Source organism: Rosa rugosa, chromosome 1 (assembly GCF_958449725.1).
Source record: "Rosa rugosa chromosome 1, drRosRugo1.1, whole genome shotgun sequence".
In the NCBI taxonomy this organism is placed as follows: Eukaryota; Viridiplantae; Streptophyta; class Magnoliopsida; order Rosales; family Rosaceae; genus Rosa; species Rosa rugosa.
Window position 1 is genome coordinate 21,092,960 of NC_084820.1, and position 71,527 is coordinate 21,164,486.

General features: G+C 47.0%; 1 protein-coding gene, 2 long non-coding RNA genes and 1 pseudogene across 4 annotated transcripts; 2 read left to right on the forward strand and 2 right to left on the reverse strand.

Moving 5' to 3' along the window:
* Nucleotides 1-12,805: 12,805 nt before the first annotated feature.
* LOC133727560 (protein DELETION OF SUV3 SUPPRESSOR 1(I)-like) lies at nt 12,806-13,285 on the forward strand (annotated as a pseudogene).
* Nucleotides 13,286-31,563: 18,278 nt separating this feature from the next.
* On the reverse strand, nt 31,564-32,214 carry LOC133744146 (uncharacterized). The gene is made up of 2 exons (XR_009863390.1): nt 31,974-32,214; nt 31,564-31,850 (listed from the first exon to the last, which is right to left on the reverse strand). It is a non-coding gene; the product is annotated as an uncharacterized LOC133744146 (long non-coding RNA).
* Nucleotides 32,215-37,397: 5,183 nt separating this feature from the next.
* Nucleotides 37,398-39,279, reverse strand: LOC133736098 (uncharacterized). Of its 2 annotated transcripts, XR_009859418.1 has the most exons (3): nt 39,039-39,279; nt 38,738-38,915; nt 37,398-37,996 (listed from the first exon to the last, which is right to left on the reverse strand). It is a non-coding gene; the product is annotated as an uncharacterized LOC133736098 (long non-coding RNA). The 2 variants fall into 2 exon arrangements; XR_009859417.1 differs by lacking the exon at nt 37,398-37,996 and having other exon boundaries at nt 38,629-38,915.
* A 4,926-nt stretch (nt 39,280-44,205) lies between these two features.
* LOC133711296 (uncharacterized) lies at nt 44,206-45,878 on the forward strand. Its single transcript, XM_062137443.1, has 2 exons — nt 44,206-44,757; nt 45,631-45,878. The coding sequence occupies exons 1-2, from the start codon at nt 44,382-44,384 to the stop codon at nt 45,669-45,671; spliced, it is 417 nt and encodes a 138-aa protein (XP_061993427.1). The 5' UTR covers nt 44,206-44,381; the 3' UTR covers nt 45,672-45,878.
* The last annotated feature ends 25,649 nt before the right edge of the window (nt 45,879-71,527 follow it).

The following is a 71,527-nucleotide window of genomic DNA, read 5'->3' on the forward strand; positions in this document are numbered from 1 at the left end:
GAATGAGGTGTGGCCTCGGGATCCGCCGCTGGCGTGAGTCCCCCCGCTGGTTCACAGCAGTAAACAGCGTCCAGTGGACGTGCTTAGCGTTAATTTATTGAGCGGTACCGCGCTGAACAAAGTACGCGACTTGCCAGATAAAAGAGGTTTCCGCTAGAGGTGTGTAGCGGAAGGTGCCCCGTTTGTATGATGACAAGGGAGAAGTTCCGCGGTTGGGAGACTTCGTGAATAACAGCTAGTGAAAAAGTTCCGCTGGCGGGGTTCCGCCCAGCGGAGATGGTCACTTGGAGAGAAGTTCCGCTGGCGGGGTTTCGCTCAGCGGAGAATCACTAGGAGAGGACAAGTGAGAAGTTCCGCTCGCGGGGTTTCGCTCAGCGGAGAATCACTAGGAGAGGACAAGTGAGAAGTTCCGCTGGCGGGGTTTCGCTCAGCGGAGACTCACTTGGGGAAGACGAGAAGTTCCGCTGGCGGGGTTTCGCTCAGCGGAGACTCACGTGGAGAAGACAAGCGAGAAGTTCCGCTGGCGGAGTTTCGCTCAGCGGAGACTCACTTGGACAAGACAAGTGAGAAGTTCCGCTGGCGGGGTTTCGCTCAGCGGAGACTCACTTGGAGAAGACAAGCGAGAAGTTCCGCTGGCGGAGTTTCGCTCAGCGGAGACTCACTTGGAGAAGGGCGTACCCTGGATTGCTTTCGTGATACGCCTTGACACGTGGCAAATAACTAGAGGGTTAACGTGTGGAGACGCGTCTCCTCAGTCCGGCCGTCTTCTCGTCATTAATGCGAGTAATGATGGATTTCGTAACCGAGGCGACGCCTCGGTTAACCCGGAGGGTTAGTGCGGACAGGGGACACGTGTACGGCTGGGGTGTGATGTCGTTTTCTAGCGGACGGCCCAAAAGCCTCTGACGTTGACATAAAAGGGGGGGAACGTATTGAGAAGGGGGATCAGAAAATCCATTCGAACTGTTTGTCGTCTTCAAGCTCTGCCCAGCCGAGATTTGCGGAGAGTGCCGTGCGTTGGTGGAGTTCTTGTGGTCGGAGAGACGAAAATTCCCGTCGTCGGGGCACAGCGAGTACCAGCACGCCAGAGAGTTCACGACTGAGGTGAGTGTTCTGGTTATCCTTCTCTTTGGTTTCGTGTTTTTGTCGATTTATGGGATTGGTGTTCGTGTCAGGTATTGGTGTTTGAACTGGGATTCTTGATGTTCGTCAGGGGTGTAAGATGAAATTTGAGGGTAGGGAACGGTGTTTAACAGAGAGTTGTCAGTTAGGGTTTTGCTAGATGGTTGAATCTGGGTTGAGGGGGGTTTGTTCATATTTTGGTATTTTCTGGGTAGCTGTTCGTGGTGTTTCTGTGCTATACCTGATATAGGGATAGGTTAGATCCTTCTGTGGGCTAACTGATTTGGGTTTTAGGGTTTTGGGATGGCCAACGTCGTAGAGATCTCGAGCAGTGAGGACTCCGGGTCTGACGTGTCAATCAGTGCGGCGGATAGGGTTTTTATTGACTCGTTGCGTCCGTCTGCCCGTGCAGGAACCTCACTGCCAGAGCCGTTAGACATCGAGCCGCTGCAAACCATACCCTGGGAAGTTGTCATGGGCCGTACGTCGTGTCCGGAGAGTTCTAGGGCGGGTGAGGAAGCTGCTGCGCGGGAGAGTGAGGAGCGGCGAGCAAGTAATAGTGCCGCCAGTGGCTCCGCTGGCGGGGGAAACGTGACGGGGGAGGAAACAGAGTCGGCGTGGGTTTTCCAGGATGGGACCCCCGTCGACGAGGCGGGAGGGCGGATGACTGCCGCCGCGGTCAACCGACTGAAGCGGACATACCGGTTGCCGGGAGTGGTGAAACTTCGTCAACCGACGGCGGAAGAGAAGGCCTCAATCCTTCCAGCGGGGTTCGCCGCCGTTCACGAGGCAATATTCCGCCAGGGGGTGACGTTGCCGCTAGTGCCCAACCTTCAGATCCTGGTGTGCGAGTTCGGCATCGCGTTTGGGCAGATCTGTCCCAACATGTGGCGGTTGATGCTGGCGATGAACTCCTTGTGGCGGCTATCCGGGTGCGAGGGGCCGACGGTGGCGGAGGTTTTGCATTTCTACGAACTGGTGTACGTTAAACGCCAAGGTTGTAGGGGGCAAGTAAATTTGAGCCGCCGGCAGGGAGCGCCCAAGCTGATAGAAAATTTGAGGGACTCGATGTCCTACTGGCGGGGGACGTTTTGCGTGGCGACGACGGGGTGGGAGTATCAAGCGGAGTCCAACCAGGGGGAGCCGACGTTTAGGATTAAGTCGGAGTTTCAGCCAATCCGAGGTTGTCCGTCGATCTCCGCTGAACATAGTTGGCGGTTTAATGTATATATGTTGCAATCGTTTGACTGACACCTTCTGTTGTTTTACAGCGGGACTGCGCTACAATCTGACGCGAGAGGAAGAGTGCCGGGTTGCGCGCATCAAAGGTTGTTGGAAGAACCGCAATTTGTTGGACTTCCGTCTCCTCACCGGCTGGGAGCTGTTGGTCGATCAGCAGCTGACGCGCGCTATTGGTAAGAGATTTCCGCCACCTTGTATCTCTTGATAACTTGGTTAAAGCTAACGGGCGTTTGCATGTTCTCAGAGACTCCGCCAGGCAACAAAGCGAGCCGTGACGCCTTTGACAAAGCCATGGACCGTGCGGAGATAGAAAACTTCCTGGAGACAATGTATGCTTCAGGCGAGGCGGCCCAGATGACAGTTGTGAACCCCGAGACGCTGGAGGTGAGCGCATCCGAGGTTCCGGTGACGCTGCCCATGCCGCACCACTCGCACCTAGGGGCCGACGGTCTGCCCAGCGTGCAGGTGGATGGACAAGCGGGCGGGGGGAAAAAGGGATCCTCTGCCGGGCCGCAGAAGGAAAGAGTGGTTGCCACTCGACGCGGGCCACAGAAAGAAAAGGTCGTGGCTCCAGTGGGGGCTGCCGCCGCTGCGGTGGGGAGACAACCGCCGAAGGGGACCAGGGCTGCGCCCACTGGAGATACCCGGTCGATCCTGCGGAGGCGGCGCCAGTGTGATTCGGACGGGGAGGAGGATGATGACGAGACCCTCGAGGTCCACAGGCAGAAGAGGAGCCGACAAGACCCGTCGAAGGCTCCTGTGACGGCCGAGAGAGAGATGCCCGTGAGCGATCTGGACTCGTTCGCTGCCTTCACCGAGTTCATGACCGACAGCGAGCGGGAGTTTCTCTACCACTTGTGCGAGCGATTGTCGTTCGGCGGTCTGGCAGGGATGACGCGGCCAACGGCGATCGAGCAGTCGCCCTTCAGCTCAGCCTTCGGGCATCTGGCGGTTGGGCTGAACGAAATGTTCTTGGCGGCCTCCAAGCAACCTCGAATTGAGGGACAGCTCCGGGAGGAGGTGAAGAGGCTGGAGAGGGAGCTGGCGGAGGCCAAGGACAGGCTGGTGGATGTGGAGCGACGCCTGATGAAGGCAGACTGTGACGCGGCGGACGCTCGAGGCAAGCTAGACGTCGCCATCCAGCGGGACATAGAACGAAATGATCAAGTCTCCCAGCTGGAGCAAGACAAGGCCTTGCTGCAAGAGCGTGTGACCGCCAAGGAGAAGAAAATTGACATCCTGCAGCGGGAGTCTGCCGCCAGGCAAGGGGAAGTGAAGAGATTGGAGGGAGAGTTGACCCGGCTGAGGGATGACGGAAGCCGAGCCGCCGCTGTGGAGAATTTCAAGCAGTCGGCGGAATATAAAAACGCGCTGAACGAAGCGGCGAAGGCCGGCGCCCTGGCGAATGTCGAGCTGTTGCGAGCGAAGGGTGCAATTGATTGGGCCGAGGCGTCCCTGCCCAAGGCGCCGCAGGCAAAAAATGCAGCTCCGACGAAGAGACCCCCGCCAATACCCAGTCCCCCCGCAGGAGGTGGCAGCTCAGGCAGTGGGTATCAGACTCCGGCGGATGGGACCATTGAGACGCCAAGTCCCACCGCTCGAGGGACCGACCAAGCAAGCCGTGAACAGCCGTCGCAGGCCGAAGTAGGCGACGCCGAGGCCAACCCCTGACATGCCGGTCGTGCCCTGTTTTGACTGTGTAGCCGCTAAGGCTGAAAATATATGTACTTGTGTTTTTTTTTTTTTTTTTTTTTTTGAATGTAAGGAACAATTTTTGGGTGGGGAGTCCCAGCCCTGAATATATGAAATATGGAATTTTTGACGTTGTGTGATGATGTCTATACCGCTAGAGTTTGACTTAGGATTTTCTTTTGCAATCAATGAAAAATTAAAGGAATTAAGATTGGTCCAAGTGCACAACGTAGCGGACGAGGTCCGCTGACGATTGCTGGCGTTGCCAGCTGCCCTCAGTGCTAGACTTGGTAACAATGGTTTGAATAATTCCTCGTTTCATTGATAACTGACTGGTCAGTGTTAACAAAAGTGGGGATGTACCCGTTGGGTAGCTTCCCTTAGCTAAATATTGAACAAAAATTTAGCTAAGTCAAGATGCTCCTGGGTAGTGACACGACTATTTGTAGTAATACCGAAGGTGTTCGGTATTCCAAGGGTGGGTCGTAGTGACGCCATCCTTGTCCATTAAGTAGAAGGTGCCTGGGCTAACGACTTCTACTATTTTATACGGACCTTCCCAAGTTGGGCGGAGTTTTGTTGGTGCTGGAATGACTTCCTTCATTACCCAGTCCCCCAGTTGGAGGTTCCGGGCCTTGACTCTGGCGTTGTAGAAACGCGAAACTCGTTGTTTGTTTTGCAGGTTTTGCAAATGGGCCTTGTGTCGTTTTTCCTCTAGGAGGTCCAAGTCCAGGTTGATGCCATCGCCGTTGGTCTCTAGGTGGTAGCATTCGACCCGGGCGGTGGGTTGAGCTACCTCGACGGGCAGAACGGCCTCAGTTCCGAACGTCATACAAAAGGGGGTTTCACCAGTGGCGGAGGATGGAGTCGTCCTGATGGCCCAGAGTACTTCTGGAAGCTTTTCCGCCCACAAGCCCTTGGCAGTGTCGAGCTTCTTTTTTAGCAGCTTCTTGATTATCTTATTTGCCGCCTCGACCTGGCCGTTGGTTTGGGGGTGGGCGACAGAGGCAAAGCTCATCTTGGTGCCCAGATTGGCGGTGAATGAAATGAGCTCCTCATTGTTGAACTGTGTGTCGTTGTCTGTAATGATTGTGTGTGGGACACCATAGCGGCAGTAAATGTTTTTCCAGAGGAAGTGAATGACTTTGGCGGTAGTGATGGCCGTCAGTGGCTCGGCCTCTATCCACTTGCTGTTGTAGTCGATAGCGACAATGATGTACCTGAACTGTCCCTTGGCGGTTGGGAATTTTCCCATTAAGTCGAGGCCCCATGTAGAGTGGACCCATGGACCGATGATGACTGAAAGTGGTTCAGCCGGCGCATGTGGGAGATCGGCGAACTGCTGGCATTTGTGGCAAGATCTTGACACCTGCCGGGCGTCCTCACCAAGCGTAGGCCAAAAGTAGCCCTGTCGCATTGTACGATTGGCCAGGGATCTGGCGCCCGAGTGGTTTCCGCACTCCCCGCCGTGGATTCCTGCCAGCACGAGCTTTCCTTCCTCCGGGGTTAAACAGCGGAGGTTGGGGTGAGTGAACCCCTGCCGGTAAAGCTTGCCATTCTGGATATTGTAGCGGGTTGCTCTCCGCTGAATTTGGCGTGCCCTGACCTTATCCTCTGGTAGTGTGCCGTTGCGCTTGTATGCAGTGATTTCGTCCATCCAGCTGGGGTTGGTTTCAATGTTGAAGATCTCCGCTAGGGTTTTCGTGATGCTTGGCTTGTCCAGGCATTCCCTTGTGTCCGCTGGACTTTGATGTGGTTGGGCGGTTGCCAGTCTTGCCAGGGAATCAGCCTTGGCATTCTTTTCCCTGGGGATTTGTGTGATGGTGTGAAAGTTGAACTTTTTGAGCAACGTTTTGACATATCCCAAGTATGCCGCCAGCTGCTGGTCCTTTGCCTGGAAGCTGTCGTTGACCTGGTTAACGACTAATTGAGAGTCGCTGAATATGTTGACGCTGTCAGCCCCCGAGTCAATGGCGAGAAGTAGACCGGCGATCAGTGCCTCGTACTCCGCCACATTGTTTGAAGCTTTGAAGTTGAATTTCAACGCGTACTCCGCGTTCAGTCCCCCGGGTCCTGTTAGGATGACTCCGGCGCCGTTGGCCTTGGTGCTAGCGGATCCGTCCACATGTAGGTTCCAATCTGACTGGAGGGGACTCGCCTCCCCGACGGTTACCACTTCCGCTCCAGGTACCATCTCTACACCGGGTTCAGGCTGACGTTCGGTGAGTTCAGCGATGAAGTCCGCCACTGCCTGGCCCTTTATGGCGGTTCTTGGTTTGTATTCTATGTCGAACTCGCTGAGCTCGATGGCCCACTTGCTGAGGCGCCCCGAGTGTTCAGGGTTCTGCATTACTTGTCTCAGCGGTTGATTTGTTAACACATGGATTGTGTGGGCCTGGAAGTACTGGCGGAGGCGCCTGGCGGCAACGATAAGTGCAAGGGCCAGTTGCTCCAAGGGGGGATACCTTGTTTCTGCTCCGTTCATGCCTCTGCCGGCGTAGAACACCGGGAGCTCATCCTGGCCTTCCCTTCTAACAATTGCGCAACTTACCGCTGATGCAGATACCGCTAGATATATGAATAGGGTTTCTCCTTGGACAGGGACGGAGAGGAGAGGGACTGCCGCCAGGTATTCCTTCAGGCCCTGGAACGCCGCCTGACATTCCGGATTCCGGTCGATGACCTTCTTGTGCGTTGTTTTGAGGAGTTTGAAAAATGGGGCACACTTGTCAGTGAGTCGAGAGATGAATCGAGAAAGGGCGGTTAACTTGCCCTGGAGGCACTGGACGTGCTTCTTGTACTCTGGGTCCGCCAGGTCAAGGATGGCCTGGACCTTGTCTGGGTTAGCCTCGATGCCCCGCTCGCTGACAATGTATCCCAGGAATTTGCTAGCGGTGACTGCAAAGAAACATTTTTCCGGGTTGAGGCGCATGCCGTAGGCCAGGAGAATGGTTACTATGATCCTGAGGTTTGCCACATGTCCGCCGGCCTTTATGCTCTTAACTAGCATGTCGTCCACGTAGACCTCGATGATTTTTCCCAGATGCTCCGCGAACATGGCGTTCATCAACCGCTGGTAAGTGGCACCGGCGTTCTTCAGACCGAAAGGCATGACATTGTAGCAGTAGAGGCCTTTGTCGGTGGTGAAGGTTGTGCATTCCTGGTCGCTGGGGTGCATTTTGATCTGATTGTATCCGGAGAAAGCGTCCATCATGCTGAGGAGCTCATGTCCGGCGGTGGAATCGACCAGCTGATCGATACGGGGTAGCGGGAAACTATCCTTTGGGCACGCCTTGTTGAGGTTTTTGAAGTCAACACACATCCGCCACTTGCCGCTGGGCTTTTTGACCATCACCAAATTTGAGATCCACTGGGGATAGACGACTTGGCGGATGAATCCAATGTCCTGGAGTTTTGCGACCTCTTCTCCGATTGCCCGGTATTTTTCTTCATCGAAGGCCCTCCGCTTCTGCTTGATGGGATAAAAAGAGGGTTTGATGGTCAGTTTATGAGTGATAATCTCAGGGGAGATACCCGGCATGTCCGCGTAGGACCATGCAAAGACGGAGGCGTTATGACGTAGGAATTGAATGAGTTCTGCCTCTACTTCTGGATCTAGTTGGGCGCCTATGCGGACTGTCCGCTCAGGGTGCTCGTCCGAGATGCATACAACTTTCAAGGATGTGTCTGGGTTGACCGGCTCCTTCCTCACATACTTCTCCTCCTCATCCCTAGGGTCCTCGAAGATATTTGGTGGCGGTGCCTGGTTTCCCACCGTTAGGACATCATGGCGGTGTGTTGACCGTGCCATAGTCGTTGAATAACACTCGCGTGCCAACTGCTGGCTTCCCCTCACACTGCCTGTGCCGTTAGGCGTGGGGAACTTCAGGAGAAGCATGTACCCGGCGATAATGCACTTAAGCTTGTTGAGCGCCGGTCGTCCGAGGATGGCATTATATGAGCTGAGACAATCAACGATTATAAATTCTGTATGTACCTCCGCCATACACGGACTAGTGCTCATAGTCAACCGCATGTAGTCAGAACCGAGCGGCTGTGTGACGTCACCAGAGAAGCTGAGCAGTGGCTCATGATCCTGGAGCAACTTGTTATTCCGCTTGAGATGGCTGTAGCAACCGCTGAAGATGACGTTGACAGCGGACCCGCTATCTACCAATATTCTCCCCACTGAGAACCTACCAAGAATGGCGTCGACCAGGAAGGGGTCATCATGGGGTAGATGCACCCCGCGCTCTTCCTCCTCAGAGAATGTGATAGGTTCCCAACCAACCTTTGGGACCTTGGCGGATCTCTCGTAACGGATATTGCAGACTTCCTTTGGGTGATTAACGCGTGCGTAACGCTTTCTGGCTCTGTGAGACAAGCCCGTGATTGGAGCACCGCCGTCGATTGTGTTAATGCGGCCCAACGTCTCTACGTTGGCGATCACTGGTGGCGGTTGGCGCACCTTGAACTGTTCCATCTTGCCTTCACGGTACAAGGTCTCAATTGCCGTCTTGAGTGCGTTGCAGCTGTTGGTATTGTGGCCGCTGTCCTCGTGGTATTTGCACCATCTGCCGGTGTTTTTGGGTTTGCCCGTCTTTGGGTATTTTGCTGGAGGAGGTGGCGGGATTTGATCCTTGCACTGATTGTATATTTCCTCGTACGAGGTTGTGAGGACCGTGAACACTGCATACCGCTGAGAAGACTCCGTTTGCTTGTTGCGGTTATCCTCCTGGGTTGGGCGGTTGCCCTTGTGGTATTGATCCTTCTGCCGCTTGTTCTGGTAGTGGCCCTGTGGCCATTCCCTCTTCTTGTCAGTTGGTGATGCGGCGGGTGCTTTGTTAACGGTCTCATGCTGACTGGAGGTGGGCTGTGTTGCCTTTGCTGGCGTTGCCGGTGGCGGTGGGACTTCTCCATATGTAATGAATTCCGCCTGGGCGTGAATGACCGCCTCACTCATGATATGGTCATATGCCGCATTTGGATGATTGTAGTTGAGGTGATAGAGGAATGGTCCCTTGAGGAGTCCTTGCTTGAAGGCCGCCGATGCCATCGATTTGTCCAGATCGCGGCACTGAGATGCCGCCGCTCGCCACCTTGTGACGAATGCCTTGAGTGACTCATTCTCTCCCTGTTTGACGCTGAACAGCTGACTCGTGTTATGATGTCCGGCGGACAGTAAGATGAACCGGGAGAGGAAGGTATGTGACAGTGCGTTGAATGAGTCGATGGATCCTGGCGGACATTCGAAGAACCAATTCATTGCCTCTCCGTCCAATGTTTCGCTGAACAAGTGGCACAGAGTGGGGTCGTCAAATCCCTTATTGTTGGTGACCTTCTTGAAGGTGTCCATGTGGACGAAGGGGTCGGTTGCACCGCTGTAGTGCGACATCTTTGGAGTTTTTGCGTACGCAGGCCTGATAGCTTGTAGGATTTCAGCGGTGAAGGGTCCCGGTCTGGACGTGAAAAGTGGACTTTGAGTTGACGGCGCGGCGCCCGACTCCGCCCGGACCAGCCTTTGTTCCAACTGCTGCATCCTCTCCAGAATTTGGGCTGTTGCGTCGCCAGCGGGTCCGGCATATGTACTCCGCTGGGTCTGCCTATGCCTTGGCGCAGGCGGACCACCCTCAGTTCTTGCCCTAATTTCCGAGCGGTTGGTGCGTGGTACCGACTCTGCTTCTTGCTCCAACATGAGTTGGGGAATGGGCGGTGGTCCCATCCCTAGTAGTTCAGGGGGGTCCAGCGGGACCTGCATCTGTACAACCGGTTCCGGTCCCAATGTACCAGCGTTGGGATGACTACGCCTTGTACTATGCGAATGCTCGCTCTGTACCGGGTTGGCGGTTCTTTCTAACGTCCTTTTCAGGTCATCAAAACGTGATATTAGCGCAGCCACCTGCTTTTGGGCCTCGGTCTTCTCTCTGCGCTCCTCTTCACGTTCTCTGTTTGCCTTGTGAAGGTCTGCCAGTGCCAACTCGTACATGGCGGCGAGGTCCTGGCCTGGTGGGCGGCTGCTGCCTGGATCCGTCTCACCGCCGGGGTTGGTTGGGGTGTTGAATAGTGCGCGGTTAACACCTACCGCTGGATTGGATGGTTGGGGGATGGCGGATTGGTCTGCCTGCTCATCAGCGTTTCCCCCGCTACCGCTAGTCATGGTAGTTGTGATGGGATGACCTCTTGTTCAAGGGTTCCCACAGACGGCGCCAATGTTAATGCTCAAAGTCTGGCGGTAGCCAAACCTCCGTTTAACGCGGGTCCGGCGGGCGGACCGCTACTCTGTATACCTGGTAATTCCTGCTAGCTGCCAAGTGAAAGACAGGGCGTCAGAGGGAGACCGCGTTGGGCGGTCTTCACTTCTCCGATGCCTAAGTCAGTTGATATATAGGCAGCACAGTAATAAATGAGAGTTAATGCGTAATTTAATGAAGGGAGAAGAGAGGACCTTTTATAGGTGAGGAGAGGTCTGATCTTCTCCTTGTTTTCGATGTGGGACTGAAGTGCTTCAGTTCCCAGTTTCAGTAGCTTCTGATGCCGTCTTGGCAGAGTGCGTGGCGGCGCGTCAGCGGTGATCCTGGGGAACGCTTGTGCTCAGGCCGTGGCCCGCCTGGCTGCCTATCTGTGGGTTACTCCTTTGACGATAGTTGGTACCTCTGGCGGTACGATGAGTGTGTCTGATTATAGCTAATTATGTTTTGCAACGTACATGTAGGTACATTAGTCATGATTTTTTGTTATCTTTTTTTTTTTTTTTGCTAGGCTTCCCACTCCATCTGCAAAAAAAAAATGGAGCTTCTATTCATACATCCAAAATTGACATTTAGACCTCTCTCATTTTTCAAGTGATAGTTGACTTTGTCAACTAATGTTAAATTAGTCAACTAATGTTAATTACCAATAGACCTCTCCACTTAATAGACCTCTATGTAGACTCCAACCTGGAGAAAACCTTTTTCTTCAACATAAACCCTAAAATATACCTCAAAATAGATATCACTCAAACCATTTTCATATATAATTTTCTTTCAATTCCAATGCACAGTTAACTGTGATATTTGATTATACAGGTAATGTTCTGTGGCAAACTTTTGATAATCCAACTGATACCTATCTTCTTGCGATGAAGCTTGGTTGGTCTTTACTAAACACTAACCAACCAAACTTTCACGTTTATGTTTCTTGGGTAAGCCAACAACGCCTTATTCGTGGCCTTTACACCTTAACCATGGATAAGAATTATGACCTCATGTGGTGTGTGAAGGCTTCAACGGGAAAGCTAGATAAAATACTTATGGTGGATAGGAAGATTTCTTCTGTGAGTGATGCCTATTAAATTTGATTCCTTACATTCAACAAACAATTCCTTTATATCTTCTGAATCTGAGCAATTGCAATGGATACGTATCCATGTTTTAGTGATCATGTCAGTGTCCATGAGCTTAATTCAATAAAGAGAAAAATTCAGCTACCCTCCCCACACTATGCTGCCAAGGCCAATTTGATACCCGAACTCTCAAAAGTATCAATGTGATACCCAAACACATATTTTGACACCAACGTGATACTTCCGTCCAAAATTTCTGACGGCGCCGTTTCTTTGCTGACGTGGCAAGCACGTGAAGACCAAAAATAAAGAAAAAGACCAATTTGCCCTTTTCTTTTGTTAATTGTTTTTTTTTCCTTCTTCTTTTTCTTTTTCCTTCTTCTTCATCTTCTTATTCCTTCTTCTCAGATGATCTGGGGACTTTCCCAGAAAACTTGGAATCATCATCATCAGGAGAGTCTATGATGCTTAAGCCTACTTTACTACTACCCCAGCTCCTCATTCGCAGATCGAGAAGGCGAACGAGACAGGTCTGACGACGGGTGTGGGCAAGGACCTGGTCGGCGACCGGCCGGCGAAGCAACTGGGGAGTCGAATGAACTGTTGGTCCCAATGGGCTCGGGTTTTGTGGTGGTTCGGAGTCTGAGTTGGGGTGGGGGTGGTTGTTGTCGGAGTCGGCGTCAGAGAGGCCGATGAATTCCCAGAGAGACTTGATCAGAGTCTTCGAATTGCAAGAATTGGAGGACGACCCTCGCAACTGGGCCCTCCTCCGTCATCTCCGATCTTGTCTCCGCAGCCTCCTCCGAGCCTCCTGGCAGCTGGTCCTCCCTCCACAAGCTCGCCGTCTTCTGCCCCAGCCTCCACCAATCCGGCGTCCTCTTCGAGATAATGATTTCAGCATCGAACACGAGCTCAGCCTGATGACACTTACCGCCCCTAATCCCAATCGGAGCCCTCCTCCAGCCAAATTTACTAACCACCCCCCCCCCCCCCCCCCAATCCCAATCGGCACACGTACAGTTTTAACCAACCCATAATTTCCAATTCACTGGATTCATCAATCCCTCTTCTTCTATTTTTTTTTTTTTTTGCTCTGCATATTTTGTGTCCGTGTTGCCTTTCTGTTCTGCCTTTTTTAGGTTTCTGAGGATTTTTGGTGATTCTGGAATAGGCCCCCAAAGTTTGATTCTTTTGCTTGAATAGTTTTTATTATCAAAGAACGAGACTTTGACATGTTTGATGATCGTTTTTTTGTTTCTGTGTAATGCAAAAGCTTTGTTTTTTTTGGTTTGTAGTTTATTGTGTGGTGATTTTGATTCTGGGTTTTAAGAAGTAGAGTTTAGGCTGATAATTGGGAGAGAGAGCTCTTCTTCAGTTGGGAGAGAGAGCTCTGTTCATGGGCATAAGAGGAGCTGGGGTAGTTTGAACTCGTGGAGCGTCTTTCCGTCTGAACCACAAGGCTAGAGGATCACCATCGCCCCCTGAAATCCGTTTGAGATGGCGGCGACGGAGCCCAAGGCAGTGACTGAGGTCGCCAAGATGGACCTGTTCGAAGACGATGACGAGTTCGAAGAGTTTGAAATCAATGAAGAATGGGAGGACAAAGAGGAAGGCAAGGAAGTGACACAACAGTGGGAGGATGACTGAGATGATGATGACGTTAATGATCACTTCTCTCTGCAGCTGAGGAGGGAACTGGAAAACAACACTGAGAAGAAAGATTAGTCTGCAGGCTCAGTCATTTGCTCATCCATTTCTGTTCTCTGCACTATATGAGTTGGTTGAAGTTGAGATGGGTTTGCTTGATTTTCTTTTCAAACCATCAGATGCCTGTTAGAGACATACGATGTTGTTGACATTTCTAATGAAGTTCTGTATTAAAGATTCTGTAGTTTGAGTTCTTAAGTCTTTTCGACTTCCCCTAAACGTTGTTAACTAGCAGTTGATCATTTGGTTAATTTCGTATAGAGCAGTTCTATGGCTTGGTCTTAATAGGGAGGAAGTGAGATAATTCCTTTCTATAATAATATTATCATGAATATGAAAAAAAAAAAAAAAAAAAAAAAAAAAAAAAAAAAAGGAGCTGGGGTAGTAGTAAAGTAGGCTTAAGCATCATCGACTCTCCTGATGATGATGATTCCAAGTTTTCTGGGAAAGTCCCCAGATCATCTGAGAAGAAGGAATAAGAAGATGAAGAAGAAGGAAAAAGAAAAAGAAGAAGGAAAAAAAAAAAACAATTAACAAAAGAAAAGGGCAAATTGGTCTTTTTCTTTATTTTTGGTCGTCACGTGCTTGCCACGTCAGTAAAGAAATGGCACCGTCAGAAATTTTGGACGGAAGTATCACGTTGGTGTCAAAATATGTGTTTGAGTATCACATTGATACTTTTGAGAGTTCGGGTATCAAATTGGCCTTGGCAGCATAGTTTGGGGACGATAGCTGAATTTTTCTCTTCAATAAATAAGGAATTGAATTGGTATACACTCGATGACCTATTTAACAATACATAAATTTTGCATCATCTATTGCTTCTATTAGACGAGGGGCATTGTGGGAAAATTAGAGAGGTGCAAATAACATATTGATTATTTATAAAAGTAAATTGGAGGTCTATTAAGTGGAGAGGCCCCATCAATGGTGGAAATGGGGTGGGGTTTTTAAAAAAAAAAAAAAAAAAAGTGGAGAGGTCTAAATATCAATTTTGGAGTTATGAATAGAAACTCAAAAAATAATAATAATAAATAAATAAATAATAATAATAATAAATATAAAAAATTAAAATTTAATTTTATTAGTTTCTTTTACCCGCGAAAATTGTAATTTCCCGCTCAAAGTAGTTTTTCCCAATCGAATCCCTAGGCGTCGCCTCTTCGTCTTTCCCCTTTTACCCGCTCTTCCGCTCAAAGTAGTTATTCCCAATCGAATTCCACAGATCTGATAACCCTAATTTAGAATATCGGATGCTCTATCCCCAATTCTTTTCAATTAATTCTTTATTTATTGTGAGATTAATGTTCTTCTGAATTGAGTTTCTGATCGCATCTTTGCTCTCTGATTGAGATCGACCTCAGGATTTGGCTCGCTACCAAGGTTGCTTCTGCTATCTGCTCATCTAGGTTCAATATTCCAACTCCTGATTATCTATTTGTTTTTCTTACATCTATATATGTTTGGTGAAATTTAGATTTGTAGAGGGCTCTATATTGGTGCATCTATAGAGCACATAAAAATTTCAGAAAAGTGAATTTCAAACAGCAGCAAACCAAATTTTCAAGTGTATCAGTGTTTGGGCAACAAGAAAATTATTTGATATGCGGAACGTTGACTTCCCTGATTAATCTTCTTAGCTGGCCAGCTCGAATAATATGTGTCTTAGATAATTTGATTTCTTAGTGACTACAGCTAAGGTATGAAAGACAATGGTTTCTTTGAAAATATAAACACAAATGGCGCTGGTACTGAGGTTTGAAAACATCATAACAACATCTTTTTGTCTTTCTAGCTACTTAATTTGTCTTGCTTTCACCTTACATTTTCAGATATTTCTAAAACTTAGGAAATAGTCTGCTACAGCTAGTTTAATTGTTTTCAGTTAGAGCAATAGGCCGATAGTACTATGGTGCTTGAGTTTGAGTAGATGTTATCAGAATGCAGATGCATATATGTATGAATTTTAATATGGACCCCCTTTAACGTTTATGTTTCAAGTTGACGAGATGGGAAGAATGTGTGGGAGAAAGGTAGGAGAATTGATGGAGGAAGAATACGCATTAAACAAACACTAATATTCACATAATACATGTAACTGATTTTCCCTACCCTTAATGTTCTCTTGTCAACATGTTTGAACCATAATTCATCCTCAATTATTCTGACTGAGTCACAGTTTGATAAGATGGCATTGTATCGCACCAAACAGACAGTAAATCAGTGATACACAAATACATGTTCTACCGAATTTGCCATGCTAAGTGCTGGCGGACTTTGTCATTGCTCGGCTTTATGGAATTTTGAAGTGCTTTACATGTAGAGATTTTCTGGGTTGGTTAGTTATGTTCTGAAATCTGTTTTAAAATTAATAACATCTATACCATGCCAGGCAATGATCTGTCAGGACTCAGGACATATATTGACCTCTAAATCTGACCTGAGTGACCTCTCTTGTAATAATGTATATTAACACACTAGCAGCATCTGCGAAGAAGCTTACTTCGAAATACACATTCAGGACAACAATAAAACTGGATTTGTTCAACATTTGTCTTGCTTACCTTGTCTTATTCTTACATAATATTCTCAGAGGCTAAATAATTTATTTAAAAAAAAAAAAAAAGAGGATCAGAGGCTAAATAATTAACTATATATAAACTATGCTTAACATTTTTGGCTTAGAATTCATGATACTAGCTATTGATCCTTCATGCTCTGAGTTGAATGACGTTAGATGGTTGTCGCATTAATGTACGTACGTAGTTGCTCTATTTGAAACGTAAAATGACAGAAAATGATACTAGTTTCTGGCATCGACACTTGACTCTATTTTCAAGATATAAATTGTCACCTCATGTAAGTTTCCAAGCAGTTGGTCTCTAATTTCTCCCCCTCTGTTCCTTTTGTCTCAAGTAGGTCTCAAACTTGTACAAATGAGGCAGGTGTTTCAGCACCTTTATCACCATCAGACTACTAAGCACCCGGTGCCTCATCAGGTGCCACATAAGGGTCTCATTCTATTTCTCTTCTCCAAGCCATGCTTCCATTGCCACCTCTATCATGAGCCTACCATATCTACCTATCAATATCCTTTATTGCCACCTATCATGAACCTACCATATCTACCTATCAATATCCTTCTCATCCTTTTGTCTCTTCCATACGCTAGCTCAATTTATTTCCGAATACAGCGATTTGATACCACTGCAACCAGCATAATAACCTACGAGAGCGATGCAGAACCTGTGGATGGAGTAGTTGAACTCACGAACAAAGTTCAATATATAGGCCGTGTTGGAAGGGCTAGATATGCCAAGAGAGTCCCGACTCTCATAATAGAAAGTTCAGCGACTTCAATACTAATTTCTCATTCCTCATCGACAAAAAAGGCCAGGGTATACTTATGGCAGTGGATTTGCGTTTTATCTCGCTCTTTGGAATCAAATCCCGCCAAATTCAGGTGGTGGATTTCTAGGCCTATTCAATAAAACGACCCAGGGAAACCAGGTTGTTTTAGTTGAATTTGACTACTATATAGATGGTGAATGGGATCCTGCATGTCAGCATGTGGGAATCAACAGCAACTCAATTGCTTCGGAAGTCTACACCCCTTGGAACGTTAACTTACACGATGGAGAAACTACTGAAGTATGGATCAACTACAATGCTACAACAACAAATCTAAGTGTCCATTGGAGCTACAAAAATCACCCTGCTGATCGTATGAAGGAGACTACAAGTCTTTTTTACATAATTGATCTGACAAAAATCCTACCCGAGTGGGTATCAATTGGATTTTCAGCTGCTACTAGTCAATATGGCGAGCGCCATAAAATTCTATCATGGCAGTTTGATTCTAGTTTGGATGGAATACTTCCTGCAGAGAACACAAAACTGATAAGCGTAATAAAATATGTGTCAGGTTCAGTGATTTCACTGATAATTGTGATTCCGTTAGTATGGAGAATTGCAGAATTTTTGGGGCAATGGTTGGAGAATATGAGAAATGGAACAGGGACACTATCAGAACTGGTACCAGAGACATCAGATTTATCATCAACCCATGAAGACGGTGGTGAAAGAGAAGCTGGATCCAGAAGGTTCGCTGATCCAGATGTACTTCGAGCTACAGACAGTTTCTCCAATGACGAGAGTAACTTGGTTGATTTCGATACTGCAATGAAGGAAATTTCAAGCAGCTCTGGGCGGGGAGAAAGGAGTCCATAACGAAGATGTGCTAGAAATTCTGATCATGGTGAAAAAGATAAGCCCTAAGCTAAAGAACAGAGAAAGAAGAAGAAGAAGAACAGACGAAGAAGACGAAGAAAAGCTACTGATACTTCTCTGTATTTTTTTACAGAGGCTAATTGCTTAACAAATTATCTGGTGACACTTATCCTATTTATACTGACTTAGAGCTAATTGTACTGTTGACCTTTCTTCTGTTGACTGTTAACTTTGGCTCATATTATTCTCCATCTTATCAAGATGAACCACATTCGTAGCTCGGGACACCCAAATCTGGTCCAACTCAAAGGATGGTGCCATGACGGAGGTCCGAACCACTATGTCAATAATATCATCAGACAACGGATTATAATTGTCCTCTAGTATATCTCAAAATGTAGTCTATTAACTAACTTGCCATCTTTTTTTTTTGGTCAAATGAAGATTCAATAGAGAGGCCCAAGGCCTAGAGAAAAATACAGCCTAAAAAAGAGAAGGCCCACACACGAGGTTCTCACAGTCAGCTAACTAAAGCAAAGACAAGGAAACCAAACGACAAGCAGATTAAGAAACTAGAGCACAAACAAAAAAGAACAGAACTGGAAAAGAGAATACAAGAGAAAAACAAAGCCGACAGCACCGCTCCGATGAAAACACCAACACCCACGACCTCGGATAGTCAGCGGTGTCCCCATTGATCATTTTGAAAGGGTGGGCAAGGAAGACCGTCGCGAGAAAGGACATGCACGAGGGAAGAAGGCGGCCAGTCAATCCAGACCTCCGGGCACTTCTTCCTCACTACTAGCGAGGCAACCAAATCAGCTGCAATGTTCGCTTTCCTTGGAATCCAAAACCAAGCGAAACGTACGTTCGAGGTAATAGAATTCCTGATCATAGACACAATTGGAGCAATTCTCCAATCACATGTAATTGATGAATTGTTGATATTGTCCACTAATGACTTCGAATCTGATTCGAGGATGATCGGTAAAGAAGGGATACGCTTGGCCACATCTATAGCCACTGCTGCCGCCATCGCCTCCGCCTCCAATGCAGACCCCGTCCTACATAAAAGAGTAGCTCCCTCAAACAGGATGCCATGAGAATCCCGAGCTAGAGCACTAACACCGGTAAGCTTCGAATTCTCAATCCAAGCCGCATCACAGTTGATTTTGATATGTCCAGGGGGAGGGGGACTCCAATCTTGAAAAAGATCGCACCTGGCATTACTCACATAAGAGGAGAGAGAGCTAGGAGCCATAGATTGATTATGGTGAACAATGTGGTTATGAGAGTGAGAATGGTTTTGTGGGGGTAGGCACGAATGATGATGGTGATGATTTGAATTTGTGGATTGGAGAAGAATTTGGGAATGGGAATGATGGGTTACAGAATGGTTATGAAAGGGAACAAAAGTGGGGTTGGTGGATTGATGATCATTTGGATTAGTGGGGTTAATTGTGAGGGAGGGAATAGTATTGAGGTGGCTGGAGATGGGATTTAAGGAAAGCAAAGAATTATGATGAGGAGATGGGTCTGTTCGAAGAGAAACAGAGGGAGGATATCCAGAAGGGATAGTAGAATTAGAAAGGTGAGTAGAAGAAGTGGGGGATATGTTAGAGGAATGAGGGGGGGGAAGGGAAAATACATACCTGAGATCTGATAGCCCAGCTATTCAAATGACGGAGAATCTCGATCCGTTATCTAAAAGCAAGTAATACCACAGAACCCTTACAACTAACCGTCATCTGAATATACCATAATATGAACATTAAGTGACTATATTTTATTTTAAAAAGATTACACTGATAGTTACTTGAAACTTAATAGCCTTAGCTTCTTTAACATAAGCAGACAGATTGAAATAATTTTTTGTTGTTTAAATACACCGTTGTTTTAGGGAAATGATATTTGAGAGAGAATTGTTGTGTGTTCTCATTGATAATAGGGGTCTCTTTATATAGAGGATTACAATGCATAGAATCTGAATTGTATAAGGAAAGGTAATCATACAATGAATGGATATCTCTAAGATATTCCCCGAGATTATCTCTAATTAAAACTCTATTACCACTAGGTCAAGTAACCTAGAGTTTGGGCCAGACACAACTTGGATTTACTTAAACACTCCCCCTTGTGTCTCCCAAACGCGGTGCTTCTCTCGTTGCCTCGTCAAAAACCTTGTCGAGTAACAAAAACCCAGTAGGACAAAAATAACCTCGGTCGAAGGAGAAAAAGAGCACAACACACCTTTCACGTTTCGAGATCAACATGTAGACATCTCCCCATGATGTCTACATCCCCCCCTGATGTCTGCGATCATGGGAGTTCAGATAACTTTCGCAAGCCAATGATTGCAACATGTTTCTCAAACGTGGATTTGGGCAATAACTTGGTGAACAAGTCTGCCACATTGTCCTCAGATCGAACCTAGTTCACTTTGATCTTGAGGAGCTTCTGTTATTGCTGATTGTAGAAAAACTTAGGCGATATGTGCTTGGTGTTGTCGCCTTTATTAGCCTTGCTTCATTTTCTCAATGCAAGCAGCATTATCCTCATAAATGCTGGTATGCTCATCTGTGGTGGATTCCAAACCACAATTACTTCGAACATGCGTAACTATGGATCTAATCCATATACATTCACGAACTGCTTCGTGAAGAGCAATAATCTCTGCCTGGTTCGAAGAAGTAGCGACTAAAGTCTGTTTAGTAGACCTCCAAGATATCACGGTCCTACCCATGGTGAATACATGACCAGTTTGGGAACGACCTTTATGCGGGTCAGAGGGAACACAGACCGCTGTTGGTGGCGTTCTTGACACATGATGGGTCCGAATCCATCGTCTCTCTGTAGGGATAGAACAAGCCCATATCAATCGTACCACTTAGCTATTGAAAGATATCTTTAACACCAGTCCAATGGCGTCGTGTTGGCGCAAAGCTATATCTAGCTAACAAGTTCACGGCAAATGAGATGTCCGGTCTTGTGCATTGTGCTAAGTACAATAATGCGCCTATTGCACTTAGGTAGTGCACTTCTGCCTCTAGCACATCTTTGTCGCCTTCTTTTGGACGGAATGGATCCTTCTTTGGATCAAGAGAACGGACAACCATTAGGGTGCTTGAAGGCTTAACTTTGTCAGTATTGAAATGTCTAAGCATCTTTTGGGTATAAGCTGATTGATGAATCAGGATACCATCTTCACAGTGCTCAAGTTCCAAACCGAGGCAAAACTGTGTTTTCCCAAGATCTTTCATCTCAAACTCAGATTTCAAGTGTTCAACGGTTTCCCTTAACTCTTTAAGGGTGCAAATTATGTTCATGTCATCGACATAAACCGCTACTATTGCAAATCCGGAACTTGTTCTTTTTATGAACACACATGGGCATAGTTCATTGTTAACATATCCCTTCCCAATCAAGTACTCACTTAGACGGTTATACCACATCCGTCCGGATTGCTTCAATCCATATAGTAAGAGTTTCAATCTTATTGCAAATGATCTCCGTGGTTTAGAGCCACTTGATTTGGGTAACTGAAGTTCATCTGGGACCTTCATGTATATCTCTGTATCTAGATCCCCATATAGATACGCAGTAACTACATCCATAAGCTGCATGTTCAGTTTTTCAGAAACTACCAAACTGACAAGGTAGCGGAACGTAATGACGTCCATTACGGGAGAATATATAGGTCTCCTCGTAGTCGATTCCAGGGCGTTGTGAGAAGCCTTGCGCCACAAGGAGAGCTTTGTACCTTACAATCTCGTTTTTCTCATTACGCTTGTTTGGACCCAAAATGAACATTTTGGCCTGACAAGGCGTGTCTTGGAGAGATTGAGCCAATGTCAGTGGCTCAAGCTATATATTGTCGACAAGCTCGAAATATATATTTAGAGGCTAAATAAAGCCTACTATGGAAGTATGACAAGTCAACTTTAGCATATTTTCCTACTTCGGCTAGAAAAAACCGAGCTAGACAAGGAAGGAGGGGTGGCAGACTAACCAAATGAAATCGAAATGTGCTGAAACTTTCCAGATCCATTCTAGACAGCCCAAGGATCATTTCTTATGAAGAGTGCAAGAGCTTTTTTTGAGTGGAAGGCCTTCAAACAATCAGCCCAATTTTCTACAGAAGCAAAACTGGAAAACTGGACCTGTAAGAGGTCCAGCAGCATTTTCGGCCCAACCACATGGAATAAAAATATGAAAATTTGTCAGGATGATCTACACTCATAGTGGAACATTTCATATGAAGAAGTCGAAGGCATATAATGAAGTCTTGTTGGAGAAATAATTGAAGGAATAAAGGGGCAGAAACTGACCTAAAACCAGCTCAATATTCACATGTTCATGTTTCCTACCCACATGAAGAAAGCTAGATGCTTTTCTTCTTTTCCTTGGATATATTTTTCAAGACAATCTCTTTAATAGATCATCATCACTTCCATGTTTTTGCACCTTCATGCCTTGCTTTCATTTCTGTTAATGCTCAAAGTCTGGCGGTAGCCAAACCTCCGTTTAACGCGGGTCCGGCGGGCGGACCGCTACTCTGTATACCTGGTAATTCCTGCTAGCTGCCAAGTGAAAGACAGGGCGTCAGAGGGAGACCGCGTTGGGCGGTCTTCACTTCTCCGATGCCTAAGTCAGTTGATATATAGGCAGCACAGTAATAAATGAGAGTTAATGCGTAATTTAATGAAGGGAGAAGAGAGGACCTTTTATAGGTGAGGAGAGGTCTGATCTTCTCCTTGTTTTCGATGTGGGACTGAAGTGCTTCAGTTCCCAGTTTCAGTAGCTTCTGATGCCGTCTTGGCAGAGTGCGTGGCGGCGCGTCAGCGGTGATCCTGGGGAACGTTTGTGCTCAGGCCGTGGCCCGCCTGGCTGCCTATCTATGGGTTACTCCTTTGACGATAGTTGGTACCTCTGGCGGTACAATGAGGGTGTCTGATTATAGCTAATTATGCTTTGCAACGTACATGTAGGTACAAGTCCCCCAAGTCCCCAGTCAAGGAGGGCAATCTTGGTTGGGGAGTTGATCGGCGGTGTGAAGCGTTTTCTTCCGCTAGACTTTTGCAGAAGCATAATTAGCGTCAGTGCGTTGTCAACCATGGATATTACTGAGCAAACGCTTTATACCCTTTCGGGTGGGCCCCTGCTAGGCCCCCCAGGGAGTCCCCCACTCCCCGGCTAAGATGGACCTCCGGATGGTCGCAAAATTTGTTTGGTGAGGGGGAGCTGCACGGAGCAGAGGGTGTTGGGTAGCGAACCCAATCTTTAGGACCCGAGTGACGGGGGTCAACGTACCTGATCAGGGTCGTCGTAGACTGTTGACTAGTCCCCGCGTCCCGTAGGGACAATCTGACTGTAATGCCGCGTGGCGGTCATATGTCAGAATGAGGCGTGGCCTCGGGATCCGCCGCTGGCGGGAGGCTGTCCAGTGGACGTGCTTGGCGTTTACTTTATTGAGCGGAACCGCGCTGAATAAAGTACGCGACTTGCCAGATAAAAGAGGTTTCCGCTAGAGGTGCGTAGCGGAAGGTGCCCCGTTTGTATGATGACAAGGGAGAAGTGCCGTTTTTAGGAGACTTCGTGAATAACAGCTAGTGAAAAGTTCTGCTGGCGGGGTTCCGTCCAGCGGAGAACGTCACTAGGAGCGGACAAGTGAGAAGTTTCGCTGGCGGAGTTTTCGCTCAGCGGAGACCGTCACTTGGAGAAGGACAAGTGAGAAGTTCCGCTGGCGGAGTTTTCGCTCAGCGGAGACCGTCACTTGGAGAAGGACAAGTGAGTAGTTCCGCTGGCGGCGTTTCGCTCAGCGGTGACTGTCACCTGGAGAACGACAAGAGAGAAGTTCCGCTGGCGGAGTTTCGCTCAGCGGAGACTGTCACCTGGAGAAGGACAAGTGAGAAGTTCCGCTGGCGGAGTTTCGCTCAGCGGAGACTGTCACCTGGAGAAGGACAAGTGAGAAGTTCCGCTGGCGGAGTTTCGCTCAGCGGAGACCGTCACTTGGAGAAGGGCGTACCAGGGATTGCTTCCGTGATACGCCTTGACACGTGGCAAATAACTAGAGGGTTAGCGTGTGGAGACGCGTCTCCTCAGTCCGGCCGTCTTCTCGTCATTAATGCGAGTAATGATGGATTTCGTAACCGAGGCGACGCCTCGGTTAACCCGGAGGGTTAGTGCGGACAGGGGACACGTGTACGGCTAGGGTGTGATGTCATTTTCTAGCGGACGGCCCAAAAGCCTCTGACGTTGACATAAAAGGGGGGGAACGTATTGAGAAAGGAGATCAGAAAATCCATTCGAACTGTTTGTCGTCTTCAAGCTCTGCCCAGCCGAGATTTGCAGAGAGAGTGCCGTGCGGTGGTGGAGTTGTCGTGGTCGGAGAGACGAAAAAGTTCCGTCGTCGGGGCACAGCGAGTAACAGCACGCCAGAGAGTTCACGACTGAGGTGAGTGTTCTGGTTATCCTTCTCTTTGGTTTCGCGTTTTTTTGTCGATTTATGGGTTTGGTGTTTGTCTGGGATTGGTGTTTGAACCGGGTTTCCTGATGTCCGTCGAGGGTGTAAGATGAAATTTGGGGGTAGGTGACGGTGTTTAACAGAGAGTTGTCAGTTAGGGTTTTGCTAGATGGTTGAATCTGGGTTGAGGGGGGATTGTTCATGTTTTGGTAATTTCTGGGTAGTTGTTCGTGGTGTTTCTGTGCTATACCTGATATAGGGATAGGTTAGATCCTTCTGTGGGCTAACTGATTTGGGTTTTAGGGTTTGGGATGGCCAACGTCGTAGAGATCTCGAGCAGTGAGGACTCCGGGTCTGACGTGTCAATCAGTGCGGCGGATAGGGTTTTTATTGACTCGTTGCGTCCGTCTGCCCGTGCAGGAACCTCACTGCCAGAGCCGTTAGACATCGAGCCGCTGCAAACCATACCCTGGGAAGTTGTCATGGGCCGTACGTCGCGACCGGAGAGTGCTAGGGCGGGTGAGGAAGCTGCTGCGCAGGAGAGGAGTGAGGAGCGGCTAGCAAGTAATAGTGCCGCCAGTGGCTCCGCTGGCGGGGGAAACGTGACGGGGGAGGAAACAGAGTCGGCGTGGGTTCTCCAGGATGGGACCCCCGTCGACGAGGCGGGAGGGCGGATGACTGCCGCCGCGGTCAACCGGCTGAAGCGGACATACCGGTTGCCGGGAGTGGTGAAACTTCGTCAACCGACGGCGGAAGAGAAGGCCTCAATCCTTCCAGCGGGGTTCGCCGCCGTTCACGAGGTAATATTCCGCCAGGGGGTGACGTTGCCGCTGGTGCCCAACCTTCAGATCCTGGTGTGCGAGTTCGGCATCGCGTTTGGGCAGATCTGTCCCAACATGTGGCGGTTGATGCTGGCGATGAACTCCTTGTGGCGGCTATCCGGGTGCGAGGGGCCGACTGTGGCGGAGGTTTTGCATTTCTACGAACTGGTGTACGTTAAACGCCAAGGTTGTAGGGGCAAGTAAATTTGAGCCGCCGGCAGGGAGCGCCCAAGCTGATAGAAAATTTGAGGGATTCGATGTCCTACTGGCGGGGGACGTTTTGCGTGGCGACGACGGGGTGGGAGTATCAAGCGGAGTCCAACCAGGGGGAGCCGACGTTTAGGATTAAGTCGGAGTTTCAGCCAATCCGAGGTTGTCCGTCGATCTCCGCTGAACATAGTTGGCGGTTTAATGTATACATGTTGCAATCGTTTGACTGACACCTTTTGTTGTTTTGCAGCGGGACTGCGCTACAATCTGACGCGAGAGGAAGAGTGCCGGGTTGCGCGCATCAAAGGTTGTTGGAAGAACCGCAATTTGTTGGACTTCCGTCTCCTCACCGGCTGGGAGCTGTTGGTGGATCAGCAGCTGACGCGCGCTATTGGTAAGAGATCTACGCCACCTTGTATCTCTTGATAACCTGGTTAAAGCTAACGGGTGTTTGCATGTTCTCAGAGACTCCGCCAGGCAACAAAGCGAGCCGTGACGCCTTTGACAAAGCCATGGATCGTGCGGAGATAGAAAACTTCCTGGAGACAATGTATGCTTCAGGCGAGGCGGCCCAGATGACAGTTGTGAACCCCGAGACGCTGGAGGTGAGCGCATCCGAGGTTCCGGTGACGCTGCCCATGCCGCACCACTCGCACCTAGGGGCCGACAGTCTGCCCAGCGTGCAGGTGGATGGACAGGCGGGCGGGGGGAAAAAGGGGTCCTCTGCCTGGCCGCAGAAGGAAAGAGTGGTTGCCACTCGACGCGGGCCACAGAAAGAAAAGGTCGTGGCTCCAGTGGGGGCTGTCGCCGCTGCGGTGGGGAGACAACCGCCGAAGGGGACCAGGGCTGCGCCCACTGGAGATACCCGGTCGATCCTGCGGAGGCGGCGCCAGTGTGATTCGGACGGGGAGGAGGATGATGACGAGACCCTCGAGGTCCACAGGCAGAAGAGGAGCCGACAAGACCCGTCGAAGGCTCCTGTGACGGCCGGGAGAGAGATGCCCGTGAGCAATCTGGACTCTTTCGCCGCCTTCACCGAGTTCATGACGGACAGTGAGCGGGAGTTTCTCTATCACCTGTGCGAGCGGTTGTCGTTCGGCGGTCTGGCAGGGATGACGCGGCCAACGGCGATCGAGCAGTCGCCCTTCAGCTCAGCCTTCGGGCATCTGGCGGTTGGGCTGAACGAAATGTTCTTGGCGGCCTCCAAGCAACCCCGTATTGAGGGACAGCTCCGGGAGGAGGTTAAGAGGCTGGAGAGGGAGCTGGTGGAAGCCAAGGACAGGCTGGTGGATGTGGAGCGACGCCTGATGAAGGCAGACTGTGACGCGGCGGACGCTCGAGGCAAGCTAGATGTCGCCATCCAGCGGGACATAGAACGAAATGATCAAGTCTCCCAGCTGGAGCAAGACAAGGCCTTGCTGCAAGAGCGTGTGACCGCCAAGGAGAAGAAAATTGACATCCTGCAGCGGGAGTCTGCCGCCAGGCAAGGGGAAGTGAAGAGGTTGGAGGGAGAGTTGACCCGGCTGAGGGATGACGGAAGCCGAGCCGCCGCCGCTGCTGTGGAGAATTTCAAGCAGTCGGCGGAATATAAAAACACGCTGAATGAAGCGGCGAAGGCCGGCGCCCTGGCGAATGTCGAGCTGTTGCGAGCGAAGGGTGCAATTGATTGGGCCAAGGCGTCCTTGCCCAAGGCGCCGCAGGCAAAAAATGCAGCGCCGACGAAGAGACCCCCGCCAGTACCCAGTCCCCCAGCAGGAGGTGGCAGCTCAGGCAGTGGGTATCAGACTCCGGCAGATGGGACCATTGAGACGCCAAGTCCCACCGCTCGAGGGACCGACCAAGCAAGCCGTGAACAGCCGTCGCAGGCCGAAGTAGGCGACGCCGAGGCCAACCCCTGACATGCCGGACGTGCCCTGTTTTGACTGTGTAGCCGCTGAGGCTGAAAATATATGTACTCGTGTTTTCTTTTTTTTTTTAATGTAATGAACAATTTTTGGGTGGGGAGTCCCAGCCCTGAATATATGAAATATGGAACTTTTGACGTTTGTGTGATGACATGTCTATACCGCTAGAGTTTTGACTTAGGATGTTCTTTTGTAATCAATGAAAAATTAAAGGAATTAAGATTGGTCCAAGTGCACAACGTAGCGGACGAGATCCGCTGACGATTGCTGGCGTTGCCAGCTGCCCTCAGTGCTAGACTTGGTAACAATGGTTTGAATAATTCCTCGTTTCATTGATAACTGACTGGTCAGTGTTAACAAAAGTGGGGATGTACCCGTTGGGTAGCTTCCCTTAGCTAAATATTGAACAAAAATTTAGCTAAGTCAAGATGCTCCTGGGTAGCGACATGACTATTTGTAGTAATACCGAAGGTGTTCGGTATTCCAAGGGTGGGTCGTAGTGACGCCATCCTTGTCCATTAAGTAGAAGGTGCCTGGGCTAACGACTTCTACTATTTTATACGGACCTTCCCAAGTTGGGCGGAGTTTTGTTGGTGCTGGAATGACTTCCTTCATTACCCAGTCCCCCAGTTGGAGGTTCCGGGCCTTGACTCTGGCGTTGTAGAAACGCGAAACTCGTTGTTTGTTTTGCAGGTTTTGCAAATGGGCCCTGTGTCGTTTTTCCTCTAGGAGGTCCAAGTCCAGGTTGATGGCATCGCCGTTGGTCTCTGGGTGGTAGCACTCGACCCGAGCGGTGGGTTGAGCTACCTCGACAGGCAGAACGGCCTCAGTTCCGAACGTCATACAAAAGGGGGTTTCACCAGTGGCGGAGGATGGAGTCGTCCTGATGGCCCAGAGTACTTCTGGAAGCTTTTCCGCCCACAAGCCCTTGACAGTGTCGAGTTTCTTTTTTAGCAGCTTCTTGATGATCTTGTTTGCCGCCTCGACCTGGCCGTTAGTTTGTGGGTGGGCGACAGAGGCAAAGCTCATCCTGGTGCCCAGATTGGCGGTGAATGAAATGAGCTCCTCATTGTTGAACTGTGTGCCGTTGTCTGTAATGATTGTGTGTGGGACACCATAGCGGCAGTAAATGTTTTTCCAGAGGAAGTGAATGACTTTGGCGGTAGTGATGGCCGTCAGTGGCTCGGTCTCTATCCACTTGCTGTTGTAGTCGATAGCGACAATGATGTACTTGAACTGTCCCTTGGCGGTTGGGAATTTTCCCATCAAGTCGAGTCCCCATGTAGAGTGGACCCATGGACCGATGATGACTGAAAGCGGTTCCGCCGGCGCATGTGGGAGATCGGCGAACTGCTGGCATTTGTGGCAAGATCTTGACACTTGCCGGGCGTCCTCACCAAGCGTAGGCCAAAAGTAGCCCTGTCGCATTGTACGATTGGCCAGGGATCTGGCGCCCGAGTGGTTTCCGCACTCCCCGCCGTGAATTCCTGCCAGCACGAGCTTTCCTTCCTCCGGGGTCAAACAGCGGAGGTTGGGGTGAGTGAACCCTTGGCGGTAAAGCTTGCCATTCTGGATATTGTAGCGGGTTGCTCTCCGCTGAATTTGGCGTGCCTTGACCTTATCCTCTGGTAGTGTGCCGCTGCGCTTGTATGCAGTGATTTCGTCCATCCAGCTGGGGTTGATTTCAATGTTGAAGATCTCTGCTAGGGTCTTTGTGATGCTTGGCTTGTCGAGGCATTCCACCTTTGTGTCCGCTGGACTTTGATGTGGCTGGGCGGTTGCCAGTCTTGCAAGGGAATCAGCCTTGGCGTTCTTTTCCCTGGGGATTTGTGTGATGGTGTGGAAGTTGAACTTTTTTAGCAACGTTTTGACATATCCCAAGTATGCTGCTAACTGTTGGTCCTTGGCCTGGAAGCTGTCGTTGACCTGGTAATCGACTAACTGAGAGTCGCTGAATATGTTGACGCTGTCAGCCCCTGAGTCAATGGCGAGGAGTAAACCGGCGATAAGGGCCTCGTACTCCGCCACATTGTTTGAAGCTTTGAAGTTGAATTTCAATGCGTACTCCGCGTTCAGTCCCCCCGATCCTGTTAGGATGACCCCGGCGCCGCTGGCCTTGGCGCTGGCGGATCCGTCCACATGTAGGTTCCAATCCGACTGGAGGTGACTTGCCTCCCCGACGGTTACCACTTCCGCTCCGGGTACCATCTCTACACCTGGTTCAGGTTGGCGTTCGGTGAGTTCGGCGATGAAGTCCGCCACTGCCTGGCCCTTTATGGCGGTTCTTGGTTTGTACTCTATGTCGAACTCGCTGAGCTCGATGGCCCACTTGCTGAGGCGCCCCGAGTGTTCAGGGTTCTGCATGACTTGCCTCAGCGGTTGATTGGTTAACACATGGATCGTGTGGGCCTGGAAGTACTGGCGGAGGCGCCTGGCGGCGACGATAAGTGCGAGGGCCAGTTGCTCCAAGGGAGGATACCTTGTTTCTGCTCCGTTCATGCCTCTGCCGGCGTAGAACACCGGGAGCTCATCCTGGCCTTCCCTTCTAACAATTGTGCAACTCACCGCTGATGCAGATACCGCTAGATATATGAATAGGGTTTCTCCTTGGACAGGGACAGAGAGTAGAGGGACTGCCGCCAGATATTCCTTCAGGCCCTGGAACGCCGCCTGACATTCCGGATTCCAGTCGATGACCTTCTTGTGCGTTGTTTTGAGGAGTTTGAAGAATGGGGCACACTTGTCAGTGAGTCGAGAGATGAATCGAGAAAGGGCGGTTAACTTGCCCTGGAGGCATTGGACGTGCTTCTTGTACTCTGGGTCCGCCAGGTCAAGGATGGCCTGGACCTTGTCTGGGTTAGCCTCGATGCCCCGCTCGCTGACAATGTATCCCAGGAATTTGCTAGCGGTGACTGCAAAGAAACATTTTTCCGGGTTGAGGCGCATACCATAGGCCAAGAGAATGGTTACTATGATCCTGAGGTTTGCCACATGTCCGCCGGCCTTTATGCTCTTAACCAGCATGTCGTCCACGTAGACCTCGATGATTTTTCCCAGATGCTCCGCGAACATGGCGTTCATCAACCGCTGGTAGGTGGCACCGGCGTTCTTCAGACCGAAAGGCATGACATTGTAGCAGTAGAGGCCTTTGTCGGTCGTGAAGGTTGTACATTCTTGGTCGCTGGGGTGCATTTGTGTAACGCCCCAAGCTGCACCTCACCAGCTTAAGCACGTCACAGTGCCGCGAGTCTCTAAAACATAAACCGAATGCTCAGTTCACATTCTAGAGGACCGCTAGGCATTTAGTTTGAAAAACTTTTCGCAAAACACAGCGGAAGCTACCAATATTTTTGAGGTGAAAATCCTTGAATCGCTAGGTTCAATTTGTTCGTCTAGACTTGAAATGAATGCTCACTCAGGAGGCACAAGATTTAAGGACTAGGAATTTAACCACGTTTTACCCAAGAATTTCGGGACACAAAGTTCGAGAAATAGAAAGCAGAATAAAGCCCAGAAGGCGGTTTACCAAACTTGTTCCGCACACCCAGCTCCGTCCGCCATTGTCCCGTCACCAGTGCACAGTACCTGCATCCATAATGCTGTTGTAGGGGTGAGCTTTCGTCCTCGCTGCTCTACAGGAACTCTACCTCAACTAGATTTAAAACCAATAAACAAATATTTGGGCTGCCCAGTATGAAAACATATTTAAACCAAATATTTAAAAGAACGACAAACTTTAATGATTTTCAACTTGAAAACCGATGCATGATGCTTAAATAAATACGGCGCCAAAACCAAGTATTACCTGATGGCCGGTCCCATAGACCCACTACACGACCTTACCTCAAATTAATTTATCACCAGGTAAGCGTAGCGAGAGCGTCCACTACCTAGCTACACACACGTACCGGGCCCGTCATTACAATCGGAATACCCGGACGACCGGCGTAACTAACCCTCCGGAGGTTAAGGGGATCGAACCCAAGGAAGTCAGAGCCACCCTTCGCTCTCAAGCCATCACACATTTTCTCATAGATTGGTTAGTATGCATTGCATTTTACATAACCAACCCATACCACTTATCATGCATCACATTAATAAAATATAAAAGAAAATCACCAACCGAGGAGAGTCCTGAATCCCTACCTGGATTCTGATGCTTTCTCTCACGTACTCCGAGAGTCGCGAACCTTCCGTTCCTCGGGTAGCTGGAGTCCTAAGTTCCGACATTTCGATAGTTAATAATCTATTGAACAATTATATGAAATCTCGACGATTAATATATCGTCCAAACCACCTTTTCCTGGTTTGACCAGGAGTTGACCAAGGTTTGACCGACCTTTCCTGGTTTGACCAGAATTGACAAACTTTGACCATTGTTTGACCAATCGCTTAAATTATCGAACATTCACTTGAAATTACGGTATCAACCAAACATATATTGAGTGCACCCGACTACTAAGGCCACCCACTTATATATTAATTTCTTTCACTTTCTATCCATTTAACATAAGCACAAGCATAGAACATGTTTCCAATTTCATCAACATTTTATCTCAATCACGCTACACTTGGTCTTTTACTTCCATTTCGTATCTTGTCGCATAGTAATTACACGGAATTTACTATGGACATCCAATACTTTCCAATTTCCATATAAGGTGTACCCAAAACTACTATGGACACCCAAACTTGACCATTTTCAATTATTCCACAACATTTCGAATAACCAGCCTTGGCAACACAAGCTTGTAAAACCAGAGAAAATCTCAAATCAAGTCAATAATAACCCACTCTGCATATGCAAATAACATAGCAAACAATCCAAATCCAAAATTTCGATACCAGTAACTAGCGGATTCAACAACACCAAATCGAAAAGCTTTCAGTTTCACATACACTCAAATTCCAACAATTTTCAGAGAACAGAACTTTGATTCGAGGTTCTGTATTATACCTTTGAAAGCTTTGATTCGAAAACTGTTGCCTGGGTGCTCAAACTCGGTTCTCCAGGACAAAGTCGATGATAAACTGCTGATTCGATGCCCACAACCCAGCGAGTTCCCGAACCCAGTTCCAAATCGTGGTCAGCCTTCGTCAACAGGAGCAGCGAAGCCAGAATGAACCAAGAAAAGCTAGAGAAGTCGCCGGCGTCGAAGCCGAGATGAATCCAGAAACCCAATTCATCAGAACTCACTCCAATCCGAAAACTAAGTATCAAATTGTGCATATTATGACGAAGGGATGAATTTCCATACCGAATGCGCCTTGAATGGTGGCCGGAAATTGCAGAGATGGCCGGAGAAGGCTCGGGGCTTCCTGTCGTTGCTGCTCCGCTCACCGCTGTTGCATGGATGATCTGAGGCCAAAATCGTGACGGCGATGACGAGAGGAAGACATCGGTGGTCGGGCGTCGTCGGTCGGTGGCCGGAGAAGCGGTTTCCGGTCGGATTTCTCTTCCGGGTCGGCGCTCTCCCTTCGGGTCAGAAGCTTCGAGCTTCTCTCTCGAGATTTCTGGATCACTCCTCTGATCCCAGGCCCATTTATAAACTCCTTTATTTGTTTTTGGACGGCAGTGATCAAGCGGTGCCTAATGGACGGCCTTGATTGCACCGTTGGTTTTCTTTTTATTTTCTAAAATCTCTGAACTTCAGAAAATCACGGTAAATAGCTCGAGTATCCGAAAAATCTCCCGAAAATTTCCACGAACTCGTCGGGTCGTGTACTTCATTATCCAACTTCTAAATTGAGGATTTCCCTTCACGAAATTTTCTGAAAATATTCTCGAGTACTTTAACTTTTATCGAAATCGATAAGTAAATTATCGAACTATTTCACTTAAGCTCAATAAATTTTTCCGGGGCTCACAGTTCCACCCCCCTTAAATAAATTTCGTCCTCGAAATTTCCTGATTGGTCAAATGGTCAACAATACTTTACTTTTCATGTCGGATTCCAGTACCCATAACTATTTCTCAGTCTAATTTCTTGTGGTACAATTCGACTATTACTAGTCATACATATCAACACCGGAGCTAGCATTTCTCTTTACCAAGTGTTCCTCAGTTATCACCAACAGGATACACTTTGCTCCGCTATTTTTCACTTTTCTGTAACCACAAGACTTTTGTTAGAACAACTGGACTGAGTGATTAACAATCTCATTACTCTCCTCACAACACTGCCATACTTGGCATTTCCACAAACAATTTATGTCTATACCAAATAAAACTGGGTAACTACCAACCCTGTTACCCTAACTCAATATTGCCACTGCTGGCAACTCCTAGCCGACTCACGTCTTTATTCAATTCCTGCTCATTACAAGCACAACTTTCCGGGAACTGCAGTTTTGTCAAAAGACATACTTAAGTACTCGTAGTACAATACACCTACCCGTAGGTAAAATTATGTTCCTCACGAGGGACCTATGTCAACTATGAGAGCAAGTCGACGTAGTCGCCGCGACTCATAGCTTCTAGTGACCATTAACATCCAAAGGAAAACAGTCTGTTAACAATTCACTGGTCGTCACTAACATGGAATTCGCGATTCATCGTGGAAAACATATCTGTCCTCAAAAGGACAACCACGCGCGAAGCTGGCTGAGTATCCATCATTTCTAGTCAAGCTATACAAGAAAAGCAGGACGGAACCTAACAGCCGATTTCCAAAAGTTACTCCACGAATTTCCACGTGACGACACTTTACGAATTTTCTCGTAGTGCACCCGAGTTCGTTACGTATTCGTTTATGACCGCCGTCTCGGCTAACGCATCCATTCCACGAACTCAAAAGTGAAGCAATCCTTCCAACCACGCGGACGATATGCGTCGTGTTATTAACATCGAATCATGTTGCCCTACCTGCAACAACCACGTGCCAACGGATCTTTGGACACTGGTTCGACGAACTGTTGATCAGTCTTGAAAATGAGATTCAACAAATGCTTCCGTTACTATCTGATGAAATTCGAGGATCACCGTTAAAGGTTTACCTCTTGAAGATTGAAGGCTCACACGCTTCCACACATAGCACAGCGTTGATCTCGAAAGCATCGCCAAAATTAGAGAAGCTGATGGTTAAACAACCATGAACAACACTTATAACGTACTTGACGTCAAAACACTTTTCTAGATCACCCGTCGTTCAGACCATGTCAAGTCATGTCGCTGAAGTCGCAAGTCGCGTTCCTGATGGTGACGACGCAAGCTTTCTGCCTTTCGTTCTTTGCACATCTCTTTTTCCACCGTCGATTGCCAAACATCTAGTAGTGTAGAGAATATCCTCCCTTACTACAGTTTACGTTGAACTTGATTTATATGGATAAGCAACCGAAAACAATACCAAAACTTTGCTTTGCAAATTTCCTAAGAAAAGGAATTTGAGCTCTAGGAAATTTCAAATGATTTCCAATACCACAACTGTAAACTTCCAAGAAGGGAAGAGAAAGGAAGTGAAAAATTTTACCAAAACAACTTGCAGAAGAGTTTCCAAGTTTTCCTTTCTCGTAAAGCAGATTTGGAAAAATTGCCACGACTTCATGTCCAGTCGAAAAGAAGTGAAATTTTCCAGATCATTGGCAAAGATGCCAAACATTGTTGTGTTAAAATTTCAAAATTTCGGAGCTCTGGAAGTCATTAGAAATTGATTCCAAAGTTGTTGAAACGGGAAAATCAGCAGAGCTCTGAGGTTAAAAATCTCAGCTTTGAGATTGATTTGGAGGGTTAAAATTTATCACCTTTGGGTGAAATTTATTGGATTTGCAAACAATTCTGAAAATAACTCGAAATACTTTTGAACCCGAAAAACCTTTTCAAACACAAGATTTTCTAAACCTTGGAAACAACTCAAATGGAGAAGTCTAAATGTTGAACTAGCATGATTACAACCACAACCAGAACGTCAGAGAATTGAGAAACAAAATCAACCAAAGGAAGAAAATAAAAGTCTACGTAACTATTTACAAGGAAGAAATACTCGCAGTCCTTCTAAGATCCTTACCGGTAACACGTATTGTTGTAAATGGCCAGAATCTCAGAGAGTCTCCTGCCCTTCCTTGAAATACGTTTGACTTGATGACCTTTCACCTAGAGTCAAGTGGTTTGGTCCACGAAACAAAGTAGCCTTATTTCCTCGTACATACGCGAATCTCGACGTCCAAAAACTCGAGTCAACTATAGCCATAAGTGACATGGAGTTTCTGCCGCATATACGAGTGAGTCGAAGAAACATAATTCGAGAAGTCGCCATAGAGGTCGCACAGTGGACACACACCTCTTTTCCTTCTTTTCTTATGATACACTTCTGGCCCATGCTGAATACGCATTAACTTGCTAAAGCACTTCCGAGGAGGTCTATACACTACACAGGGTGACCTTAGTCAAACCTATAAATTTTCTAATTGCGTAGCTTCCCCGGCTACCCCAAAGCAACGCCTTATATGGTACCACTCGCCGAAACCATGCTTTCAGATTTTACAATCCTAAAATTTCACAAGCAACGTCAAATGGCGAGTGCTAAAGCACAATTAAATCTCTCTTACTTAATTTCGAAGTCGACAGGTCTAAGCGAGGAATTTCATTTTGTTGTTCAGTAGATTAAGTAGCTGAAGATCATCTTTTCCCTGACTCATACCCCTGAGGCACGAGAAGCGTCAACGAGTTGCGCTCGACAGGATCTTCCCGAAATAATGATTCGAATTCCTCGAGAGTTGTCAAATGACATTTCAAGGCTAACATGAGAGCAACAATCAACATCACCACTCAAACAACCAACCAAATTCACAGTATCACTTTTACAAGTTCCCACACTAATCACATTTACATAAACCCAAGTTTGTCGTTCACATACCTTGCTCCTTTTATTTTTACCTCATACTGGGCCCACATCTTTGCCGCGGTCTGTGCACTGTGGAGGAGCTTTGGGTGGCGATACTCATTCAAATTCAAGAAGAACAAATAAAAGGATGAACAATAACTGGACTCGATAAAGATTACAAGACAGATGCAACATCGAGTCCCACCAACAATATTTCAATGAACAGGATTCACGTGAATATGCACAATTTGGAAGTGAATCCATAAACCAATTCAACATAATGTATAAACATATAACAGTTGGACTTGAAAGAATTTAAGACAAATCACAACAATCGAGTCTGTGGAAGTAATCAAGTGAACTAGACTCGACAAGGTATCCAAAGAAGAAGCAATTTCCAAGTCCAACATTTAACAAACCGGATTCACTGAACAGAGCGATGGCAAACCACTGAATCGGTAAGTGAATCCAACAATATATCAACACTCAAAAGGATAGAAAATCACACAACCACAATTTCAATTACAAAGACAAGTCGGAACATAAGTCAACCTTTCGAAGAAGGGATAATGATTTTTCGGATTAAGGAATCCAAAAAGAAAACAAACAATAGTTCCGACTGACAACACGTCGAAGTTTCGGAGAATAACTCCAGAGTCATTTATTTATCGCAAGTTGTATTCAGTAATTAACAACTTTCAACCACGATATACATTAGGGGGATCCGGTGGCCAGTCGGGCCCTAAACCGCGTGAAGAGTTGTAATTATATGAACACACACTAGCAATAATCATTTCTCACTACGAATGAGTGAACCAGAATTTCATGGTAAAGAAATTCCTAAAATCTCCCACGTAACGGAAAATCAAGACTCTAGACAAACTTCGAACAACTGTTCAAATTAGTACAAGGTTTTGTTCCAAAAACCTCAAATGTAAAAACACACGTTAAAGGTAAACAACGATTTTTCCGCTAAAACTTCCCTTTTTCGGTCAAAAGCGTCTTTCTGACAAAACACATTTCAAAGTTGGTTCGGGTTAAACACGTAAATAGTAACAACCGAAATCCAAAACTTTTGAACAGTAACGGGAAATAAATCCCTTCTTTTCCCAAATCGCCTTTCAAAGCACTTTCGCTTTTGGCACCCCTTTTTCTAAATTTCTTTTGGGAAACACCCTTAAAACCCGCTTGTGAACCGTTTTCACAAAATCCTTTTTCCGAAAACTTTCTCAATCGTTTTTCGAAACTTGGTCTTCAAAACCGAAGTCAAACAGGTTCAAGTCAAAGGTTCAGAAACACGTTCTCAAACAAGCATTTCCTAAGTCGACTTTTTACCAGGACTTGGGAAATTTTCACGAGCCGACAGAAACTTTTTCGGGTATCAGAGGTTTTTAGATCGTTGAAATCAAAAACTCAGAAGCATTGCTCTGATACCACTTTCTGTAACGCCCCAAGCTGCACCTCACCAGCTTAAGCACGTCACAGTGCCGCGAGTCTCTAAAACATAAACCGAATGCTCAGTTCACATTCTAGAGGACCGCTAGGCATTTAGTTTGAAAAACTTTTCGCAAAACACAGCGGAAGCTACCAATATTTTTGAGGTGAAAATCCTTGAATCGCTAGGTTCAATTTGTTCGTCTAGACTTGAAATGAATGCTCACTCAGGAGGCACAAGATTTAAGGACTAGGAATTTAACCACGTTTGACCCAAGAATTTCGGGACACAAAGTTCGAGAAATAGAAAGCAGAATAAAGCCCAGAAGGCGGTTTACCAAAATTGTTCCGCACACCCAGCTCCGTCCGCCATTGTCCCGTCACCAGTGCACAGTACCTGCATCCATAATGCTGTTGTAGGGGTGAGCTTTCGTCCTCGCTGCTCTACAGGAACTCTACCTCAACTAGATTTAAAACCAATAAACAAATATTTGGGCTGCCCAGTATGAAAACATATTTAAACCAAATATTTAAAAGAACGACAAACTTTAATGATTTTCAACTTGAAAACCGATGCATGATGCTTAAATAAATACGGCGCCAAAACCAAGTATTACCTGATGGCCGGTCCCATAGACCCACTACACGACCTTACCTCAAATTAATTTATCACCAGGTAAGCGTAGCGAGAGCGTCCACTACCTAGCTACACACACGTACCGGGCCCGTCATTACAATCGGAATACCCGGACGACCGGCGTAACTAACCCTCCGGAGGTTAAGGGGATCGAACCCAAGGAAGTCAGAGCCACCCTTCGCTCTCAAGCCATCACACATTTTCTCATAGATTGGTTAGTATGCATTGCATTTTACATAACCAACCCATACCACTTATCATGCATCACATTAATAAAATATAAAAGAAAATCACCAACCGAGGAGAGTCCTGAATCCCTACCTGGATTCTGATGCTTTCTCTCACGTACTCCGAGAGTCGCGAACCTTCCGTTCCTCGGGTAACTGGAGTCCTAAGTTCCGACATTTCGATAGTTAATAATCTATTGAACAATTATATGAAATCTCGACGATTAATATATCGTCCAAACCACCTTTTCCTGGTTTGACCAGGAGTTGACCAAGGTCTGACCGACCTTTCCTGGTTTGACCAGGATTGACAAACTTTGACCATTGTTTGACCAATCGCTTAAATTATCGAACATTCACTTGAAATTACGGTATCAACCAAACATATATTGAGTGCACCCGACTACTAAGGCCACCCACTTATATATTAATTTCTTTCACTTTCTATCCATTTAACATAAGCACAAGCATAGAACATGTTTCCAATTTCATCAACATTTTATCTCAATCACGCTACACTTGGTCTTTTACTTCCATTTCGTATCTTGTCGCATAGTAATTACACGGAATTTACTATGGACATCCAATACTTTCCAATTTCCATATAAGGTGTACCCAAAACTACTATGGACACCCAAACTTGACCATTTTCAATTATTCCACAACATTTCGAATAACCAGCCTTGGCAACACAAGCTTGTAAAACCAGAGAAAATCTCAAATCAAGTCAATAATAACCCACTCTGCATATGCAAATAACATAGCAAACAATCCAAATCCAAAATTTCGATACCAGTAACTAGCGGATTCAACAACACCAAATCGAAAAGCTTTCAGTTTCACATACACTCAAATTCCAACAATTTTCAGAGAACAGAACTTTGATTCGAGGTTCTGTATTATACCTTTGAAAGCTTTGATTCGAAAACTGTTGCCTGGGTGCTCAAACTCGGTTCTCCAGGACAAAGTCGATGATAAACTGCTGATTCGATGCCCACAACCCAGCGAGTTCCCGAACCCAGTTCCAAATCGTGGTCAGCCTTCGTCAACAGGAGCAGCGAAGCCAGAATGAACCAAGAAAAGCTAGAGAAGTCGCCGGCGTCGAAGCCGAGATGAATCCAGAAACCCAATTCATCAGAACTCACTCCAATCCGAAAACTAAGTATCAAATTGTGCATATTATGACGAAGGGATGAATTTCCATACCGAATGCGCCTTGAATGGTGGCCGGAAATTGCAGAGATGGCCGGAGAAGGCTCGGGGCTTCCTGTCGTTGCTGCTCCGCTCACCGCTGTTGCATGGATGATCTGAGGCCAAAATCGTGACGGCGATGACGAGAGGAAGACATCGGTGGTCGGGCGTCGTCGGTCGGTGGCCGGAGAAGCGGTTTCCGGTCGGATTTCTCTTCCGGGTCGGCGCTCTCCCTTCGGGTCAGAAGCTTCGAGCTTCTCTCTCGAGATTTCTGGATCACTCCTCTGATCCCAGGCCCATTTATAAACTCCTTTATTTGTTTTTGGACGGCAGTGATCAAGCGGTGCCTAATGGACGGCCTTGATTGCACCGTTGGTTTTCTTTTTATTTTCTAAAATCTCTGAACTTCAGAAAATCACGGTAAATAGCTCGAGTATCCGAAAAATCTCCCGAAAATTTCCACGAACTCGTCGGGTCGTGTACTTCATTATCCAACTTCTAAATTGAGGATTTCCCTTCACGAAATTTTCTGAAAATATTCTCGAGTACTTTAACTTTTATCGAAATCGATAAGTAAATTATAGAACTATTTCACTTAAGCTCAATAAATTTTTCCGGGGCTCACAATTTGGATCTGATTGTATCCGGAGAAAGCGTCCATCATGCTGAGGAGCTCATGTCCGGCGGTGGAATCGACCAGCTGATCGATACGGGGTAGCGGGAAACTATCCTTTGGGCACGCCTTGTTGAGGTTTTTGAAGTCAACACACATCCGCCACTTGCCGCTGGGCTTTTTGACCATCACCAAATTTGAGATCCACTGGGGATAGATGACTTGGCGGATGAATCCAATGTCCTGGAGTTTGGCGACCTCTTCTCCGATTGCCCGGTATTTTTCTTCATCGAAGGCTCTCCGCTTCTGCTTGATGGGATAAAAAGAGGGTTTGATGGTCAGTTTATGAGTGATAATCTCAGGGGAGATACCTGGCATGTCCGCATAGGACCATGCAAAGACGGAGGCGTTATGACGTAGGAATTGAATGAGCTCTGCCTCTACTTCTGGATCTAGTTGGGCGCCTATACGGACCGTCCGCTCAGGGTGCTCGTCCGAGATGCAGACAACCTTCAAGGATGTGTCCGGGTTGACCGGCTCCTTCCTTACATACTTCTCCTCCTCATCCCTAGGGTCCTCGAAGATATTTGGTGGCGGTGCCTGGTTTCCCACTGTTAGGACATCATGGCGGCGTGTTGACCGTGCCACAGTCGTTGAATAACACTCGCATGCCAATTGCTGGCTTCCCCGCACACTGCCCGTGCCGTTAGGTGTGGGGAACTTCAGGAGAAGCATGTACCCGGCGATAATGCACTTAAGCTTGTTGAGCGCCGGTCGTCCGAGGATGGCATTATATGAGCTGAGACAATCAACGATTATAAATTCTGTATGTACCTCCGCCATACACGGACTAGTGCCAATAGTCAACCGCATGCAGTCAGAACCGAGCGGCTGTGTGACGTCACCAGAGAAGCTGAGCAGCGGCTCATGATCCTGGAGCAACTTGTTATTCCGCTTGAGATGGCTGTAGCAACCGCTGAAGATGACGTTGACAGCGGACCCGCTATCTACCAATATTCTCCCTACTGAGAACCTACCAAGAATGGCGTCGACCAAGAAGGGGTCATCATGGGGTAGGTGCACCCCGCGCTCCTCCTCCTCAGAGAATGTGATAGGTTCCCAACCAACCTTTGGGACTTTGGCGGATCTCTCGTAACGGATATTGCAGACTTCCTTTGGGTGATTAACGCGTGCGTAACGCTTCCTGGCTCTGTGAGACAAGCCCGTGATTGGAGCACCGCCATCGATTGTGTTAATGCGGCCCAACGTCTCTACGTTGGCGATCACTGGTGGCGGTTGGCATACCTTGAACTGTTCCATCTTGCCTTCACGGTACAAGGTCTCGATTGCCGTCTTGAGTGCGTTGCAGCTGTTGGTATTGTGGCCGCTGTCCTCATGGTATTTGCACCATCTGCCGGTGTTTTTGGGTTTGCCCGTCTTTGGGTATTTTGCTGGGGGAGGTGGCGGGATCTGATCCTTGCACTGATTGTATATTTCTTCGTACGAGGTTGTGAGGACCGTGAACACTGCATACCGTTGAGAAGACTCTGTTTGTCTGTTGCGGTTATCTTCCTGGGTTGGGCGGTTTCCCTTGTGGTACTGATCCTTCTGCCGCTTGTTCTGGTAGTGGCCCTGTGGCCATTCCCTCTTCTTGTCAGTTGGTGATGCGGCGGGTGCCTTATTAACGGTTTCATGACTCGAGGTAGGCTGTGTGGCTTTTGCTGGCGTTACCGGTGGCGGTGGGACTTCTCCATATGTAATGAATTCCGCCTGGGCGTGAATGACCGCCTCACTCATGATATGGTCATATGCCGCATTTGGATGATTGTAGTTGAGGTGATAGAGGAACGGCCCTTTGAGGAGTCCTTGCTTGAAGGCCGCCGATGCCATCGATTTGTCCAGATCGCGGCACTGAGATGCCGCCGCTCGCCACCTTGTGACGAATGCCTTGAGTGACTCGTTCTCTCCCTGTTTGACGCTGAACAGCTGACTCGTGTTATGATGTCCGGCGGACAGTAAGATGAACCGGGAGAGGAAGGTATGTGACAGTGCGTTGAATGAGTCAATGGATCCTGGCGGACATTCGAAGAACCAATTCATTGCCTCTCCGTCCAGTGTTTCGCTGAACAAGTGGCACAGAGTGGGGTCGTCAAATCCCTTGTTGTTGGTGACCTTCTTGAAGGTGTCCATGTGGACGAAGGGGTCGGTTGTACCGCTGTAATGCGACATCTTTGGAGTTTTCGCGTACGCAGGCCTGATAGCTTGTAGGATTGCAGCGGTGAAGGGTCCTGGTCTGGACGTGAAAAGTGGACTTTGAGTTGACGGCGCGGCGCCCGACTCTGCCCGGACCAACCTTTGTTCCAACTGCTGCATCCTCTCCAGAATCTGGGCTGTTGCGTCGCCGGCGGGTCCGGCATATATACTCCGCTGGGTCTGCCTATGCCTTGGCGCAGGCGGATCGCCCTCAGTTCTTGCCCTAATTTCCGAGCGGTTGGTGCGTGGTACCGACTCTGCCTCCTGCTCCAACATGAGTTGGGGAATGGGCGGTGGTCCCATCCCCAGTAGTTCAGGGGGGTCCAGCGGGACTTGCATCTGCACGACTGGTTCTGGTCCCAATGTACCAGCGTTGGGATGACTACGCCTTGCACTATGCGAATGCTCGCTCTGTACCGGGTTGGCGGTTCTTTCCAACGTCCTTTTTAGGTCATCAAAACGTGACATCAGCGCAGCCACCTGCTTTTGGGCCTCGGTCTTCTCTCTGCGCTCCTCTTCACGTTCTCTGTTTGCCTTGTGAAGGTCTGCCAGTGCCAACTCGTACATGGCGGCGAGGTCCTGGCCTGGTGGGCGGCTGCTGCCTGGATCCGTCTCACCGCCGGGGTTAGTTGGGGTGTTGAATAGTGCGCGGTTAACACCTACTGCTGGATTGGATGGTTGGGGGATGGCGGATTGGTCTGCCTGCTCATCGGCGTTTCCCCCGCTACCGCTAGTCATGGTAGTTGTGATGGGATGACCTCTTGTTCAAGGGTTCCCACAGACGGCGCCAATGTTAATGCTCAAAGTCTGGCGGTAGCCAAACCTCCGTTTAACGCGGGTCCGGCGGGCGGACCGCTACTCTGTATACCTGGTAATTCCTGCTAGCTGCCAAGTGAAAGACAGGGCGTTAGAGGGAGACCGCGTTGGGCGGTCTTCACTTCTCCGATGCCTAAGTCAGTTGATATATAGGCAGCACAGTAATAAATGAGAGTTAATGCGTAATTTAATGAAGGGAGAAGAGAGGACCTTTTATAGGTGAGGAGAGGTCTGATCTTCTCCTTGTTTTCGATGTGGGACTGAAGTGCTTCAGTTCCCAGTTTCAGTAGCTTCTGATGCCGTCTTGGCAGAGTGCGTGGCGGCGCGTCAGCGGTGATCCTGGGGAACGTTTGTGCTCAAGCCGTGGCCCGCCTGGCTGCCTATCTATGGGTTACTCCTTTGACGATAGTTGGTACCTCTGGCGGTACAATGAGGGTGTCTGATTATAGCTAATTATGCTTTGCAACGTACATGTAGGTACAATTTCATCATTTCTCTATCTTTTCCATATTTTACAAATCACTTTCATACTCCACTTTCATTATTTTTCTTCCACTCATCATTTCACTCTTCTTTTTCTTCCCTATATAAACACCTTCTCTTCTCATTCTAAGACACACATTCACATTCAACAACAACATCTCTAAGATGATCTAAGTTCTCTCTAGAGCAAACCTCTCTAAGAGCAACTCCTCTCCTTCTCTTTCTCTTAGCGGTGATCACACTCCTAGTCCTAGTCTTCTTAGAAGCCGACCTTCAGTGCCACCAAACCCTCTGTCAACGTGCTTCGGTCCTAGTCTCCTCGGGAGCCGACGGTAGTGCCGCGACCACAACGGTTACAGAACCAGCCAAGCAAGGGTAACGCCCTAGCAACCCAGCCAAGCTAAAGTCACGCTTTAGCAAGATCTCAACATTTCCCGGTGATGTCGCTCTGCTCGATCTACAATATTGAGTATCGATTGTGTTAACAAGAAGCTCAGCAAAAGTCCTCGCCACGAGGCACAAAGAATCCCACGACGAGGTTGGTGCTCTCCTCGTCCACAATTGCTTGAAAGAAGTCAGGTCAAGGGACACCCCCGACGACCGCACCCGAACGGTGCTGGCACGCCCGCGCAGAAAAGAGACTGTTGACCAGCTGCAACAAAATTGGAGCCAAACATTTTGGCACGCCCGGTGGGACTACACTAGAGTCTTTTTGCATTTGTTCGCCATCATTGAGATGCTAGGGGAAAATCTTTACCAAAAGAAATTCCTAAAGTAAATAGATGGTCAATGTTGCCACCACTGGCGATACTGCCATTAATGACGAGTTTATGCCTATTCCCGTCCCAGAGGGGGCAAGCATTGATGAACAGCTCGCGATCATCATGGCCAACATCGAGAGGAATAAAGAAAAGCAAGCCAGGGACATGGCCATTTTGATCGCAAAAACAAAGCAGAGGTTTCGCGATTGGGACCTAGAAATTGAGCAGAACGCTCAAGAAGAGGTCGTTTATGAGACTAACTTGCCTATAGGTGGCAATCAACCTAAGGGTCTCACTGGTGAGTCACAGCCTTACACAGAGGCTGTGCATGGAAAAGGTCATCAACAAGATTGTTCTTCTGACAATACAATTGTCGCTGAACAAATATCTGATTTCTCCACTGATCAAGCCAAATACGTGGCTACTGATCAGATGCATGGGGGGCAAGATGGAGCCCATGTTCATTCTGTTGATCACCAAAAGGAATTTCTTAAAAATTCTAATAGCCAAGCGGTGATTAAATATGATCTAGGCGACCTAATTGTTGTTTTTGAGGCTCTTGATCATGAGAATTCAAACCAACAAGTGGTCGTCTATAATGGCCAATCTGTGGCTAATTCTATGCCAACAAAGATACTTGGGGGGCAAGATTACTCCTCCTACGAGCCAAATTGCTTCCAATTCTTCGACGAGAAGTATCTTTGTTCTTTTCCTACAAGCTCTCACAGGAGGGATTTTTACCCTACAAATTTTGATACATCAGAGCTTGGAATGAAGCATAGATGGCCTCCCCCGTGGTCTTCTAGAGGTTAGCCAAACATGGTGATGCTAGCTTCTTTCTTTCTTTGCTTTTAATTTTCTGTTAATTTTTTTGTTTCTAGTTTTCTTTTAAAAAAAAAAAAAAAAAAAAAAAAAATAATAATAATAATAATAATAATAATAATAATAATCATAACGGAATAATAGTTGAATTTGGTAAGGGTTTGTGAATCATAACGGAATATGTGAAGTCTCTTTTGTTAATATTGGCCTAAACTCCTTATTGGTGCCTAGTTCAGGTCCCTTAAGGTTAAGGGCGGCTTTTATTAACACTTGTTGAACTGTCTTCACACTTATGACCTTTCTCATCTTAGTAAGTATAGCCTATGTGAAATGGTGTCTAGAAAGGGGACAACGTTCATGACAGGTTCTTGAATCCAGAAGTGCGTGCAAATGGGCCTAAACCACTATGTGGGAGTAGCTCATGCCAAAATGGATTCTGCCTCTCTTGTTCGCCCTCCCCCACCTGGCCATTTCAGTAAGGTTGCCCAAAGGATTTGAAAGAAAATTTGTGTCTAGGCGACTATACTTGGGCTGCATGTCTAAACCTTGATTCACATTGTCTTAATGAATTCAACTACTTATAAAAAAAATAATAATAATAAATAAAAAAATAAAAAAAAAAAAAATTAGTGCAATCCATAATTACTGAGGAGTCAAAACACTGAGGGATTAATTTATTAGCCAGTCTCTTCGCATAAGCCTTCGTGGGAAATTCTAGTGTTCCTACACTCGCGAAGCCCATTCATGAAAGCCTGTTTTTGAGGCCCATAATCGTTTCTTCGCTTTGCCTATCAACACTAGGGGGGCAACACTATACAATACTAAGCCGAGTCAGCGGCTCCGGAAATTTTTTTTTCAGCTTTGCCCTCGCAGGAAAGGCTGAGCTCAAGGGAAATGTGAGAGCCACCACCGTGACCGCCACCTCCATCGGAAGTAGTCTTCATGTTACCAAAGATGTCCTCACCATGCATTGGGAACAGAGGAAGGGTTTCAATCTCCATGTTCATAGATCCATAACCACCATAGTTCCCCTTCTGCCCGTTAAAAGCAATCACACCAGCTGAAGAAGCAGAAGCAGATGCAGAAGATTCGAAGTTAATATACTGATCCTCAGGTTTCCAATTGGTACCATTGTCATCACCAACAAGCCCTGATCTTTGCATGGGCACATGAACATCCGAAGTGGACCTCTTTTTCCGCTTCTCCCGAGCCCTTTGGTTCACGAACCAAAAATAGACGTTCTTGAACTCAATCTGGCCGTACCATTTCAGCTGGAGACAGATCCTCTGAATCTGCTCTAAATTTGGGGACCTAACTCCCTTATTGTAGAAAAGCTCCTTGAGGATTCTTATCTGATCTGTAGTGGGATTCCACCTGTTCCGCCTACAAAGCATGTTAGCACTACTCCCGGCTGCTTTGTTGCTTCCTCCATCCTCGGTTGGTTGCTGGGTTTGTGGTTCCATTGGTGAAGGGTTGAGAGAATGCGAGAATTGAAGAATGGTGATGACAAGTAATTAAGAAAGATTGCTGTTAGAATTATTGGGAAGGACTGAAGATCTGTGAGAGAAGGACTGAAATTGACAGAGAGATGTTCGTAAAAAAGGAAGGGTATTGTTGAGGATCTGAAACTCAAAGGAAGGTTTTTTTTGGCGTGAACGTTCCCATCCCCATAATGCACCTATTTATAGGAACAGGACATGCAAATCTCCACCCTTGGCCGATAGTCTCGGAAAAGCATTTCCACCTGCTGGATGGTTAAAGAGTCAAACCGATGTCAGTAAAGCGTGATTAAAGTTGCCTTAAATCTCGGAAAAGAATGGATTATTGGCACGAGGGAACCGAACGGTTTCCGAGGAGGTAACTGTTCTTTTCACGAGATTATTTTTCATGACTGTTGTTTTTCAACGAGTGATTAGTGCCTTAAATCTCGGAAAAGAAGGAGTTATTGTCGCTAAGAGTTTTGAGTTGGGAGCCAGCAAGTGGATCCAAAAGATACATATGTCCTCAAAAACCTCGCCACGAGGCTCTTTTTGACGCGGAGCATATTTTAAAAGTTCATATTATTTTCAATATACAACTATGGGGGCCTATATTTGGGGCCTTGCGAGACACAATTATTGGCTTCTCACGGATATTTGGATATCAGGATAAGAAAATATTATTGTATTCATAAAGTGGCTTTGCGGCCAAAAGCAATACATTCATTACAAAGCCAAAAGTAGCTAGAATACAAAACAAGACTCTTCGGATTATCTTCTAAATCTTTTCTCAAGTGGAAGCAGCTATGGAATCCAACGTCGGGTTGAGCCGCGCCATCATCTCAAGGAGGGGCAGACTTCAGGGAAGGAAAAAGAGGAGTAACGGAGCCCCCGCGCCCCTTTACATGGAAGCGGTAGAGGAATACAACATAGGCTTGGCCAACACCATTATTCATGAGAAGGGGAGACTCCGGTAAAAGAAAATGGAGCCTCCAAGCCCCCTCAATTGGAAGCAGCTATGGAATCCAACGCCGGGTTGAGCCGCGCCATTATCTCCTGGAGGGGCAGAGAGTGAAGGAACCAAATATCAGCTTGAGTCTCTGCACCCCCTCTAGCCTTGGTAACCACCATTAGCTGGACGTGAAGTACAGGAACTGCCATTCTGTAGCTTGAACCCATTCCTTCAAAGAGTCCATCCCTTCTCATCCCTCCAAGATTCTATCAAGAAGAGAAAGGGGGAAAAGGAGGTGAGAACCAAAGCCCCTTCCATCTGGAGGGCACAACACGGGCCAGGTCCAGAAGAAAGGAAACAGAGGAGGAAAGATGAACCTCAGAGTGGCCGTCCTCCCTCTCCCCGTTTCGCTCCGCGTATGGGATTTTCTCAAAAAATGATCTTACATGACCGGAGATCCCACACTTGGAGCCCCCTCGTGTTTCTAAACCAATCTGAAGCCAGGCATTTTTGTTGCAGAACTCCAGAAGGACGAAACAAGGGGTTGCCTAAGATTACGCCATGAGGCCTAACCCAGGCTTAAGATTACGCCATAAAGCCTAAAATTTAGAGGCTAAAGGTCATTTCATGAGGGGAAGATTTGTGAAGAAGGAGAAAAAGAAGCAAGGATTGAAAGGCCATTTCTCGAATATTTCAGAAAAGTTGTTGTGAGTATTCCCTTCCTGAAATACAACTATTTATAGGAACTTCAGGCAAATCCCCACCCTTGGATGAAGCTCAATTTCAAAACCGATGTCAGTAAATCGAGATTAGTGATTCCAAATCTCGGGAAAAAAGGGACTAGCAGCATGTGAGGAGCGATTTTTTGAGGAGTTAGCTATTATTAGAGGATTAATAGCATGTGGGGAAACCGAACGGTTTCCGAGGAGGTAACTGTTCTTTTCACGAGATTATTTTTCATGACTGATGTTTTTCAACGAGTGATTAATGCCTTAAATCTCGGAAAAGAAGGGATTATTGACGTGTAAGGAGACCGAACAGTTTTCGAGGGGGCCTACAGAGATTGGCCCATGAAGCTCAATTTCAAGCAAAGTTCCTCCACGCGGAGATTCGCCGCAATAGCACTAGCTTCGGCCTGAGTGGCCCGTTCTCTGAGATGGGCCAGGTTGCGGCCCATTTCTTCAGAAGCAGCCAGAGGTTCATCGAGTTGGGCTTCTTCTGTAGCAATCGCGTTTTCAACAAAGGCTAAACCTGTATGGAGGTCCTCGATCCGAAGTTTGAAGTCGGACCTTTGGATTTGTAGTTCTCGCAGGCGGTTGGTTCGCTCATTTAAAATACCGCGAGAGATGTCCATTTCTCGAGAGAGGCTATTCAAAGCCTCTCGAGTATCGTGAGCCTGGGCGTTCGCGGCCGGTTGACGTTGGCGGGCCTCACCAAGTTCATTCAGCAGATCGTCAATGGCACTAAATTGCTGCAGGGTCAATGCCTTCTCCTGGCAAAGATACCTTAGGGCTTCCAAGACTCGCGAGAGGATGTCAGTCTCCAATACCTGAGGACCCAGATGTTAGTGAAGCACCATCTTAGCCTCATCCACAGCAGAAGGAGGAGTTACCTCTAACACCCTCATCAATCTCTCGAATCTGGTAGGAGGCGACGGAGGCGCCACAGGATCACGAACCACCAATGCAAAAGGGTGGACAACTTCCTCAGTTTCTTCATCTTCAATAGGTTGGTCTGTCCCTTCAGCCGCGGGAGAATCTGGAAACTCAACTCGCGGCTCACCATGGGCAAGTGGAGCAGATTCAAGCACAGGGCCTTCGGCTTCGACGGTTGTCTCATTTATTCGCAAGACTTGGGGGGCACCACCACCGTCAGTATCATTTTTCATCTCTTGGGCGACTGTCCGACCGATAGGACCCTCAGCGTTTGTAGCCACCTCCTCGGTACAAACAGAATCCTGGTTAGATTCAGAAATGTCAGAGAGTGGGGTTGGATCAAAAGGGAAATGGAAAGCATTGGCCAACAGTGGCTTACCTCTCGAGTTGTCGGGTCAATATCTGGTACGTGGTCACCAAGAGGAAGAGGCCTCACTTCATTCACCTCTTGGACCTTTAGTGCCGTGAGAATCTCTGTCGTCATCAGTTCCTCATAAGCGGCAGAATCCTCAGAGTGGCTTTCCACACTTTCATGCTCCGAGGAGTCGTCATCGGAGATCGTTATTAGAATGGTAGGACCTTGCAGATGCTCTGTAGATGTGGGAGACGGAAGAGGCGCCACGGGGTTAGTTGATGCTTGAACTAGCGAGAGAGTTGGCTTTTCTGCAGTGGCTGAGGGTCCAGCCTCGCTCAGGCGAGAGGGATTAGTGGTCCTTTGACGGACCTGTCAAAAGATACATAGTGAAGATCCTGCCCAGATTCTAAAATTTAAAAAGGATAAGACGGGGTCGGAGTTTACCAATCGCATTCCCAGAGGTTCAAAACTCTCTTCGACGAATTGAGCTCGATCGTGTTTGCAAGCAAAGACAGCAGTGGCCTGTACGAGAAAAGAGTCATAACTCAAAAAGGGGGGAAGCACCAAATATACAAGTTTGGGATCATTCTTAACTAAATTACCTCAGCGGGATCTTCATCATGCGAAGACTCTCCCTCAGAAGTCTCCTCTGCTATTGCCTTTTGTTTCCCCGCCTGAACACAAGCTATCCTGCTCCAGGTAGTTTGCTGCAAAACACACTCAGGAATAAGAGCGAGAAAATCAACACAAGAAAAAAGAATGGTGAAGAAAGACAAAAACTTACTGTTGCCCTAGGCTCGTGGATTTGTATCCCTGGACGCGATGAACGAGAAGGTAGAATAGGTCGCGGGGGTTGTGCTGCAGGGTTGGAGAAGAGCTCAAGAATCTTGCGGTCCTCCGGACCAGGACTACTCATGCCACGAAAGATCAGGACAAAGAGTTCGTCATGTGGCAGGTCCCAACAGTTCACAGACACTTCTTTCCACCAATCAGCATAATCATCGTCGACATCGTTGAGGGGGTACATCGCTCTGACCCAAGGGGGAATCACTATCAAAGTAAACTGACTCTGAAAGGGGGCAGACCCAGGTGGGGATAATCTCCTCCAAGAGGTGTAGTAATTGGCAGAATCAACCAGAGGCCAGGGTACCAACTGGGCCAACCCAAATTGGCGAGCAAAATGGTTAGGGGCATAGAGCTCATAACTTACGCGTTCAGTGGCAAGACGAATATCCAAGCAGGAGATGGCGCGACGAAAGGTCAGGAAGGCTCTTTCGCTATGATCCCGTCCACTGGGCAGAAAGCCATCATCAAGGGGAGGAGGGAATCGCCTAGAAAGGACTATTTTTGGGTCCGGCATCTCTCCCAGCAAGTACAAGTAAATAAAACACTCGGAGTAGGGTGGAGCTCGATACCTTACGTTGCGGCAAAGCCAGTTCCCCAAAAGGGAATCAACTGGAGGTTCCTTTGGAATATCACCGCGACGGAAGAGAGGGAAATAAATCTGCAGCCAAAAGGCAAGGATCCAGAAGGGGCCACTAATTTCGGTATCAAATGGGCGCATTACGGCTCTATAAAGGGAGCGATATAACGCACCCAATACAGGTTGCCCAAGGCCAACGCAAATACCATTGTAGAGAGCAGTGGCCAGAGAATTCCAAGGTCCAGTAGGTTTGTTGGAAGAAGTGCAAAAGATAAATTTGCAAAGCCAGAATTCCAGGAATGCGATACCTCCTGTATGGTCACGCCGAGTGCAGTAATATTCGCGCCAGGATGGGTAGGATCTGCTGTGATGCCCTCGACCAGCCATATCCATTCTCAAAGAAAATTGAGTGCCATCAAACTGACCATGCACATAGGGGTCAAAGTCAATGGGCAACCCCGTGATGGTAAGAACATCCAGCAGAGTTATGCTCATCTGCCCAAACCGGAAATCGAATGTATTGCTGGAGGTGTTCCAGAAGCAAAGAGCGGCAGCTAGCAGTGCAGGGCTAGTATTATTGGGAAGACAGAAGCATAGATCGATGGTTTGGGTGATACCCACCGCATCCCATCGGGCCAAATCTCTCGCTCGGACCTCCTGATACCAAATATTTTCCTCGGGAGCGACGGTAGGCCAGTAGCCCACTTTCCTCCTTGGTCCCCAACTGCTAAAATCACCTGGCACCTGCCGAAGAGCCGCTATGGGACGGCGGATAGGAAGCCCATAATAGGCCATAGCATCATCTGGCAAACGATCGCGAGGTGTGGGACCCAGACTCGCTTGACTATCACCGCCACCAAAGCCCATCAGTCGACTTCTCTCCTCTCCGTTCTGACTTCTACATCGAACACTCATGTTAGTTCGCCAGGCGAATGCGGCTTTCTCAGTGATTTCATCTGCCTGATCGATAACGAATGGTTTCTTGGATGCCATTTCTAGGTCGCAAGGAATACTTCTCCAATACGCTTTGATTTATAGCTCAAATATGTTTGGAGATTAATTTATTAGCTGGGCCAGTGAGTGGCCCTAGTTGATAATTAATGAGTCATTATTCCATCTTGAGAATCGCATCTAAGGCGACAGTGAAGATATTCCACCTTTTCCTACCACCGCAGGGCCAGCATAGTGGCCTGATGTTTTTTAAAACATGATTAAAACCGATGCGGTTTTAGATGCTAAAGTTGCAGCAAAATATGGTGGTTTCAATTGGTCACACGTCATGATGACGATAGCCATGATCCAATCATCCTCTTTGGCATAAGACTCGCGAAGGATTAAATGAAAGCAAACAGTTTGCTATTTTGCATCTTATTTCGCCAAGTACTATAGGCCTTGATCTAGCCAGGAAAGCGGCTCCAACACCTACATTTGAAAAAATCAACAGAGAGCCAGCAAACAAGGTAGATACTTGTTGCTATACACATGGCGAAGCTACCACCAAGGAAGAGAAGGATCCTCATTCGCGATGAAAAGCAGTCTCCTTCGCATGGGGGGCACGCTAAAGTTTTGATTGCCTACAACCTGCCCAAGTTTCGCTAGATCCATGGGGGGCAATAAAGTTGGCAAAGGAAGCGTCAGTTCATGCCAAAGGCAATTCAGTAGTGGCATTCAAGCTTTATGGCCTATTTAGAGGCCTATATGGAAACAGTCAAGCCAATACAAGTGGCTTTGGAACAACGACTTTGAAGCAACAACATTATAAGAGTAGTGTTGATTCAAGACCTCTTTAGTCAAGACGAGGACCTTTGACTTCGAGGTCTGGGGGGCAATGTTTGGACCCAAAATGCACATTTTGGCCTGACAAGGCGTGTCTTGGAGAGATTGAGCCAATGTCAGTGGCTCAAGCTATATATTGTCGACAAGCTCGAAATATATATTTAGAGGCTAAATAAAGCCTACTATGGAAGTATGACAAGTCAACTTTAGCATATTTTCCTACTTCGGCTAGAAAAAACCGAGCTAGACAAGGAAGGAGGGGTGGCAGACTAACCAAATGAAATCGAAATGTGCTGAAACTTTCCAGATCCATTCTAGACAGCCCAAGGATCATTTCTTATGAAGAGTGCAAGAGCTTTTTTTGAGTGGAAGGCCTTCAAACAATCAGCCCAATTTTCTACAGAAGCAAAACTGGAAAACTGGACCTGTAAGAGGTCCAGCAGCATTTTCGGCCCAACCACATGGAATAAAAATCTGAAAATTTGTCAGGATGATCTACACTCATAGTGGAACATTTCATATGAAGAAGTCGAAGGCATATAATGAAGTCTTGTTGGAGAAATAATTGAAGGAATAAAGGGGCAGAAACTGACCTAAAACCAGCTCAATATTCACATGTTCATGTTTCCTACCCACATGAAGAAAGCTAGATGCTTTTCTTCTTTTCCTTGGATATATTTTTCAAGACAATCTCTTTAATAGATCATCATCACTTCCATGTTTTTGCACCATCATGCCTTGCTTTCATTTCATCATTTCTCTATCTTTTCCATATTTTACAAATCACTTTCATACTCCACTTTCATTATTTTTCTTCCACTCATCATTTCACTCTTCTTTTTCTTCCCTATATAAACACCTTCTCTTCTCATTCTAAGACACACATTCACATTCAACAACAACATCTCTAAGATGATCTAAGTTCTCTCTAGAGCAAACCTCTCTAAGAGCAACTCCTCTCCTTCTCTTTCTCTTAGCGGTGATCACACTCCTAGTCCTAGTCTTCTCAGAAGCCGACCTTCAGTGCCACCAAACCCTCTGTCAACGTGCTTCGGTCCTAGTCTCCTCGGGAGCCGACGGTAGTGCCGCGACCACAACGGTTACAGAACCAGCCAAGCAAGGGTAACGCCCTAGCAACCCAGCCAAGCTAAAGTCACGCTTTAGCAAGATCTCAACATTTCCCGGTGATGTCGCTCTGCTCGATCTACAATATTGAGTATCGATTGTGTTAACAAGAAGCTCAGCAAAAGTCCTCGCCACGAGGCACAAAGAATCCCACGACGAGGTTGGTGCTCTCCTCGTCCACAATTGCTTGAAAGAAGTCAGGTCAAGGGACACCCCCGACGACCGCACCCGAACGGTGCTGGCACGCCCGCGCAGAAAAGAGACTGTTGACCAGCTGCAACAAAATTGGAGCCAAACAACGCTTTCTAACGAATACCCATTTATGACCAACAGGTTTGGTGTTGGGTGGTATTGGCACAACAGGCCCGACTACCTTTCTCTTCTCTAGAGATTCAAGTTCTGCCTGGATCGCATCTTTCCATTTTGGCCAATCAGCTCTACGTTGGCATTCATCAAAGGAGCGTGGTTTGATGTCATCGGTCTCAATAATCTCACGCACTACTGAATACGCGAATACATCATCAATGATGATGGAGTTTCTTTCCCACGTCCCATGTACACTAGTGTAATTTACAGAGATCTCTACGTTCTCAGGGATAGGTTCTGACATTGAGCCGTCCCCCAATGATGTCTCTTGGACATAACCATAATCCAGAACATTCTCATGGGACAGATTTTGAGTATCGATGATCAAAGGATTTGTTTGTGCCTCATTCGCTCTCTTTCTAGGGCAAGTATCCTTCGAACCAATCGGTCTACCGCGCTTCCTCGCGGAACCTGCGGCCATAGATGCCACATCACTGACAATATGGGCAGTGGAGCCATCTCCTGGCGTCACAGGAGTGGCGTTACGTCCAGTATTTAGGACGTCAATCCTTGCAGGCACGTTTGCAGCTGGTATATGTGATCTTGTCACTTTAGCAACATCAGAAAATGCATCAGGCAAAGTGTCTGCTACGTTCTGGAGCTCAAAAATTTGTCGCACTTCAAGTTTGGACTGTGCGGTATGGGGATCGAGATGAGACATAGTGGGGACAGACCACGACAATTCATGTCATTCCTGTTGAACATCTGTGTTCTTATCTCCCCCTAACGACGGGAAGACTGTCTCATCAAAGTGACAATCAGTAAATCTAGCGGTAAAGAGATCGTCTGTCAAGGCTTTAAGGTAGCGGACGATAGTCGGAGATTCATATCCAACATAGATGTTCATTCGTCTCTGTGGACCCATTTTAGTACGTTGTGGCGGCGTAATAGGCACATAAATGGCACACCCAAAAATGAGTAAGTGCGAGATATTAGGCTCGTACCCAGTCACTAGCTGTAACGCGGAATAAGGTTGGGTGGCAGTGGGTCATAGACGAATTAGCGTTGCTGCATGCAATATTGCATATCCCCAAGCGGAAACAGGGAGATTGGTGCGCATAACCAATGTCTGTGCTATCATTTGTTGTCGTTTGATAGCAGCTTCTGCGAGACCATTTTGGGTATGAACATGGGGAACTGGATGCTCTACATCAATCCTCAGTGACATGCAATAATCATCAAACGTTTTCAATGTAAACTCCCCAGCATTATCAAGTCGAATTGACTTAATCGGGTGGTCTAGGTAGTGAGCCCGTAGACGGATAATCTGGGCTAGGAGTTTAGCATAAGCAGCATTTCGAGTGGACAACAGTGCGACATGTGATCAGCGTGTCGACACATCAACCAATACCATAAAGTATTTAAAAGGTCTGCATGATAGTTGAATTGGTCCACAGATATCCCCTTGGATGCTCTGTAAGAACGGAATGAGTATTTTGGGATCCTTTAGGTAGGACGGTCTCGGTCCTAATTTCCCTAAGGAACAGGCTTTGTAAAATGAGCGAGGGGCCTTAGAAGCAACTAATGAGGATTTTGGTTGGGCCTGAGCGTCTGAATCGCTATTAGAAACAAAATTTGTGACTACATCACCCATCATGGCGTTGGAACCATGGGAAATGGCACCAATGGCGTCATTGTCATGGGTGATGCCATTTTTGGCGTTGTCAAGGGGGACATGGGCAGCCTTAGGTCGTCGATGGACGGCGGCGGCGCTAGAGGCAGCTGCGGCGGCGATCACACTAAGTCCGGGAATCAACCTTTGATTCTTGCTTCGTTTCGCTCGAAAGAATGGATATCTGTGTGAAGTTTTTAGTATATGGATCATCATGTCACGACCATGATGTCCTAGTCAGTCATGCCAAAGCCAAAATGTGTCAGAATCCAAGAGATCTTCTCTTTATTACGTTATTGGATTCAATAGGTCGAGTGGTAGTGACATAAAGTCCACTAGATTGACACATAAGCTTCTCTAAGATGCGCTTTCGTTCGCAATCATTAGAGGTAATGCAAATGAACTCTTTTCCGTTCTCAGTATGCGTTTCCGCATGGAATCCGTTGGCTCGAATATCTTTAAAGCTCAATAATGTTCGATTTTCCTTAGGAGCGTAGAGAGCTTCTGCGACATTAATCAAGGTGTCATTTGGCAAAAGGAATTGGGTCATTCCATGTCCTTGAACTAATCCTGATGGCCCAGCCATCGTAGTCACAGAGGAATATGCAGGCAACATCTCCAAGAATAATTGCCTATGGCGGAGAATGGTGTGCGTAGCCTTTCGTCTAGTTGTTGCATCTGTTCCAGTATTAGGGCGGTTGTGTCTCCATCGGGTCCCGCCTGGATGTTTCGCTGAACCAACTCTCGCCTGGGGGCAGGTACATTACCCTCGGTTCTAGCCCTGAGTGCCGAGCGGTTGGTGTACGGTTTTGACTCCGCCTCCTGCTCCGGCATTAGTCGGGGCAGAGGAGGTGGTCCCATTCCCCGTAGCTCTGGTGGGTTCAGCGGTACTTGCATCTGTATGATTGGTCCGGGTACCAATCCGCCGGTGTTGGGTTGACTTCGTCTGGTGCTCCGCGATTGCTCACTTTGCACTGGGTTGGCGTTTGCCTCCAGCGCCTTCTTCAACTAGTCAAATCTTGACATCAGCGTGGCCACCTGCTTTTGGGCCTCGGCCTTTTCTCTGCGCTCCTACTCGCGTTCTCTATTTGCTTTGTGAAGGTCCGCCAGTGCCAGCTCATACATAGCGGCGAGGTCCTGTACCGGTGGGCGGCTGCCGCTCGGTTGAGCCTTCGCTGCAGTTTGGGTTGGCGAGATCTGGGGAGTAACCTGGGGTTCCGCGTCGGGGTTGTCCGGTGTGCTGAATAGTGCACGGTTAACGTTAACCGCTGGGTTAATGCTATCCGCGGGGTTGGTGGGATGGGGGTTGGCGGACTGATCCTCTTGCTCCTCATCGTTTCCCCCGCTACCGTTAGTCATGGTGGTTGTTGTGGTGGGATGGCCTTTTGTTCAAGGGTTCCCACAGACGGCGCCAATGTTAATGTTTAAAGTTCAGCGGTAGCTAAACCTTTTCTAACGCTAGTCCGATGGGCGGATCGATACTTGTGGTGTTCTCAAAGCTTCCGTTACCTGTCAAGTAAAATACAGAGGGCGTCAGAGGGAGACCGCGTTGGGCGGTCTTCCCTTCTCCGATGCCTAAGTTAGTCAATGTATTTATGTTGACAAAGTAACAGTAGGTAAGTATTGAATGCGTAATTAATGAGGAGAGAAGAGAGAACCTTTTATAGGTGAAGAAGGAACTGATCTTCTTCATGTTTTCGATGTGGGACTGATATGCTTCAGTCCCCAGCTTCTGGAGCTTCTGATGCTGTTTTGGCGCGGCGCGTCAGCGGTGATCTGGGGGTAAGCTGGGGCTCAGGCGGTAGACTGCTTGGCTGTGTACCCGTAGGTCACTCCTTTGGCGGGAGTTGGTACCGCTGGAGGTACCATGAGCGTGGCACATTATAGCTAATTATGCTTGCAAATGCCTATGTAAGTACACCGCAAGACATTGCAGTTCTCCAGAATCCATTCCTAAAAGAAAAAGCTAGTAATTAAAAAGGGTCATAAAGAAAAGAACTCAACTTTTATTAATAAGCCAACGAAATTACATCATTGTCTCTTTCACTAGAGAGAATCTAATCCAAAAACTAGCTAATGCAAAACAATGCTAGTCGTCTAACTTCTTTTGGTAGCTCCAAAGCAAATGTGACCAGGTGAGTAGAGAGATGTCGGTGGAGCAATGCTCGCTTAAGTACCACTTATCTCAAAACCTTCCTAGACATCACACTTAGTTTGGGTGAGCCTATTTTGAAGAAAAACTAAACCATTAGCATTTACTATGTGAGCCCCAGAAAAGTTTATCGAGTTTAAGTGAAATAGTTAGATAATTTACTTATCAATCTCGATAAACGTCAAAGTACTCGAGAATATTCTTAGAAATTTTCATAAAGTGACATCCTCAATTTAGGAGTGGATAATAAAGTACACGACGTGACGAGTCCGTGAGAATTTTCGGGGAATTTTTCGGACACTCGGGGTGTTTATAATAAATTTCCGAAGTTTGAAAATTATGGAAATTCATTTAAATAAAAAGAAACTATCGCGGTGCAATCCTGGCCGTCGATCTATCCACCGCTTCAACCTGGCCATTGAAATAAGAAGTCAAATTGGGGTATATAGAGCCCTTGATCAGATCAAGGATCTAGTGAAAGCTCGAGAGAGAGAGAGAGAGAGAGAGCGTGAGAGCTGGGAGCTCTCTGACCCGAGACGGACCGCAACCCGAACGGCGCTCCACCGTCAGGCCACCTCCGGCCGGCGCACATACACCATCGTCTTCGTCTCTGCGTTGCCTCCCTCCCGGCATCCTTAGATCGTCCATGCATCGATGGTGAACGGAGAATCGAAGACTGGAAGCTCCGAGACCTCTCCGGCGATTTCTGCGAATTCCGGCGACTCCGGCCACCTTCTGGGCTGTGTTTGGTATGAAACTCACTCCCCTCATTGTGCTCTATACGTTAGTGTGCTTAGTTTTTCAATTCGATGGAGTTTTGTTGATTTGGGTTTCTGGGTTAGCTCGAGTTCGACGCTGTTACTAATGCCGGCAGCTTTCCGGGCTCTTCCCGGCTTCGTTTTGGCTTGGTTGCATCTATAGGAGGAATCTGACCACAATTGGAGTAGGAAGCTTCGAAGATTACAGGGTTGTGGACGTTAAGGCCTAGATACCAGTTCATCGTCGGCAGTGAAGCTAGGAAACTGGGTTTGGAACTTTGGATCATCAGGCTTGTTCTGGGAACTGAGTTTGGGTTGATCAAAGTCGATTTCTGAATTCGAAGGTATAATCTAGAACTTGAATCCCGTTTTGTTCTTGCATTAGTGATCGGAAGCTGTGGAATTGAGTTTGGTTGGTATGGTGAAATTAAAGACTTGTTATCGAATTTGTTATGTTGTCTTATTCATAGTGTTTTGAGTTATGCAAGTGAATTTAGGAGTTGATATTTGAATTGAGATTGTGGACGGACTTTGGCTGCTTGCGTTGCATGCCTGTTGTTATGCCGGAGAATTGGTTGTGAAATAATTGAAAAATGGACAAGTTATGACTTGGGTGTCCTTAGTAGTTTTGGGTGCTCCTTGTATGAAAATTGGAATTATGTTGTGGAATGGTCTTGGTGATATGGGTGTCCATAGTAATTCTATTGGATTACTAAACGACGAAACTTGAAATAGAAGTAAAGTTGAGTGTTGAACGAATTGAGATAAATCGTTGACGAAATTGAAAACATGATTTTTGCTTGTGCATATGTTAAATTGATAGTAAGTAAAGAAAAGAAATTATATATTGGGTGGTCTTAGTATTTTGGGTGCACTCAATATATATTTGGTTGATACTGTAAGACTTCGAGTAAATGTTCGGTAATTTGGAGTTAATTATCGAACTTGTCGCGATTGGTCAAATGTGGTCAAATTGGTCAAACTAAGAAATGTCGGTCAAACAATGGTCAAAGTAGCCAATCCTGGTCAAATCGGGAAGGGGTAGTCAACTCCCGGTCAAACCAAGAAAAGTCGGGTGTACGATTTATTAATCGTCGAGTTTTCGTATAATTGTTCAAAAGATATTAACTATCGAAGTGTCAGAATCTAGTACTCCAGTTACCCGAGGAACGGAAGGTTCGCGACTCTCAAAGTAAGTGAGAGAAAGCATTGGAATCCAGGTAGGGATTCAGGACTCTCCTCGGTTAGTGGTTTTCTTATATATTGTTATTAAAATGATGCATGTTAAGTGGTATGATTTGGTTATGTTAAAGTGCAATGCATACTAACCAAATCATGAGAAATGTGATGGTTTGAGAGCGAAAGGGGCACTGACTTCCTTGGGTTCGATTCCCTAAACCTCCGGAGGGTTAGCTATGCTGGTCGTTCGAGTATCCGTAATAACGGACTCGGTACGTGTGTGTAGCTAGGTAGCGGACGCTCTCACTACGCTTACGTGGTGATAAATTAATTTGAGGTAAGGTCGTGTAGTGGGTCTATGGGACCGGCCATCAGGTAATATTTGGATTTAGCGCCGTATTTATTAAAACATCATGCATCGGCTTTTAAGTTATAAAATCTTATAAAGTCTGTCATTCCTTGAAGTCTTTGGTTTAAGCATTTTTCATATTGGGATCCCAAATATATATTTACTGGTTTCAAATCTATTCGAGATAGAGTTCCTGTAGAGCAGCGAAGACAAAAGCTCACCCCTACAACAGTGTGTGTTTGGCTCCAGAATTGTGTTGCAGCTGGTCAACAGTCTCTTTTCTGCGCGGGCGTGCCAGCACCGTTTGGGTGCGGTCGTCGGGGATGTCCCTTGACCTGACTTCTTTCAAGCAATTGTGGACGAGGAGAGCACCAACCTCGTCGTGGGATTCTTTGTGCCTCGTGGTGAGGACTTTTGCTGAGCTTCTTGAAAATCACCAAATCGATACTCGATGTTGTAGATCGAGCAGAGCGAGAACCACCGGGAAGTGAGGAGAACTTGCTAAAGCGTGACTTTAGCTTGGCTGGGTTGCTAGGGCGTTACCCTTGCTTGGCTGGTTCCGTAACCGTTGTGGTCGCGGCACTACCGTCGGCTCCCGAGGAGACTAGGACCGAAGTACGTTGACAGAGGGTTTGGTGACACTGAAAGTCGGCTTCTGAGAAGACTAGGACTAGGAGTGTGATCACCGCTAAGAGAAAGAAAAGGAGAGGAGTTGCTCTTAGAGAGGTTTGCTCTAGAGAGAACTTAGATCATCTTAGAGATGTTGTTGTGTTGTGAATCTGTCAATTGTGTTTCAATGTAACCTCTATTTATAGGCTACCATGCCAACTACTTTGGCATTAAACAAATGAAAGTGGAGCACTAATTGGAGATAAGGGAGGTGGAGGTGTAGGTGGAGCACTAATAGGAATGATGAATTTGGGAGATAAGGGAGGTGGAGATGGAGGTGGAGCACTAATAGGAATGATGAATTTGGGAGATAAGGAAGCACTTTCGGCTCCTTTATTCCTTCATGTATATCTCCATCAGAAATTCAGATTCTGGCCATGATGTCTTCATAAAAAATGTTCCACTATGAATCTAGATCATGCTGACCAAATTTCAAAGCTTTCTTCCATGTGGTTGGGCCGAAAATGCTGCTGGACCTCTTACAGGTCCAGTTTTCCAGTTTTGCTTCTGTAGAAAATTGGGCTGATTGTTTGAAGGCCTTCCACTCAAAAAAAGCTCTTGCACTCTTCATAAGAAATTATCCTTGGGCTGTCTAGAATGGATCTGGAAAGTTTCAGCACATTTCGATTTCATTTGGTTAGTTTGCCACCCCTCCTTCCTTGTCTAGCTCGGTTTTTCCTAGCCGAAGTATTAAAATATGCTAAAGTTGACTTGTCATACTTCCATAGTAGGCTTTATTTAGCCTCTAAATATATATTTCGAGCTTGTCGACAATATATAGCTTGAGCCACTGACATTGGCTCAATTTCTCCAACACATAACTTGTCAGGCCAAAATGTTCATTTTGGGTCCAAACATTGCCCCCCAGACCTCGAAGTCAAAGGTCTTCGTCTTGACTGAAGAGGTCTTGAATCAGCACTGCTCTTATAATGTTGTTGCTCCAAAGCCACTTGTATTGGCTTGACTGATAATACTTGACTGATTCCAGATAGGCCTCTAAATAGGCCATAAAGCTTGAATGCCACAATCTGGATTGCCTTTGTTATGAACTGATGCTTCCTTTGCCAACTTTATTGCCCCCCATGGATCTAGCGAAACTTGGGCAGGTTGTAGGCAATCAAAACTTTAGCGTGCCCCCCATGCGAAGGAGACTGCTTTTGATCGCGAATGAGGATCCTTCTCTTCCTTGGTGGTAGCTTCGCCATGTGTATAGCAACAAGTATCTGCCTTGTTTGCTGGCTCTCTGTTGATTTTTTCAAATGTAGGTGTTGGAGCCGCTTTCCTGGCTAGATCAAGGCCTATAGTACTTGGCGAAATAAGATGCAAAATAGCAAACTGTTTGCTTTCATTTAATCCTTCGCGAGTCTTATGCCAAAGAGGATGATTGGATCATGGCTATCGTCATCATGACGTGTGACCAATTGAAACCACCATATTTTCCTACAACTTTAGCATCTAAAACCGCATCGGTTTTAATCATGTTTTAAAAAACATCAGGCCACTATGCTGGCCCTGCGGTGATAGGAAAAGGTGGAATATCTTCACTGTCGCCTTAGATGCGATTCTCAAGATGGAATAATGACTCATTAATTATCAACTAGGGCCACTCACTGGCCCAGCTAATAAATTAATCTCCAAACATATTTGAGCTATAAATCAAAGCGTATTGGAGAAGTATTCCTTGCGACCTAGAAATGGCATCCAAGAAACCATTCGTTATCGATCAGGCAGATGAAATCACTGAGAAAGCAGCATTCGCCTGGCGAACTAACATGAGTGTTCGATGTAGAAGTCAGAACGGAGAGGAGAGAAGTCGACTGATGGGCTTTGGTGGCGGTGATAGTCAAGCGAGTCTGGGTCCCACACCTCGCGATCGTTTGCCAGATGATGCTATGGCCTATTATGGGCTTCCCATTCGCCGTCCCATAGCGGCTCTTCGGCAGGTGCCTGGTGATTTTAGCAGTTGGGGACCAAGGAGGAAAGTGGGCTACTGGCCTACCGTCGCTCCCGAGGAAAATATTTGGTATCAGGAGAACCGAGCGAGAGATTTGGCCCGATGGGATGCGGTGGGTATCACCCAAACCATCGATCTATGCTTCTGTCTTCCCAATAATACTAGCCCTGCACCGCTAGCTGCCGCTCTTTGCTTCTGGAACACCTCCAGCAATACATTCGATTTCCGGTTTGGGCAGATGAGCATAACTCTGCTGGATGTTCTTACCATCACGGGGTTGCCCATTGACTTTGACCCCTATGTGCATGGTCAGTTTGATGGCACTCAATTTTCTTTGAGAATGGATATGGCTGGTCGAGGGCATCACAGCAGATCCTACCCATCCTGGCGCGAATATTACTGCACCCGGCGTGACCATACAGGAGGTATCGCATTCCTGGAATTCTGGCTTTGCAAATTTATCTTTTGCACTTCTTCCAACAAACCTACTGGACCTTGGAATTCTCTGGCCACTGCTCTCTACAATGGTATTTGCGTTGGCCTTGGGCAACCTGTATTGGGTGCGTTATATCGCTCCCTTTATAGAGCCGTAATGCGCCCATTTGATACCGAAATTAGTGGCCCCTTCTGGATCCTTGCCTTTTGGCTGCAGATTTATTTCCCTCTCTTCCGTCGCGGTGATATTCCAAAGGAACCTCCAGTTGATTCCCTTTTGGGGAACTGGCTCTGCCGCAATGTAAGGTATCGAGCTCCACCCTACTCCGAGTGTTTTATTTACTTGTACTTGCTGGGAGAGATGCCGGACCCAAAAATAGTCCTTTCTAGGCGATTCCCTCCTCCCCTTGATGATGGCTTTCTGCCCAGTGGACGGGATCATAGCGAAAGAGCCTTCCTGGCCTTTCGTCGCGCCATCTCCTGCTTGGATATTCGTCTTGCCACTGAACGCGTAAGTTATGAGCTCTATGCCCCTAACCATTTTGCTCGCCAATTTGGGTTGGCCCAGTTGGTACCCTGGCCTCTGGTTGATTCTGCCAATTACTACACCTCTTGGCGGAGATTAGCCCCACCTGGGTCTGCCCCCTTTCAGAGTCAGTTTACTTTGATAGTGATTCCCCCTTGGGTCAGAGCGTTGTACCCCCTCAACGATGTCGACGATGATTATGCTGATTGGTGGAAAGAAGTGTCTGTGAACTGTTGGGACCTGCCACATGACGAACTCTTCGTCCTGATTTTTCGTGGCATGAGTAGTCCTGGTCCGGAGGACCGCAAGATTCTTGAGCGCTTCTCCAACCCTACAGCACAACCCCCGCGACCTATTCTACCTTCTCGCTCATTGCGTCCAGGGATACAAATCCACGAGCCTAGGGCAACAGTAAGTTTTTGTCTTTCTTCACCATTCTTTTTCCTTGTGTTGATTTTCCCGCTCTTATTCCTGAGTGTGTTTTGCAGCAAACTACCTGGAGCAGGATAGCCTGTGTTCAGGCGGGGAAACAAAAGGCAATAGCAGAGGAGACTTCTGAGGGAGAGTCTTCGCATGATGAAGATCCCGCTAAGGTAATTTAGTTAAGAATGATCTCAAACTTGTATATTTGGTGCTTCCCCCCTTTTTGAGTTATGACTCTTTTCTCGTACAGGCCACTGCTGTCTTTGCTTGCAAACGCGATCGAGCTCAATTCGTCGAAGAGAGTTTTGAAGATGACGAACCTCTGGGAATGCGATTGGTAAACTCCGACCCCGTCTTATCCTTTTTAAATTTTAGAATCTGGGCAGGATCTTCACTATGTATCTTTTGACAGGTCCGTCAAAGGACCACTAATCCCTCTCGCCTGAACGAGGCTGGACCCTCAGCCACTGCAGAAAAGCCAACTCTCTCGCTAGTTCAAGCATCAACTAACCCCGTGGCGCCTCTTCCGTCTCCCACATCTACAGAGCATCTGCAAGGTCCTACCATTCTAATAACGATCTCCGATGACGACTCCTCGGAGCATGAAAGTGTGGAAAGCCACTCTGAGGATTCTGCCGCTTATGAGGAACTGATGACGACAGAGATTCTCGCGGCACTAAAGGTCCAAGAGGTGAATGAAGTGAGGCCTCTTCCTCTTGGTGACCACGTACCAGATATTGACCCGACAACTCGAGAGGTAAGCCACTGTTGGCCAATGCTTTCCATTTCCCTTTTGAACCAACCCCACTCTCTGACATTTCTGAATCTAACCAGGATTCTGTTTGTACCGAGGAGGTGGCTACAAACGCTGAGGGTCCTATCGGTCGGACAGTCGCCCAAGAGATGAAAAATGATACTGACGGTGGTGGTGCCCCCCAAGTCTTGCGAATAAATGAGACAACCGTCGAAGCCGAAGGCCCTGTGCTTGAATCTGCTCCACTTGCCCATGGTGAGCCGCGAGTTGAGTTTCCAGATTCTCCCGCGGCTGAAGGGACAGACCAACCTATTGAAGATGAAGAAACTGAGGAAGTTGTCCACCCTTTTGCATTGGTGGTTCGTGATCCTGTGGCGCCTCCGTCGCCTCCTACCAGATTCAGAGATTGATGAGGGTGTTAGAGGTAACTCCTCCTTCTGCTGTGGATGAGGCTAAGATGGTGCTTCACTAACATCTGGGTCCTCAGGTATTGGAGACTGACATCCTCTCGCGAGTCTTGGAAGCCCTAAGGTATCTTTGCCAGGAGAAGGCATTGACCCTGCAGCAATTTAGTGCCATTGACGATCTGCTGAATGAACTTGGTGAGGCCCGCCAACGTCAACCGGCCGCGAATGCCCAGGCTCACGACACTCGAGAGGCTTTGAATAGCCTCTCTCGAGAAATGGACATCTCTCGCGGTATTTTAAATGAGCGAACCAACCGCCTGCGGGAACTACAAATCCAAAGGTCCGACTTCAAACTTCGGATCGAGGACCTCCATACAGGTTTAGCCTTTGTTGAAAACGCGATTGCTACAGAAGAAGCCCAACTCGATGAACCTCTGGCTGCTTCTGAAGAAATGGGCCGCAACCTGGCCCATCTCAGAGAACGGGCCACTCAGGCCGAAGCTAGTGCTATTGCGGCGAATCTCCGCGTGGAGGAACTTTGCTTGAAATTGAGCTTTGCGGGCCAATCTCTGTAGGCCCCCTCGAAAACCGTTCGGTCTCCTCACATACTGTTAATCCCTTCTTTTCCGAGATTTATGGCATTAATCACTCGTTGAAAAACAACAGTCGTGAAAAAATAATCTTGTGAAAAGAACAGTTACCTCCTCGAAAACCGTTCGGTTTCCCCACATGCTATTAATCCTCTAATAATAGCTAACTCCTCAAAAGCCGCTCCTCATATGCTGCTAATCCCTTTTTTTCTCGAGATTTGGAATCACTAATCTCGATTTATTGACATCGGTTTTGAAATAGAGCTTCATTCAAGGGTGGGGATTTGCCTGAATTCCCTATAAATAGTTGTATTTCGGGAAGGGAATACTCACAACAATTTTTCTGAAATATTCAAGAAATGGCCTTTCAGTCCTTGCTTCTTTTTCTCCTTCTTCACAAATCTTCCCCTCATGAAATGACCTTTAGCCTCTAAATTTTAGGCTTTATGGCGTAATCTTAAGCCTGGGTTAGGCCTCATGGCGTAATCTTAGGCAAACCCTTATTTCGTCCTTCTGGGAGTCTGTAACAACAATGCCAGGCTTCAGATTGGTTTAGAAACGCGAGGGGGCTCCGAGTGTGGGATCTCCGGTCATGTAAGATCATTTTTTGTTAGGATTCCCCACTTGGAGCAAAACGGGGAAGGGAGGGAAGCCAAATTGAGGTTCGTCTTTCCTCCTCTGTTTCCTTCCTTCTGGACCTGGCCCATGTTGTGCCCTCCAGATGGAAGGGGCTTTGGTTCTCACCTCCTTCTCCCCCTTTCTCTTCTTGATAGAATCTTGGAGGGATGAGAAGGGATGGACTCTTTGAAGGAATGGGTTCAAGCTACAGAATGGCTGTTCCTGTACTTCACGTCCAGCTAATGGTGGTTACCAAGGCTAGAGGGGGTGCAGAGACTCAAGCTGATATTTGGTTCCTTCACTCTCTGCCCCTCCAGGAGATAATGGCGCGGCTCAACCCGGCGTTGGATTCCATAGCTGCTTCCAATTGAGGGGGCTTGGAGGCTCCATTTTCTTTTACTAGAGTCTCCCCTTCTCATGAATAATGGTGTTGGCCAAGCCTATGTTGTATTCCTCTACCGCTTCCATGTAAAGAGGCGCGGGGGCTCCGTTACTCCTCTTTTTCCTTCCCTGAAGTCTGCCCCTCCTTGAGATAATGGCGCGGCTCAACCCGACGTTGGATTCCATAGCTGCTTCCACTTGAGAAAAGATTTAGAAGATAATCCGAAGATTCTTGTTTTGTATTCTAGCCACTTTTGGCTTTGTAATGAATGTATTGCTTTTGGCCGCAAAGCCACTTTATGAATACAATAATATTTTCTTATCCTGATATCCAAATATCCGTGAGAAGCCAATAATTGTGTCTCGCAAGGCCCCAAATATAGGCCCCCATAGTTGTATATTGAAAATAATATGAACTTTTAAAATATGCTCCGCGTCAAAAAGAGCCTCGTGGCGAGGTTTTTGAGGACATATGTATCTTTTGGATCCACTTGCTGGCTCCCAACTCAAAACTCTTAGCGACAATAACTCCTTCTTTTCCGAGATTTAAGACACTAATTACTCGTTGAAAAACAACAGTCATGAAAAATAATCTCGTGAAAAGAACAGTTACCTCCTCGGAAACCGTTCGGTTTCCCCACGCGCCAATAATCCATTCTTTTCCGAGATTTAAGGCAACTTTAATCACGCTTTACTGACACTTAGTTTGACTCTTCTCTTCGACCGTCCATCCAAGGGTGGATATTTGCATGCCTATATCTTCCTCCACAATCTCCAATCCCAAAACCATTTCATCAACTCCAATATTTCTAACAGCAATCTTTCTTAATTACTTGTCACCACCATTCTTCAATTCTCGCATTCTCTCAATCCTTCACCAATGGAACCAAAAACCCAGCAACCAACCGAGGATGGAGGAAGTAACAAAGCAGCCGGGAGTAGTGCTAACATGCTTTGTAGGCGGAACAGGTGGAATCCCACTACAGATCAGATAAGAATCCTCAAGGAGCTTTTCTACAATAAGGGAGTTAGGTCCCCAACTATAGAGCAGATTCAGAGGATCTGTCTCCAGCTGAAATGGTACGGCAAGATCGAGTTCAAGAACGTCTATTTTTGGTTCGTGAACCAAAGGGCTCGGGAGAAGCGGAAGAAGAGGTCCACTTCGGATGTTCATGTGCCCATGCAAAGATCAGGGCTTGTTGGTGATGACAATGGTACCAATTGGAAACCTGAGGATCAGTATATTAACTTAGAATCTTCTGCATCTGCTTCTGCTTCTTCAGCTGGTGTGATTGCTTTTAACGGGCAGATGGGGAACTATGGTGGTTATGGATCTATGAACATGGAGATTGAAACCCTTCCTCTGTTCCCCATGCATGGTGAGGACATCTTTGGTAACATGAAGACTACTTCCGATGGAGGTGGCGGTCACGGTGGTGGCTCTCACATTTCCCTTGAGCTCAGCCTTTCCTGCGAGGGCAAAGCTGGAAAAAGTTTCTGGAGCCGCTGACTCGGCTTAGTAGCTTTGCGAGTGTAGGAACACTTAGAATTGCCTCTTAAGAGTTATATTAATGATTTTTTTTTTTTTTTTTGTTAGGCTAAATGGGCTTAGTATTGTATAGTGTTGCCCCCTAGTGTTGCTAGGCATAGCGAAGAAATGATTATGGGCCTCAAAAACAGGCCTTCATGAATGGGCTTCGCGAGTGTAGGAACACTAGAATTTCCCACGAAGGCTTATGCGAAGAGACTGGCTAATAAATTAATCCCTCAGTGTTTTGACTCCTCAGTAATTATGGATTGCACTAATTTTTTTTTTTTTATTTATTTTATTATTATTATTTTTTTTTTTTTTTTTTTTTTTTTTTATAAGTAGTTGAATTCAATAAGACAATGTGAATCAAGGTTTAGACATGCGGCCCAAGTATAGTCGCCTAGACACAAATTTTCTTTCAAATCCTTTGGGCAACCTTACTGAAATGGCCAGGTGGGGGAGGGCGAACAAGAGAGGCAGAATCCATTTTGGCATGAGCTACTCCCACATAGTGGTTTAGGCCCATTTGCACACACTTCTGGATTCAAGAACCTGTCATGAACGTTGTCCCCTTTCTAGACACCATTTCACATAGGCTATACTTACTAAGATGAGAAAGGTCATAAGTGTGAAGACAACTACAACAAGTGTTAATAAAAGCCGCCCTTAACCTTAAGGGACCTGAACTAGGCACCAATAAGGAGTTTAGGCCAATATTAACAAAAGAGACTTCACCTATTCCGTTATGATTCACAACCCCTTTACCAAATTCAACTTTTTTTTTTTTTTTTTTTTTTTAATGAAAAGAAAAATAGAAACGAAAAATTAACAAAAAATTAAAAGCAAAGAAAGAAAGAAGCTAGCAACACTATGTTTGGCTAACCTCTAGAAGACCACGGGGGAGGCCATCTATGCTTCATTCCAAGCTCCGATGTATCAAAATTTGTAGGGTAAAAATCCCTCCTATGAGAGCTTGTAGAAAAAGAACAAAGATACTTCTCGTTGAAGAATTTGGAGGAATTTGGCTCGTGAGAGGGGTATTCTTGCCCCCCAAGTATCTTTGTTGGTTGACGAGACATGATCTCCAATTGTAATTTGGAAGATGACGGTGTCCCAAGATCGGCTTTGTCGCCAACTGTCGCCAACTTCTCTTGATCAAAGGGATGATCATGGGTCATATCTTGCCCCCCCCCATGTATCTGATCAGTAGCCACATATTTGGCTTGATCAGTGGAGACATCAGATATTTGTTCAGAGACAATTTTCTTGTCTGAAGAACAATCTTGTTGATGACGTTCTCCATAAGTAGCCTCTATGTAAGGCTGTGATTCACCAGTGAGGCCATTAGGTTGATTGCCACCTATAGGCAAATCAGCCTCATAAATGACCTCTTCTCGAGCGTTCTGCTCAATTTCTAGGTCCCAATCGCGAAACCTCTGCTTTGTTTTTGCGATCAAAATGTCCATGTCCCTGGCTTGCTTTTCTTTATTCCTCTCGATGTTGGCCATGATGATCGCGAGCTGTTCATCAATGCTTGCCCCCTCTGGGATGGAAATAGGCATAAACTCATCATTAATGGCGGTATCGCCAATGGTGGCAACATTGTCCATCAATTCACTTTAGGAATTTCTTTGGGTAAAGATTTTCCCCTGGCATCTCAATGATGACGAAAAAAAACTCTAGTATAGTCCCACTGGGCGTGCCAAAATGTTTGGCTCCAGAATTGTGTTGCAGCTGGTCAACAGTCTCTTTTCTGCGCGGACGTGCCAGCACCGTTTGGGTGCGGTCGTCGGGGATGTCCCTTGACCTGACTTCTTTCAAGCAATTGTGGACGAGGAGAGCACCAACCTCGTCGTGGGATTCTTTGTGCCTCGTGGTGAGGACTTTTGCTGAGCTTCTTGAAAATCACCAAATCGATACTCGATGTTGTAGATCGAGCAGAGCGAGAACCACCGGGAAGTGAGGAGAACTTGCTAAAGCGTGACTTTAGCTTGGCTGGGTTGCTAGGGCGTTACCCTTGCTTGGCTGGTTCCGTAACCGTTGTGGTCGCGGCACTACCGTCGGCTCCCGAGGAGACTAGGACCGAAGTACGTTGACAGAGGGTTTGGTGACACTGAAAGTCGGCTTCTGAGAAGACTAGGACTAGGAGTGTGATCACCGCTAAGAGAAAGAAAAGGAGAGGAGTTGCTCTTAGAGAGGTTTGCTCTAGAGAGAACTTAGATCATCTTAGAGATGTTGTTGTGTTGTGAATCTGTCAATTGTGTTTCAATGTAACCTCTATTTATAGGCTACCATGCCAACTACTTTGGCATTAAACAAATGAAAGTGGAGCACTAATTGGAGATAAGGGAGGTGGAGGTGTAGGTGGAGCACTAATAGGAATGATGAATTTGGGAGATAAGGGAGGTGGAGATGGAGGTGGAGCACTAATAGGAATGATGAATTTGGGAGATAAGGAAGCACTTTCGGCTCCTTTATTCCTTCATGTATATCTCCATCAGAAATTCAGATTCTGGCCATGATGTCTTCATAAAAAATGTTCCACTATGAATCTAGATCATGCTGACCAAATTTCAGAGCTTTCTTCCATGTGGTTGGGCCGGAAATGCTGCTGGACCTCTTACAGGTCCAGTTTTCCAGTTTTGCTTCTGTAGAAAATTGGACTGATTGTTTGAAGGCCTTCCACTCAAAAAAAGCTCTTGCACTCTTCATAAGAAATGATCCTTGGGCTGTCTAGAATGGATCTGGAAAGTTTCAGCACATTTTGATTTCATTTGGTTAGTCTGCCACCCCTCCTTCCTTGTCTAGCTCTGTTTTTCCTAGCCGAAGTAGGAAAATATGCTAAATTGACTTGTCATACTTCCATAGTAGGCTTTATTTAGCCTCTAAATATATATTTCGAGCTTGTCGACAATATATAGCTTGAGCCACTGACATTGGCTCAATTTCTCCAACACATGCCTTGTCAGGCCAAAATGTTCATTTTGGGTCCAAACAGTGTGGATGCAAGTAGGGGTGGGCGCGGTGCGGTTCGGTTCGGTTTAAGGCCCAAACCGCAACCAAACCGCTTTTTTCGGTTGGCCTATATATCAAACCGCAACCGCATTACAAAAGGGATGAACCGATTATTTCGGTTACACCATTTTTCGGTGCGGTGCGGGTCGGTTTCGGTTTGGACCGATTTATTAATTTCAACTATAAAGAGGGGGCCAAAATCATGCTTATTTTTACCTACCAGTTTCAATAAGGCATAAATAAATTTTGAATGCATTTAGAGTCCACACAAAT

Coding starts and splice junctions, on each gene's coding strand:
- LOC133711296 (XM_062137443.1), top strand. CDS start 44,382: ATGCATGGGGGGCAAGATGGAGCCCATGTTCATTCTGTTGATCACCAA. Junction 44,758..45,630: donor TCCCCCGTGGTCTTCTAGAG/GTTAGCCAAACA, acceptor TTTTTTTTTCAG/CTTTGCCCTCGCAGGAAAGG.